Genomic DNA, 65,170 nt, shown 5'->3' with positions numbered 1-65,170 from the left:
GCCAGTGACACCTTGAAAAAAAAACCATCCCTGGATCTCAAACCAACAGAGCACCTTTGGGATATGGTGGAGCTGATATAAATGTAGCAACTGAATGATACTGTCATGTTAACATGGACCAGCATCTCTGAGCAAGGTTTCCAACATGTTGTTGAATCTGCGCCATGGAGAATTAAGGAAGTTCTGAGAGGAAAAAACAGATTCCAATGCAATACTATCAACGTGTACCTGATGAACTTGTCGGTGAGCGAATGTTTACACTGAGTGTGTCGGCATGGTAACATTAATGTTTACTGTAAATACTGGTTATCTGTTTGCAACACTTTATAACAATAATCATTAAAAACGTGATAGTTTATTAAACTTCAGCCAGTATTTTTGGACTTTTAACAAACAGTAAAATAATTAATAATGCAAAATAATAATGTTGAAAGTACTGCTTTTATTTTGTGAAATACAAACTATTCACTGTTTGTTTTTTGCGTTGTTGTTTTTTTAAATTTATGATATAGTAATAATGTATCATTTTCAAACTAAGGTAAGACAGCACTACTTTAAGTGCACAGACGTTTCCCTGCTTTCTACTATGCTTGTAAGATTTATCTTCTCCTTTTATCTTTTTCATCATGAACTGGGTCACAGGTACAACTTTTACTGTCCTTGCCTGTGTTTTGACATTTTTACAAAAACATCAAAATTTTTATCAGTTTTGCCCTTAATGTTGGCTGAAACCTCAGTGACAAAATGGTCTGACCTGAATCATTTGACAATGGTGGCCATCAGCTTGTATGTCACTAATAAAGCATCACTTTGAAAACCCCTGTATCTACCACTGTGGTCCAGACTGTCTTTTTTGGGTCAGGCGACTGAAAAAATAAACTCACCAACTTTCTTTTATCTAAATCTGTGTATGTGTTGGAATCTGTGTGTCTGTTATCTAATGCAATCTGCCAAACATTAAACGATGGCACGTGAAGATATGGAATTCTTATTTAAGATTGAGAAGTAAGCCGACAAGGAAATTAAAAAGCAATGTAACCGGTAGTATAAAATTATCAGCAGTGCAGTTGCACTTTATGTTAAAAAATGCAATGAGCGAACTCTCTCTCTACTTCAACCTGTGATTTTGTACAATTGCAGGCCTGGTTTTGTGCCACACAGTCATTACAGTGATAATGGCTCCAAATTAGCTTCATCCTGCAAGCTTGCCCCATCCGTCTTGGGCCTAGATAACAGAGGTTCATCTTTGGGAAGAGCAGATAAGTTACATTTATATCGGTTATATTACCATGCCAGAATAGTTGAAGTGAGACCAGATTTACTGGCTGCTCTACAGTATCCCATGGGGCAATCTTACGAGCACAGAAATGAAGCCATCTGGGAAATGCCAAAAACTGCAGTTCTTCAAGTGGCCACTTGAGATTGGATAATTTGCATGTTTGGAGCCTGGTACACAAGCAGGTTTTTGTTCTTTCTAGCTAAATCCCCCCTCCCGGCCTTAACCTAACTACAGGATGAGATACATGGATTCCAGTACAGGCAGCTGTAGCCGGCAGCTGTCTGGAAAGCTTCACCTCTGCACATCTGAGTCACCAAACTGGACCTTTTGTGCCTTTTGGAAAGGTTAATTGATTGATGTAGTGAATTGCACTAACAACATGTCCAAGAAGCCGGTGTTTAGTGAGTGATGTTCTGTTCTGCAGTTTTGTTTGTATAGTTATGTAGTACTATTTAGCAGGTATCTGTAACTAAGCAGTGCACCTATACAGTCTATGGAGCTGATAACATCGCACTCCATCATCACTTCCAAATTTGGTTACTTCTGGCTGCAATCCAAGATGGGGATGGCTACCAAGCTAAAATTCAGGTTTTAAAATAGGACTTCACAAACCATCTTTTAACATCTTCTATATGCAGTCTGTACAACATCCTCAAAGGCTCTAAGAGGATTTTGGCCTACAATGTTGAGGATATTGTGCATGCTCATGCATATCAGCTGCTCAGTAACGTCTGATTCTTTCTCATGGCTACACTGAGCGAGAAAGTAGCCTGTTTACCTTTATCAGAGCATCGAACATCTAATTTGCCATCGGTAAAGCACAGCTAGCTCTGCAAAAACAATATCAAGATGGCATTCTCACTCAAATTTACTGAATAAACAATGTAAGAAGCTCAAACAGCAAAAGCAGATGTGTTGTGACAACAGCACTTTTTTTTCTTGCATCATATTACTTGAATGCATACAACCTTTACCCGCATGGATTATTCTGACCACACACAGAAAACCGAAAAACCTTTCACCTAGAAACCTAGATTTTTTTGTATTTGATTGCCATGTAATTTTATGTTTTCAGTCACTAGTCTAAGGGATTCACCTGTGCTTTATTGACAAAGGACGGTTATGTAATTCAATATTTTGGTTAGGGCCGATGGTCAGAAAAAGGTTTTTTCCGTTTTTGTTTATGATAGTGTCAAAAACTTTTGCCGCTTTGTATTGTAAAGTGTGCAGTGACAGTGACATCTGCAGCATATTTAGTAGTCAGGAAATCCCCTTAAAGGCAGCAGGAAACAGTAAAACTGATCTTAATCTGTACCAGTGGAGTGAGCTTTAAATTTTTGAATTAAGAAAAAAAAAAAACCAAATCTAGTCCTGTTTTTTTCATTAATTTTATTTAATTGCCAGACAGGAGTGGAAACAGTCCCATATAGGCAAAACTTAGTGACAGTTGATCAATCAGACTCCCTCAGATGCCTTATAGTAATATTCTTCTTGCCGGAAATTAAGTTTTTCAATTAACATTAATGAAAATGTCTGCAATATCAAACAAGGAAAGAAAAGCACTGCAGTGAGCATGCTGCAGTGTCTTTGTGCAGACCCTGTGGGTACATCTGTTTATCAGTTTGTGCATGTGCGTGCGTTTCAGCTCTCAAGAGGAAGGTGTAGTTTTCCCATCAACAATGTAACATGTGTGCATGACGTCTCTGCATGTTTTCTATTATGTCTTCCTATGCAAAATATATTTCAACAGTGTCACCATCCAACAGTAAATACAAGGAAGTAAATACTTTCCCATCATGTGTCTAGCCTCTGTTACTATAGTCAAGCTCTAAACAAATTTTAATGAATAATTTTTCGGCCCATTTAGATTTGTGGAGACTAAACTAAGAGCACATGTCATAAAACAGCATAAATCCAATAAAGAAAGCAAAGCAGCAGAGACGAGACAATGCCGTGTAAAAGCCAAACTCATAACAAGATTGTTCTCCTTATTGGAATCATTGTTATTCTGACCCCCATAGTCATTTTTATTGACTGCTGTTGGCATGCTGTCTTTTGATATGCATATTTCAGCTTTCGGAGATTGGAACGTGAAGATTAAGTTATCTATGAACCAGAGGTGGGACCAAGTCATTGTTTTGCAAGTCTCAAGTAAGTCTCAAGTCTTTATCCTCAAGTCTCAAGTCAAGTCTCAAGTAATGTCAGGCAAGTCAGAGTCGAGTCTCAAGTCACTGGTGTAAAAGTCCGAGTCAAGTCACAAGTCTGAAACTTTGAATTTCAAGTCCTTTTGAGTCTTTAAAAAAAAAAAAATGAAAAAAGAATGTTGCAGTTATGCTAAATGTAAATATTAGACCATGTAATTTTAAAATCTGTGTTTTTCTCAACACATGACAAAATAGTGAACTTAGAAAATAGACACAAATTGTGAAATTGCACCTCTATAAAATGCAGCTCAATTAAACCTAGCTCCAAGAATAATTTTCACCGACAGTTCTGAGATAAGCTGCATGTTATTCTTGGATGCGGTTGTAGGACCGGTGTTGCACAACACCGGCTTTAAAATCGCATGACAAAAATATCATACACATTAAAAAAAAAACTGCATCACCAACGTAGCCTGGACAACATTTGCTAGTTAGATGAAGTCAGCTATCTCATCGTAGCATATTTATATGCATATTTATAATTATACGGTTCTTGGAGTGAGTGCACACACTCATGAAGTTTAGTAACTTCAGGTCACTGCAACAAGCCCAGGTACAGTTTACCGCCGGATGGGTACAGGACCTTGAAATGCACCGTGTAGAACGAAAGACCATCGTACGTATCATAAGTTGACTACCGTGACTACCGTAAATAGTCAACGGTGCAATAGACTCAATACTTGAAATGTGCAATTCACTTGTATTTTTATTTTTATTCCTATTTATTCTATTTATCCCCTTCGTATATTTTATTTATATTGTCTCTGTATTTATATATATGTGTGTGTGTATAACTCTGTAACTTCTGTCGGTGCTGTGCTTTTTTGGAAATCGAATTTCCCAGAGGAACCCACCCGAGGGATTAATAAAGTTCTATCTTATCTCTTATCTCTTAAGTTTACCAGTCTCACAAATTGTCGTCATAAATACACATTCCTTAACCGTTTATTAATAGGACCTTTGAGCTCAACGGTAATTAATTAGTAGTGGAAATAATTTCTGGTACGCGTTACAGAAATGTAGCAGTGACAATAATACTGTATGCTGTAATCGTACTGGGCAATTAGTGATACAAAAAACCTGTTTAATCCTGTGAATAAAAGTATATGTTTTTGTCAATGTACCATAATAACAGAAGCGAAACGCAATATTGTGTCAGGACAATTCACTATTTATGCACAATAAATAAAGGAGCATAGCGCGACAATTTCTGTTCAGCGCCAGACTTGCTTGTAACCTATATCACCAATTATGTTATGAAAATGACGTATTAACTACTAAAAAACACTGACCTTCGTGTAAATGCTTGGAGCAGACTAACCTGTGAGCTGGAGTGTTCTGGGACGTTATATTTGATCTTTGAATGGCTGCAATCCAGGCCATCCGTCGCGTCTTTGTTACTTCGGAAACATGGCTTGAACAATTTCTCTTCAACGACGTAATCCGATAACAACCGATCTCTTTACCCATCGGCTTCCCGTGGCTGTCATGCTATTGCAGTTAATAATACAACGGCTTCTTGACATTTTTGTGTTTCTTTTTATCGCTGTGTGACTGATTTCAATTGAAAGTCTGCGTGCGCTAGTACCTCTTGCCACGAGTTCCCAGAATCCTTTGCGGTTCTACCCCTGAATGACGTCACATTTTCAATCTCTATATAATATGCATGTTAAATTTTATATTTGGGGTGAAATATCAAGTCTTTTCAAGTAAACCGGTTCAAGTCCAATTCAAGTCCCAAGTCATTGGTGTAAAAGTCCAAGTCAAGTCACAAGTCTTAGAACATTTTTTCAAGTCAAGTCTAAAGTCATAAAATTAATGACTCGAGTATGACTCGAGTCCAAGTCATGTGACTCGAGTCCACACCTCTGCTATGAACTGTTTTAGTGCGACATCTTAAATCTGATTAGCAAATCGAATTTAGATTTGATGGATGTTCTTAAAATGAGCAGTTTCAGTACACATAGCACTGTGGCTAATCCACAACAGCTGTGTTTGCATGTCCAAATCTCCCACTACTGCAGCTGGCTTTATCTATTAACACAAGAAGGCTTCAGTCAGGCTGCTGGAGGAGTTTGTGTGGAGTCTGTACAGTATGTTCTCCAGTTTTTTCAAGGCACTGAGCATTCCTCCCAGTAGTGAAAAAAATGCAGGTTTAGGGTTAACTGGTTTGACCTGGAGGTGTGAATATGAGCTTGAGTGGTTGTCTCTGTGACGTGGGATGTGCTTCAGCACCTCATGGCAGAGATAAGAGGGTATGGATGGAATGATGTTGAACGGGTTAAACAGATGTTTGTTTTTTTCCTTAACAGACGAGATTTTATTACACCTTAAATACTCTTTCATTCTTCATATGAATAGTAATCTTTTATGGGCAATCTTTTCTTATCCTTTTCAGTGATTTCATTATTAGTAATGACAGACACGTTACACTAAAGATGTTTTAATTCTATTACAGAGTTTCCCATTCTATTAATGTCATGTTTGTTATGAATATCAGGCTTCTTTTCACACATTTGTCTTTGAATGAAATAAGTGAATTGCCTGGAGTGTGTGGCTATTGTGCAAAGTTATACAGGATATTGCTGTCAAGGCTGGCAGAGTAGGATGCAATGCAGGACTTGGAACAGGAGTAAACTAAAAAGCTGTTTTGTTAAACAAAAACTAATTAAAATAATAAAGCAGGTCAAAAAACAAATAGAAACCAAATCTGCATATAAACACGGATACTATGCTGCCAGGGAGGGAGGATTAACCCAGAGGGAGAATGCAATGAAAACCAGAGGGAAACTTAGGACTAAGAGAGAGAGGAAACAGTTGGGCAAAACAAGACACAGGTGAACAGAATCAAACTAACATGGCAAGGGGAGGGGAGGCAAAACTGAAGACAACACACAAGATGCTGGAATATCAAAATAAAACAGGAAGTTTTACCAGCACTAAGACATATGAACTTGACAGAATTAAAGGAGACAAGGGTTAATACTACAGGTGACACTGAGGAAAAGACGCAGAAACAAGAATAGGACATGAAAGGCAAATAACATAATCAAACAAAAAACAATACAAAATGGAAATACAAAACTTCATTGAAACTTCATTCTGAAAAAGAGCAGATTCCTTTTTTCATTTATCAAGTGTGACCCAGGCTCCATCTGGGCTGTAATTGATTCCAGAAAAGTAGAACACTGAAATAACTTACAGTAGCTTGCAAAAGTATTCGGCCCCCTTGAACTTTTCCACATTTTGTCACATTACAGCCACAAACATGAATCAATTTTATTGGAATTCCACGTGAAAGACCAACACAAAGTGGTGTACACGTGAGAAGTGGAACGAAAATCATACATGATTCCAAACATTTTTTTTTACAAATAAATAACTGAAAAGTGGGGTGTGGGTAATTATTCAGCCCCTTGAGTCAATACTTTGTAGAACCACCTTTTGCTGCAATTACAGCTGCCAGTCGTTTAGGGCAGCGGTCCCTAATCCCCAGGCCACGGACCGGTACATGAGTCATTTGGTACCGGGCCGCGAGAATTGAGGCTCAGGTGTGAAATGTATAGAGATTGAAAATGTGACGTCACTCAGGGGTAAAACCGCAAAGAATTCTGGGAACTTGTGGCAAGAGGTACTAGCGCACGCAGGCTTTCAATTGAAATCAGTTATACAGCGATAAAAAGAAACACAAAAAATGGCAAGAAGCTGTTGTTATTAACTGCAATAGCCGGTCGCATGACAGCCACGGGAAGCCGACGGGTAAAGAGATCGGTTGTTATCGGATTACGTCGTTGAAGAGAAATTGTTCGAGCCATGTTTCCAAAGTAACAAAGAGGCGACTGGATTGCAGCCATTCAAAGACAAAATATAACGTCCCAGAACACTCCAGCTCACAGGTTAGTCTGCTCCAAGCATTTCCACAAAGATCAGTCTGCTGTTGTAGTTAATGCGTCATTTTTCTTAACATAATTGGTGATATAGGTTACAAGCAAGTCTGGCGCTGAACAGAAATTGTCGCGCTATGCTCCTTTGTTTATTGTGCATAAATAGTAAATTGTCCTGACACAATATTGTGTTTCGCTTCTGTTATTACCATGGTACACTGACAAAAACATATACTTTTATTCACAGGATAAAACAGTTGTTTTGTATCACTAATTGCCCAGTACGATTACAGCATACAATATTATTGTCACTGCAACATTTCTGTGATGCGTACCAGAAATTATTTCCACTGCTAATTAATTACCGTTGAGCTCAAAGTTCCCATTAATAAACGGTTAACGAATGTGTATTTATGACGACGATTTGTGAGACTGGTAAACTTATGATACGTACGACGGTCTTTCGTTCTACACGGTGCATTTCAATGTCCTGCACCCATCCGTCGGTAAACTGTACCTGGGCTTGTTGCAGTGACCTGAAGTTACTAAACTTCACGAGTGTATGCACTCACTCCAAGAAGCGTATAATTATAAATATGAGCGTGGTGAAGTTGGGCAGCACGATGACGTATTATGTCCCTCTGTGTGCTCGTAAGGGTCTGACCCTTTCACTCCTTTGATTTTTTCCTCGTATCTTTTCTTTGACTTTTCATCATGTCTCTTTGTACGGACCGGCATTGTTCTACTTCGTTTTGTACATACCTTTTTGGGGGGCAAAGAAAAAGCAAGAATTTATTGGAACCGAAGAATGAACGTTTTGCGGTGCTCCAAATGCTTGCATTTGATGCAGTACTTGGATTGTTTTGCCACGAGTTACCGGCATGCAATGCGCGAAAGTCACGTGGTCTGTCAATCTCTATAGTTTTCAGGGTTTTTATCGGTTTTCAGCGTTATTTTGTTATCGTTTTTATTGTTTACTCTGTTTTGCTTGGCCTTTTCACGTGTGTTATGAACAGTGATGCCGGTAACGCGTTGCTTAGTAACGCGTTACTCCGAATATGACCACTTTTTCAGTAACGACTAATCTAACGCGTTACTATTTCCATAACAGTAGTCAGATTAAAGTTACTTGTCCAAACCACTGTGTGTTACTATTTTTTTAAGCAAAAAGATTTGGTTTCTTCTTTTCGTCTCAGCGGATGACAAACGCATACGTGTCGTGAAACGTCACATAAGCGACAGGTCACGTTTCCCGCTCACAAGCAGCCAGCGACGTAAAAAAGTGTAAACAACAATGGAGGGAGAGAGATGTTCGTTCTTTAGCTGGAAATATGGTCACTATTTTGAGTTTCTGTCAACTAAAGATTTAAATATTAAGGTTCGTTGTACACTCTGTGTTGGCGAAAAAGTGTTATCTACCTTCAAAAACACTACGTCAAACTTAAAGAAACATTTGGAGTCGCAGCACAGCACAGTCAAACTCACAGAGAGAGTCCCACCAAGTGGTCCGAAGCAGAGAGCCGTGACTTCCGCAGAAGGTCCTACACCCCCCAAACAACAAAAGTTGGACTTTGGTGCAAAACCAGTAAGTGATGAAGAATTGAAGAAGTTGGTCGCGCAGTATATTGTAGAAGAAATGCTACCTATAAACACTGTTGACTCGCCCTCGTTTCGTGCCATAATAAAAAAGATCCCTACTTCTGTTAATGCCGAGCTGCCTCACCGAACGACTTTTACTTCTTACTTGGAGAAGGAGTTTACAGAAATGGAGAGAAATTTGAAGGCCACACTGAATGAGATTGACTTTGTTTCAACTACCGCGGATATTTGGACCGCTAACAACAGAAGCTATATGGGAGTAACGCTCCACTGGATCAGTAGAACCACATTAGAGCGTCACAAGGTTGCATTAGCATGTAGGCGAATTCGTGGTAGACACACGTATGATGTCATTGGTACAGAAATCGAAAACATCCACTCCTCTTATGGATTACTCAACAAAGTAGTTGCAACAGTTACTGATAATGGATCCAACTTTGTTAAGGCGTTTCAAGTTTATCATCCTGTCACGGAGTCCGATGATGAGACGGAGGAGGAAGAGTCCAGTCCCAAAGACGATGATGTCACTTTTTCTGATCTGTCAGAAATCCTCTCGGCTGAGAATGAAAATGATGGTCAGCTGTCTCTTCCCCCGCACCGCAGGTGTGCTTCGCACACCATCAACATAATTTGCACACGTGATGTGGAGAAACATTTAACAACCAATGCAGAGAGCAGGGCTGTGTATAGGAGCAGCACAGCAAAATGCACAGCTCTTTGGACCAAATCGAGTAGATCTACACTTGCATCAGAAACAGTGGAAGAAATCAGCAAAAGAAAGCTCCTAATACCAACATCCACAAGGTGGAATTCCTTTTTTGATGCTGTAAAGAGAATTGCAGAAATCCCCATGGGTGAGCTGAATACTCTGTGCACAAAGCTAGGACTGAAGTGCTTCAAAGATCAAGAATACCAGTTCCTGCATGAGTACTGCATGGCCATGAAACCTCTGACTGCAGCACTGGACATTTTACAAGGCGACTGTCCATATGGAACTTTACTACCAACACTTGAAGTTCTAATGCGGAAGACCCAGGCTGTGAAAGATGACCTCTCCAGGATGACTGCAGGCCTTCCAGATGCCATTGTACAGGTACGCTCTATCTTGAAATTAGTCAGATTTTTTGCTTCATACAATTCACAAACATGGAACAGAATATTAATTATCATTGAAAAATAAGATTAAAACAATTAAAATGTTTACAAGTAACCTAAAACAAAATAAATCCATAATACTGATCTCATATTAGGCATGGTTTGCAAATAATTCAATAACATAATAAATTGTAGGCATAAAAATATCAATTATGTTTTTTAGGCTATTCAGACTCGTTTCGCCGGTGTGCTGGATGACAAAGATGCCCTTCTTGCAGCTGCCAGTTGTCCAAAATTCAAACTCCGATGGCTGAGAGATGCAGGAAGGAGGGAGCGAGTAAAACAGCTTCTGACAGCAGAGTGTTGCACCACTGCTCCTCTGGCAAAAAACCCTGCCAGTGTGCCCAGTGCTACTACATCTAGCAGCCAAGGTGAGATGGACTTTTTCACTTTTGAGGCAGAGCCAGAGGAGGAGACCTATTCTGCAGAAAAAGAAGTCATGGACTACCTGATGTCAGGCTACGACCTTCAGATTCTGCATAAATTTTCAAGCATAAAGACAATTTTTTTAAAGTATAACACTCCAACCCCATCAAGTGCTCCTGTGGAGCGACTTTTTAGTCTGGGAGGTTTGGTGCTCACGCCTAAAAGAAATCGACTTTCTGACAAAAGGTTTGAGAAGCTTCTGTTAATGAGGTACAACCACTGGTTTACTCGCTCCACTCTACTGTTTCCCCCATAACATGCGATGACAACATATACTGAAAAAACAGAGAATGGGGAATCCAATTTAAATAACTATTTACAAGTAATTGAATTAAGTTTATCAAAGTCACTTAATAAACTTATTAAAGTTTTCAAGTTGATTAACTTAAAACAATTACCTGCAAGGAAGTAAGGCAATTTAAGTTGGACCTGCAGTCTCTTTTTTTTTTTTTATAAGATTAGTCCAAAGTTACAAAAGCGGACAATAGTGCTTACATGTGGATGGTATAAAAAGTATCTTAAGGGAAGTCAAGAAAGACTCTTTGTTTGTTTGTTTGTTTTTTTATAAAAAGTATTTATGTTAAGTGAAGTAACAAGACTGTCTTTATTTTCATACAAACAAGTATTTCTGTCAGGAAAAAAGTTTTAAGTTCAACTTCAAATGTCAGGAGATATATTGTTGACATTACTGTTAAAATACACTTCCAATAAAGTGAGTATTGGCAAAATCGGTTGATGTTTTTATGTTGAGGCAGTGGGGAGTGTTATTGGCAGCTTCTGAAAGTAACTAATAAAGTAACTAGTAATCTAACTTAGTTACTTTAAAAATAAAGTAACTAAGTTACTTTTGGAAGGAGTAATCAGTAGTCCGTAATATATTACTTTTTCAAAGTAACTGTGGCAACACTGGTTATGAATAAATGTTCTTTTTTTCGGTACCGGTACTAGTTTTATTTTGTTGTATTTATCCGCGACACCTTAAAGGCCGGTCCATGAAAATATTGTCGGGCATAAACTGGTCCGTGGCGCAAAAAAGGTTGGGGACCGCTGGTTTAGGGTCTGTCCCTACCAGCTTTGCACATCTAGAGACTGAAATCTTTGCCCATTCTTCTTTGCAAAACAGCTCCAGCTCAGTCAGATTAGATGGACAGCGTTTGTGAACAGCAGTTTTCAGATCTTGCCACAGATTCTCGATTGGATTTAGATCTGGACTTTGACTGGGCCATTCTAACACATGAGTGATGTGCAGTGTTAGTTTTCCTCCACACATAGCGTTTTGCATTTTGGCCAAAAAGTTCCATTTTGGTCTCATCTGACCAGAGCACCTTCTTCCACATGTTTGCTGTGTCCCCCACATGGCTTGTGGCAAACTGCAAAGAGGACTTCTTATGGTTTTCTGTTAACAATGGCTTTCTTCTTGCCACTCTTCCATAAAGGCCAACTTTGTGCAGTGCACGACTAATAGTTGTCCTATGGACAGATTCCCCCACCTGAGCTGTAGATCTCTGCAGCTCGTCCACAGTCACCATGGGCCTCTTGGCTGCATTTCTGATCTCCTTGTTCGGCCTGTGAGTTTAGGTGGACGGCCTTGTCTTGGTAGGTTCACAGTTGTGCCATACTCCTTCCATTTCTGAATGATCGCTTGAACAGTGCTCCGTGGGATGTTCAAGGCTTGGGAAATCTTTCTGTAGCCTAAGCCTGCTTTAAATTTCTCAATAACTTTATCCCTGACCTGTCTGGAGTTTTCTTTGGACTTCATAAGATAAGATAAGATAACCTTTATTAGTCCCACACGTGGGAAATTTGTTCATGGTGTTGTTGCTCCCAATATTCTCTTAGACAACCTCTGAGGCCGTCACAGAGCAGCTGTATTTGTACTGACATTAGATTACTCACAGGTGCCCTCTATTTAGTCATTAGCACTCATCAGGCAATGTCTATCGGCAACTGACTGCACTCAGACCAAAGGGGGCTGAATAATTACGCACATTCCACTTTGCAGTTATTTATTTGTAAAAAATGTTTGGAATCATGTATGATTTTCATTCCACTTCTCACGTGTACACCACTTTGTATTGGTCTTTCACGTGGAATTCCAATAAAATTGATTCATGCTTGTGGCTGTAATGTGACAAAATGTGGGAAAGTTCAAGGGGGCCGAATACTTTTGCAAGCCACTGTAGTATATTGTGAATTCAAACATAGTGGCAAAACAAAGCACCATGAACTAAATGTTCCTTTCACAAACTGAGGCACGCAAGGCAGACTTCAGATAGGTTTTAGGTTAGTAGGTTTTAGTATCTTGGTGGCATTGTCCCACATGCAGCTTCAAGATTAACTCTGCATGGCTGATCCATAGCTGGACTGGCCATCGGGCATACCGGGCATTTGCCCGGTGGGCCGCTGGCGATTTTTTTGTTTTTATGGGCCGATGGATTTTTTTTTCTTTTTTAGGAAGGGTATATATAATGAAAGGTGTTGGATTGGCCAATTGGTCATGATCGACTCTGGGCTGGACCAATTACAGCCGAGGAGGCCGGATGCACCCTCCCCCTTGTTTAGCAATCACGTGATTTTCGCGCATTGCATGCCGGGAACTCGTGGCAAAACAATCCAAGTACCGTGTCACTACCCGATCCGTACCGGAAACCCGATCCGTACCCCGCATGCGCGAAAGGTTTCGACTTCCGGTCGTAGCATTTTACGATAGTTGCAGGTCAGAGTATCTGTTAAGATGTTAAGAATAACAAGTATATCTTAAAATGTTTGCAATAATGAAGCATTTCAGTACAATGTAGACAAAAACGAAAAATAAAAAGATAGTTACGGATCAGGACTCCCCGATCCTTACTGCGCATGTGTAAAGTCTGACCGTAGAAATCGGGTCTACCCAATCCGTACCGCGCATGTGCAGATGTTTTCTTCTTCTTCTGTTCGTTTAATGGCAGTGTACTCCCCAGTGTACGAGGATACCGCCACCTGCTGACCGAGCGAATAAACCCTATTATAAACTGAATTAGCGTCATTACAAACGTGTGTTAAATCTGATTTAGCGATAGTCGAGTGTGTTTATGCTTGTCTGTGAGGAGAGGATTGTTGGAATAGTGATGATGATGTGCGCTATCACTGTCAATTGTCAGTAAACACTTAATCTGGCTGATGAATCTACACATGAGATATCACAAAGTCTGCATTATTAACTCTGTAATTAGGCGCCATTCTCCTTATTTTACGGCGCTGTTGCTCAATCGGGGGACGCTCTCTGTTGAGGAGAAAAGCATGAATTTCTTTGTATACGGATTATCCATTGTTTAAATGTCGAAAAGGAGGCAGAGCTGTTGAGAAATGCTAGGAGCTAACCGGGCGCTAACCGTATCATTCAAATATATTGAATGTCGCAATGTTGGCAAAGAGAGGAAGTGACGTAAGATTTGCGCATGCGGGGTACCGATCGGGTTTCCGGTACGGATCGGGTAGTGACATACCGCATCAAATGCAAGCATTTGCAGCACCGCAAAATGTTCATTCTCCAGTTCCAATACCTTCTTGTTTTTTCTTTGACGCACAAAAAAGGAATGTACAAAACAAAAGGAGAACAATGCCGGTCCGTACAAAGACAGACTCGCCGAAAAGACAAAGAAAAGATACGAGGAAAAAATCAAAGGAGTGAAAGGGTCAGACCCTTACGAGCACACAGAGGGACAAAAGACGTTAGCGTGCTGCCCAACTTTCACCACGCTCATATTTATAATTATACGGTTCTTGGAGTGAGTGCATACACTCATGAAGTTTAGTAACTTCAGGTCACTGCAACAAGCCCAGGTACAGTTAACCGACGGATGGGTACAGGACCTTGAAACGCACCGTGTAGAACGAAAGACCATCATACGAACAAAGGTAAGTTTACCAGTCTCACAAATCGTCTTCATAAATACACACTCGTTAACCGTTTTTTAATATAACCTTTGAGCTCAACGGTAATCAATTAGTAGTGGCGTCACATTTCCAATCTTTATCCTGGTGGGCCGGTCTCTAGTCAAAATGCCCGGGCCGATTTTTTGTCCCAGTCCAGCCTTGGTGATCCTGATAGCGAGCCCTGGTGACACGCAGGCCTCAGATTCAGTATATCTTGCTGACAAAGAAGCAGCCCCCATCATTGTGACAAAGAGCTAACCTGATTTCTGCAGATCTCCTCTAGGCTCACAGAGGTTTTCATATTACCAGCCAAAAGCACAAATGCAGTCTAATGTTCCTACTGCATGACACAGAAAGACAGGCACACACGCAGACAGAAGTGGCATCAGAAGATGATGGCGGGTCATGTGCAGAGGTGTTATGAAATTGCTCGGCTTCAATTTAAATGTGGCTTTCTCAGTTGTCACTTTGCCTGGCATTGTTGTGGCCTGCTGGCATCCAGTTTTAATAATCCGAGGCTGTAAACAGTAGAGTGTCAGGGGGAGGGGCTGCTTGATGGTGGCATCTTAACTCATACCATACCTCATACACTACCAAAAATATCAATACAGGCCTTTGCATGTCTGTGTGTTTGTATGTGTGTGTGCCAGAGTCGGACAGATGGGTGGTACATTCTAACAGAGTGATAAATGAGTTATACATTATTGAGTTTGTGTTATGTGATTCCATTCAACAGTTTATCGTTTACAGACTGCAAAGGAATGGAAAGCCTTTCTGTTTATTAGTTTTTTCCCCAGGATATAAAGATAATATCACTGTTGGTATGCTTTGTCCCCATCCGTCTCTCCCTTAGTCTTTCTTAGTAGACACATCTTGTCAATATTCTCACAAATCGTGGCATACCAGGCTACAGCTATTTATATAAGTGGGAGATCTGCCAGATTTACAGTGAGAAACAAAACCAGAGGTATTTCAGTAGCCCACATCTCTTTCTCACTTGGTATGGAAAGAGTTAAAAGTTGACTGTTTTCTACAATTAATCACTGTGAGAGACGTTTGAAGGTGGTACAGAAAAGTTGCTTCCTTAAGTGGCAAAGAAAAAGAAATCTGCCTCCAGCCTGTTTATTCACACATTAATCATTGTGGACATTGGAAGAACAAAAGGACTGTGATTCCATGGGTCAGCCCTATTCCCACTAGTCTCAGTTAGCAAATTTGTACACTGTTGGAAATATAAAAGTTCTTAAATTAGTAAAGCAAATGAACACAAAGTGTTCTGAAACATTCCAAAAGGACAAGAAATGATTAGTCCATTATTTCATACAACAAGATATTAGAAGAGCAAAGAATACAGTGCACACAAGAAAAAATACATGAAAGAAAACAACAAGCTAGGGATTAAAAACTTAGGTGTGAATACTTGGGATTAAAAAAAATTCACACAGGTAGATAATATTGCAGTGGAACTGCATTTAGGAAAACTAGCAAATAGAGTAGAAAAACTCTGCAAAACAACACAAAACACAGCTGAAGTTTAACACGACACAATCAAAGTAGAAAAGAAATCTCAGAAAACACAACAGAAGTGTTTCTGGGGACACAGTAATGTGACGGAAATGCTGCAGAAGTGACAGAAACCAAAACATGCAGAGATTTTTCTGTTTGCAGGTTTTTTTCTTAAAGTGGAGTGCATTCGACCTCTCTGGGCCACCATAATAATAATGTTACTGGAAACCGCATGATTGGGCCTCAAATGCCTCCAAACCATATCTGTCAAAATAATTGGGAAAAAATGACACTGTTCAATTATTTATGTTTCTATTAGGTTTCATGACTCTATATATATATATATATAGCAGCTGGATAGCGTAGTGGTTAGACTACACGCCTTTGGAACCCAGGATCACAAGTTCGATTCCTGCCTGGGGCGTCTGTATCCAGTAAGGGTCCTAAGGCTAGACCCCCTATGCTAAGCGAGCCTACCGCAGACATGAGCGAGACAGATAAATATGAAGGCATGCCGGCTCGGACGTCGCCCGGATCAACAAGGTCCGCGTCAGGTGTTGAGGAACCAGGGCACCCTGACGAAAAGTGGGCTACTGGAACAAGAAGGCATCGGTGGGCAAGAGATGAAAACAGGGCGTTGTTGGAATGCTACTACGCAAGTAACCCCGGCGGAAGGGGCTACATGAATAGGATGACGGACCTATGGATTCTTCGATACCCAACATCCACAATGACGGCGAAACAACTAGTAGCTCAGTGTTCCAACATTCGAAAGAGCTTGAAACCTGGATCTCCCGTAGCCGGTTACCAAGATTACGTGAAGTACCCTCAGAAGGTCTGCTAGATGATGTTAATGCAGCATTACGGACAATACCTACAACCACTATTACCGACACTAACAGGCTGATCTACAATACGGCAGCAGTGATCAGTGAGATGCTTGGCTACAAGTTGAACAGCCACAAGGGGCAGTACCCTCCATGGAGAAGAAGGCTAGAGGGCAAGATCAAAGTAGCACGGAGGGAGGTTAGCCAACTAACAGAGTTGCAGAAAGGTGCGACAAAGAAGGTGCATAAGAAATACAGCAAGCTGTCCATACCTAAGGCCTTGGAAACTGCCAAGCAAAGACTCACAGCCTTGGCCAGCCGCTTGAGGAGGTACACCAGAGAGATAGAAGGCAGGAAAATAAACCAGCTGTTCTCCACAGAACCAGCAAAGGTGTACTCTCAGTGGCAAGGGAACAATAATAAGAGAACAGCACCACCAAGGCTGGAGACGGAGCAATACTGGAAGAGCATATGGGAGAAGGACGCAACCCATAACGGCAATGCTCAGTGGCTAGTGGATCTGAGGGCAGACCACAGCGACCTCCCTGAACAGGGTCCAGTAACCATCACAGTGGCAGATATCCAAGAAAGGGTCTCCAGTATGAAGAGTTGGACAGCACCAGGGCCCGACATGGTTCACGCCTACTGGCTAAAGAAGCTGACTGCACTCCACGAGCGTCTGGCAGCACAAATGAACCAGCTGCTAGTTAACGAGAGACACCCGGAATGGCTAACCGAAGGTCGGACGGTCCTGATCCCCAAGGACCCCAAGAAGGGACCGGTCCCCTCCAACTACCGACCAATAACCTGCCTCAGTACTACATGGAAGCTCCTGTCAGGCATCATATCGGCTAAGATGAACAGGCACATGGGTCAATACATGAGTGGGACACAGAAAGGAATTGGCAAGAATACCAGAGGTGCAAAACACCAGCTACTGGTAGACAGAACAGTCAGCCGAGACTGCAAGACCAGACTAACAGCAGGGTGCAAGATGCTAGCAGGCAAGGCATACATGGAACGCCATAACCAAGTGGCCGGCATAGTGTACAGGAACATCTGTGCCGAGTATAACCTGGAAGTCCCGAGGTCAAAGTGGGAGATGCCCCCAAGGGTGGTGGAGAATGACCGAGCTAAGATCCTGTGGGACTTCCAGATACAGACGGACAAAATGGTGGTGGCTAACCAACCGGACATAGTGGTGGTAGACAAACAGAAGAAGACGGCCGTAGTGATCGATGTAGCGGTTCCGAATGACAGCAATATCAGGAAGAAGGAACACGAGAAGCTGGAGAAATACCAAGGGCTCAGAGAAGAGCTCGAGAGGATGTGGAGGGTGAAGGTAATGGTGGTCCCCGTGGTAATCGGAGCACTAGGTGCGGTGACTCCCAAGCTAGGCGAGTGGCTCCAGCAGATCCCGGGAATAACATCGGAGATCCCTGTCCAGAAGAGCGCAGTCATGGGAACAGCTAAGATACTGCGCAGGACCCTCAAGCTCCCAGGCCTCTGGTAGAGGACCCGAGCTTGAAGGATAAACCGCCCGCAGGGGCGTGCTGGGTGTTTTTTTTTTATATATATATATATATATATATATACACACACACACACACACACACACATATATATGTATTAAACTAGCTGAAAACCGATTATCTTTATAAATAAATAAATATTGATTTAAAATATATATATATATATATATATTAATATTACGTATTTACTAGTTAAAGGTAGAATCACTTGTGCTTTCTAAGGAAAGGATTAAAGTTCCCAATCCTATTCTTCCCAAAGTTTTACGTAAAGGTAATAATTTGGCTTAACCTTAACTACCTAATTTATACTATTAATCCTATTGTAAGTCTTGCTGCAGACTGCCTTTTTTCTAACAGCATGTTTCAGTAAACCGATAGGTCACTAGGTCATCACAGTATTTATCCTTTAACCTCCTCAAACAAGAGTCTAATTCGCCCTTCTCTTTGTATGTTTGCAATCAATGAGGCAGAGAAAAAAGTGACTCCTGTGAGACTGGCAATTTCTCTGCCAGGTGAAGAAAGACTTCCCGTCTCTAGTTTACCTTACCCTTAGATATTAGTATTAGAATTCAAGTGGGACGCCGGAAAGTGTCAAATTGTGACGGTAAAATGCAGGTGCAGGTGAAACAAACTGAATTCTCACACATTTTGAGGGTTTTAAAATTCTGTACACACAGTAAAACGTGACACTATAACAGGTGTTGCATTGATTAGACCCACCAGAACATTTTGTCTTTTGTGCATGGTGAACTCCATCTATCTTTATTATACCAAAACTAAGTAAGCAATTATTAAACAATTGTGCACCAAGACTGTTTCTCTGAACCACATGCAAAACAGCTTGGTTGTTCTCCATTACCAAGAAGAACTGGCACTATATTTGCATGGTGGTGCACACTGCATGGAGGTTTAGGTCTTTGATGCTCATACACACATTTGTTGTTGGGTGGAACTCACCCGCGGATCCCTAGGGTCCTTTAGCAGAGAAACAATTAGTGTTCCATGCTTAAAATTAATCCCAAGTGGAAATTCTTTGTTTCAGTGATTAAGGATACGATTGACTGGCCAATGATTCCTTGACTGAGAGAAACATTGAATAGATTAGACACGACTGATGAGTGAAGGGTGTATTTACTCAAGTACAATACTAATTGTACTTGAGTAAATACAAATTTGGATGCCTTTACTTACTAGACGTGGGGTTTTTTGTAACACCCATTTTTTGTTACAGTGTGCTATTATTACTTACTAACACTGTAAAAACACATTATTTTCACATTTTCACTTCATTTTCAGTTAAAATAAATTAAAAGCAATTGTGGTCTGTTTAGTATTTAGTCTGTTTTAACGTTGCCATGTATAGAACGTATGATGTACAATGTATAATGAGAATATAGGTCCTCTCATTTCCTAGTTTTTTCCAGAAACCTTTCCCTAAATTAATTATAGCTCCATGTATGGTTGCGCCATCAGGTCAGGACCACAACTTCTATAAAGAGAAGTAAGAATTGTTGAGGAGATGGTAAAGAGATAAGACACTTTTAATGTGACAGTGTTTGACTAAATAGAGCAGTGCACAACATCTAAGTGCAGACAGGACCCAATATAGTTGAAGGGTTGTCCAAATGTGAACCGGTTTTGCCTGGGAGTGACAGGATACAGGAAAACAGATGTCACAGATGAGGAAACCAGTTGTGATTATTCCAACACTGGAACAAGCTTTCCAAAACAGAACACAGAACAGAAATTTCATTTACAATTAGTGTAGGTTATTGTACTGCATACTTAAACTAAATCAATGTGAAGTTCAATATGCACTGTGTTTCACTTAGTTGTCCACATAGGCCAAGAAACAATTACAAACAAGCTCAAGGTCTAAATCCAGCATTCACAGACAACGCTAAAGCTGATCATCCAATAAAAAGCTTTCTTGATATTATTTAAAAATCTGTTTTCTGCATGCATTAAAAGCAAAATAGAAAAACTCTTCAAAGTAATACATGTAGGAGAAAAAAGCATTTGATGTCTATGCTGTACATTATAACTTACAATCTAACTGTTGGAAGGTGCTGATAATATACTGACTTATCTTTGGAGGCTAAGCATGGTGAGTTTGTCATGCATGTTGTGCAAGAGATAAGATTATGGGGGTTACTAAAATCAAATAAGTAAAATGAGCTGGGGGGTTTCATGGCACTATTTTTACCTGCTGATGCAGTAGGAAAACCCAAGGAGTGGACTTTTGATTTCAGAGCAATGCATGTTTACATTTTTCCTCTTTTTGGGGCACATGTGGAAGTTTCATCCTCACAAGTAGTAAAGGGAAATAGATCAAAAGGTCATTAAAACATCTAAATGGATTTTGGGAATATGACTACTGGTTTTCATGGAAATCTGCCAAGTGAAGATGTCATATAAACAACATATGTAACAAGACACAAGGTCACCAAATCAATTTAAGTCTTCCTATGAGTGCCTATGGAACATTTTAGGGTCAGCTTTGTGGTCCTTAGGGACTGAGTAAAGCACTATACAAATGCAGGCCATTTACCATTTTAGGGTAATTCACCGGGTAGCTAGTTACTGACATTTTGCCTGGAACTGGAGCAACAAAGCTTCAAATTAGTTAGAAGGCACCATGGTTACAAGCAGTATGCAGCATGTCTCTGAACTGTTTTTGTTTAAAAAGTGGGACATAGAAAATCATATTTGTATAAATAAGTACTGAGATGTCTGTGTAAATGCTGAAAATTGGATTTGCGCATATGGATTGAGCGGTTGGATTTGCTCTTGCGTCATCAGTCATATAGGCATTTGTCAAAGCTCCCTTGGAAGTGCACAGAGGAAGTACAGTGCTTTTGGCGTCTGCATTCTTTGAAGATCAGAGCTCTGGAAACTATCATCACTTCCCTTTGTAAGCTTAGCGTGGACCTGTACACACTTGAAAGCACCCACAGAGAACTGAGACACACTTACCTCGACCTGGGATTTGAAATGTTGGACCAGTAGCTCAGAAATGACAAAAGCACAAGCTATCGCTCATTTCCACTGCTGTGATGCTGATAATGGAGCAGCCTAATTTTCATCAAAATGTACAGTCATCTGAGCCTGGCTAACAGTGTGTTCCACACATAACTCCATTCCACACTACTGTCACCAAAATCACTTCACTCATCACTGATCTCCCGGTGGTTAGACTTGAGAATGCCATTGGCAAAGCTCATATGTGATGTGGTATTTAAGCCGTTTTACCATCTCTACCATTACTACTTCCTCTCGGTCTCATGAGTACGAACGGGCTGTCAATTGTCACACTTCATTTACTCTAATGCTTTCTGTGTCGATCACCATCACCAGGATTCGCAGCATCAGCAAGCTGAAGCAGAAGCAGCAGAAGCCATTTGGAAAGCGCTCAGACTGGACGTTGACCAAATTCAGCCACTATCTAAAACATTAGTGCTATCACGTGCTATTGCAGTCTACACTCGAGTTTGCAATTTGTCACTATTGGTGAACTGATTCTCTTTGCTAGCTATTTTAATTATCTGCCACAAAATGTAAACAAGAAGTCCACTGTTGAGCCTGGGTCATTGCGTGGGGCTCTCAGAGAAGGTTCTTAAGCTGCACGTGTTCCTAAGCAGTTTTTGCAGTGTGGCGTGGATGCTGTCATGCTAGTGGTCACTGATTTTGACAAGTGGTGTTGTAATGTTGTCATGGACCCGGCTCAGGAGGTCTCGGGGGTCCGTGAGCAGTAGGGATTATTATTATTATTATGATTGTTGTTATTATTATTATTTGGGGATGTGTGTTTTTCTGCACTATGCTTCTGTGTTCCACTTGTATGTGTGGGCAGGGTGTGGGTGTGTACATGTGTGGCTGGAGGACAGCCACATGCAGGCCTGATGGGTGTGGCCCTGCAGGAGAACTGGCCACACCTGAAGTTCCTGCCACACACCTGTTGGTGATCAGGGTTCGTCGGGGGAGCTACTTAGGAGAGTGTTGGAGCTCCCACCGGCGTGGGATCATTAAGCTAAGACTCCAAGTCAGTGTGTAGTATTAGGAAGTGTGGATCGTGTGCGCACGCGGGTTCAGTGTTTAATGGCTGCTTCTGTTATTGTCCTGCAGGTGGAACGAGGGACCAGAAGGGCAGCACGCACAGGGTGTGCAGAAACACAACTGCCGGGAGCACGAGCGCGGACGTCGGAGGGGAACACACGCATGGGCGTTTAGGGAGCAAAGGGGATTTATTGTGCATCTGTTACCTTCACTGTAAATAAAGTGCACTGTTTGCATCGCAGAACAATGTGTTTTGGGTCCTCATTCTCCCATATCCCCACGGTCTGCCAGCCAGACCGTGACAAATGTAGTGGTAACCTTTGGTAACACGCGTCAAATTAACATAAATGCCAGGCCCTAGCACAATTGCATTTTAATGATGAGTGTCATTCACTTCGACTGTCAGCTGCCTCAGTGTGGAGACTAACCAGTGTAGGTTGAAGACAATTCCATTCGTATGGCTCAACCACTTGAAAACTGCCACTTTCTTTTTTGTTATGCTTTGTTTTTTTGTTCATTTTTACATCTGTTACACCTGCTAGCACACTCAGAGTCTTCCTATGTTAGCTGAAACAAGCAAGTGAAGTCTGTGTTTACAGTCTAATCCCTGTTATCGTGTTTGCTGCTTTCCCTGCCTCAGGCTTTCCATGTATATACATGAAAGGGCAGGAAGGTGTGTTTCCCTCTATGTTAGGCTTTTTCTACAAGTATGCATGTAGAACGAAGGGGACGTCCAACAAAAGAACCAAATGCAAATTGTTGTAGATGAAAAACAGACTAACCTATATTAGTATATTCGAGTGTCTTTTACATAGACACTGCTATCTAGCTCAGAAGATTACACTGTTTGCCTTTTAACTTGTGTAATATAATGTAAATGTACAAAAACATGCAAACAAATTCTTGTGGCCACTAATTAACTCAAATGTGTGATCAACTTGATCAGAACATGGGAATGTTTTTGAAATTATTAAAATAAGAAGTAAAGTTGCTGTTCATAGAAAACAAACACATAAACAAATATAAAACCAAACAAACCTGCCTGTTTTTTATGATTTGCACAGAGCTGCTCAGTATATAAATGCAAATTTGTCCTGAATCCTGAAAACATTTTTGTATCTTGATAAGACATAGCGTGCCAGCTTGTCCCTGTCAAACTGGCCACACTAGTGGTTCAGTCCTAGACTAAAATTATGAGGGACTCTTCCGTAGTTTGACTTTTAGACATCTGTACTTGTACCATTATGTAAATCGAAGTGTGTTTATTCTGTGGTTACGAAAGCTAAACGGGCTGTAATATACATTTAAGTATGCAGGCAGTATTTAAGTAAAATATGTCAGAAAAAAATATACAGTTTTAAAACATTATTTTGACATTAAAACAAAAAAAGGTAAAGCAGAAAGCTGAGCCTGTTTTCAATATGAAATATGAGCAATGAGTAAGATCTGTAAAGCAGCTATTACCTATTACCCCCTTCCCCCACTTCCAAATAGTTTTGCACTGCCTAACTTTAAGTAGAGTCTAATTTTAAACACAATGTAAACCTTCTAAAACTAATTATACACCATAAAAAAAAGATCAATCTTAGGAGTCCTTTACTTTGTTTTCAATTTTTGTCTCATGCAGCCCTGCAAACACCGCTGTAGGGACAGTGTGTTCAAACTCTTGAGAGCTCTCAGCACCCTCCACAGGCTGGCTGTCTGATTGGCTCAGCACTGACCATGATGTCATCACTGCATGCTATAAGGGCTCTGACAAATAGCCTGGGAGACACATTAGAAGAAACACTGCTCAGCTGAGGGACTGAGTGAGTGAGACACACGCAGATCAAGTAAAGCAGAAAGTAGCTGGGACATGTGATACTCGCTGCTTTGTGGGAACTATCTGAACAGTGACATTTTACTTTGTATGGGAGCCAGGAAACACGACTGCAACCTGTGGAGGTTTGTACTTCTGCTTTTGTCTGGCTTGTTTAGCATGTTTTAAAGCTTGCCTGAAGCCAACTTGATATACTGTTTATGTATGTGGTTTTTGCGCAGTAAGCTTTGGTCTCCTTTTTCTTTTTTGTTAGTGCTAGATTTATGTGCATGCATTTTTTTTTCATTTTCTTTTGTTGTAATTAGGCAGAATTAAAAAAACAAACTAACGGAATTTGTAAAATTCACTCCTTTTGTTTGTGTGTGTGTGTGTGTGTGTGTGTGTATGTGTTTTGTTCATGTGTGTTCTCTTCAGATGGGAAATACAACCACCTCAGAGTACACCAATATGACTGCGATGAACTCGTCATCAAATTCAACTGGGACTGATGAAGGTTTCAGTGCCCCTGTAATGATCCTGCTGGGCATGGTCATGTCCTTATTAGTTTTGATTATTGTCTTTGGCAACATCCTGGTCATAACGGCAATTGCCCGCTTTCAGCGTCTCCAGAATGTCACCAACTATTTCATCACATCGCTTGCCTGTGCCGACCTGGTCATGGGTCTGATTGTGATTCCTTTCGGTGCCTGTAAAATTATCTCCAGTACGTGGTACTTTGGTAATTTCTGGTGTGACTTCTGGACTGCCACTGATGTGCTCTGTGTGACTGCAAGCATTGAGACCCTGTGTGTCATCGCCATAGACCGTTATTTGGCCATTACTTCTCCCTTCCACTACCAGTCGATGTTGACCAAATGCAAAGCTCGCATTGTGGTGGTGCTGGTCTGGGTGATTGCTGCTCTGATATCTTACCTGCCCATCCACATGAAGTGGTGGACCGCTGATACTATTGAAGCTAGAAACTGTACGAACCAAACCAACTGCTGCGAATTCCACACCAACCAGGCTTATGCCATCACTTCCTCTATCATCTCCTTCTACATCCCTTTGGTCATCATGATTTTTGTCTACAGTCGAGTTTTCCAGGAGGCAAGGCGCCAACTGAAAAAGATAGACAAAAGCGTTGGACGTTTTCATAATAGCGACATCAGCAACAGTAATTCTCTGGAGGCCAATAATGGCCGTGGCCTTAAAAAGGCAAAGTTTTGCCTTCGGGAACACAAAGCTCTGAAGACTCTGGGCATCATCATGGGGACCTTTACTCTGTGCTGGCTGCCCTTCTTTGTGCTAAACGTGGTGGAGGCTATATGGGCTGTGAACAGCCCGATCACCTTTATGGTACTTAACTGGATAGGTTACGCAAACTCTGCCTTCAACCCACTTATTTACTGTCGGAGCCCTGAATTCTGGTATGCATTCAAGGAAATCCTGTGTATGAATAGGAACCGCCTCACCAACCCTGGACCTGTGAATGGATACATCTATAGCAGGCACAGCTGGCAGAGTGAGCAGCAGGGGAGGAGTAAAGGTAACTCAGAAGAGAGTGACCCCACTGAAGGGTTTCTGGGGAAAGGAGCAGGGACCCCAGTTGTGGACAGAGCAGTGGACCCCAACGGGAATTGCAGCAAAGACATAATGACTGTAACGAGTATAACAACTGTCCTTTAAACTTGAAGCACTGAGACTTCTGTCAACAAGGAAATCCAGATATGTTTATACTGCTATTGTAAACAGTTTTTTCAAATGACTGATGAAGGTAAGGCCAGTCAAAAATGACTGACAGTGTCTCTGGAGACTTTAAAGAAACAATAACTCAGCTGTTCAGCTGAGTAAAGTGTCACTTTTCCTCTTCAAACACAGTGACACAAAACTGTAGGTCTCCCACATTTCCCTTTTGTGTGCGTTCATTGCATTTTTTATTTTGTTTGAATTTTCACATCTACCTCATCATACCTTTTCAATATTTGCATCTTAGCTGACCATCTGTCACATTAAGTCACTGTCCGCAGGAGTTAAAGTAGGGCAGCATCTCAGCAGTTTATTTACTCTACTAAATGGCCTGTGGATTGTATAACTGCTAATTGTCTGGCTTCAACTGAATTTGTAGCCATGTTGTTTATCTTTGATCTGGAGAGAGATCCCACAGTTTTTATTAGCATAAAATGTTTCAGAGAAGCAATCGGAGGTTGTAAATTTCATCCGAACATGCCAATTTGGCACAAAGAGCAAAGTAATCAGAAAACGATTGAGGGTGAAGGGTTAAACGTAATACCTCTTCGATGCTTTGCTTTAAGAAACACATTCCAAATTGACCGAGATTATAATCTGGCATGCTTTACTTTGCTCTTTTTTTCCCTTTAACGATTGGAAAATCGGAAAAATGATCAAAAGCAGGTGTGGCGAAACCTGTCTCAGTCATTCTGTCTCACTCCTCAGCAATGTTACGAGGTCCTGTTCCCTCCTATAGTGTTTTACAGTCTCTTGCATTTGAGTTTCCATTGCAGGGAGATAGCACTAGAGATATGATGGTTAATCTACAGTAATCTACGAGTTACTGATGAAACCTAGGTCAAAGTGAGGCTGGTCAAAACTTGCATGCCTGTATATGTTGTCTAAGCCAGATTCCGCTGTCAGGTCGAAGATATATGTACGTAATCTTTCAGTGCAAAGTGGATGCCATTACAGATAATGCGGTTAATCCTGAGTGTTGACCTTTGAAGCTTGCAGCTGTTATTAACATAAATTCAAAAGTGCACGTTTTAAAGTTTGCTATTGCACAGTCAGAACCCATCACTTCTTGCATTCTGTTAAGTGGTCGACTTATGTGCTACATGTCACTCGGTGCAATATGGCCATTATGTAAGTGTAAGAAAAACTATTCATCTTTCCTTTTCCTTCTATGCAACAGTTACAGTAGCCCCCTTTGTTGCACAAGCCCTATTTATTTATTAAAATCTGTGGTTGCTCTGTTTCAGCATGTACACTGTTTACTGAAACCAGAGAAGCCATTTCCTTAGTCATGGCACAAGGGTACAAACCACACGTAATAATAAACACTTTGTCAAAATAGCCAAGCGATAACAAAGTTCCACACCCAAGATGTGGCGGTGGTGAATATTCAGGCTAATAAAGATAGATGAGAGGAAGAAAAAGAACACAGCCCTTAGTAGTGCACTGTTGTCACAGCTCTCTCACAGGTGCCTCCGTTGTAAAATCAGTTGAAAATCAGAAAACCTTTGGAGAAGACACTCAGGAGTCCATAGAACAGTGCCTTAGCTGTTCCAGTTTCCGACATTAATTCTCTAATAAACAATGCAGGTTAGAATAAAATCCGAAGGGGCAATTTAACATGAGATCAGATAGTCATGGGAGCAAATTTGTTTTTTGCGACTTACAGTAAACGGTGTGCAAGATCATTAGTTTTAAGAGAAGTAATGAAGGTGCACCTACAGACAGAACCCCTTTCCCCAGTCAGTTTGGCAGTCTCTAGTATGTCTTGATCAGCATGCTAAATGTGGCAGAAGGGGGACCAGAGATTCTCTGCAAATCTAAATCGGTGTTAGTGACCTGTGTTAAAGTGCATGTAGCATTGCCGGTGCAGGTCTGCTGATGCCGTAAAAACTGTGAACTTTGTTCTCTCAGAGGAATCTCCATGTACTGTATTGCTATGTCCGATCAGCACTGCTGCTGCTGCAGACCTTAGGAATAGACGTAAATATGGTATCCTCATACGTCACTGTTTGCCATGTGAAAAAACAAGCTTTCCAGGATGTCGAGCTCATTATCTGTTTTTCTTTTTAACAGATTTACAGCAAAGTAAATGCAGGGGTTGGGTGTCATAAGACATGTTGGTCTGCATTTTCCCAACATTTTCACTGTACAGTCTACGCGAAGCACAAAACGGTCAAAGACTCTAGACCATTTTCTGTGTTGCTTTTATTAAGATGCAAATAGCTGAGTTTAAAAGGTCTGCAGCTTAAATAAGTGTAATTTTAGGAGTAATGCACAAATGATCTCTTGCATGCCAGCTTCACATTTGTAGTGAGGTGTTTGTGGACTTCTGTGCCATTTCCTTTAAAAGTGATCAGTTTGAGCCCAAGTGCTGTAGATTGTGAACTATATATCCACACTGCTCTCTCCTGGCAGTGGCCTCTCCTTGCACCTCAGCTGTCTCAGAGTTACTCATGGTTACTGTTTCATCAATAAGGCTGTATAATAAGGGATGCATGACTTCACCTCCCGTTGTTGCTGGAGGACGCCACACTGTTATGTGCAATGAGTCCTGAATGAATAGCTGACAGTATAACATTCCAAGCAAAGCACAGCTGATGGTTTCTAACCACATACCTTGCCTACGGATGCTTGCAGTCCACATTTAGTTCTCCCACCACGGTCTTGCAGCAGATAAGCGAATTTAGTGTGGGTACACACAGAAAAATTTTTTTTTTTTAAAAACAGATTCAGGGTTACAGAGAAGTCTTAGAGGTTATGTTACAAAGTGACATGCACATTTCACACATATTTTTTTGTACGGCAATCAATATCTTGGAGTTAAATATGATACAAGTCTTGGTGGGGTAAAACCAGTGCTTTTCTAACAGAACCACAGTTGTTCAGATTGAATAAAAGTTTGCTCATGAGAACAACTTAGTCATGATTTTAATTAAACTATTCACCATCCTAAAAGCAGCACTGTATAGGACTTTCATTTACTTTCAAGAAGAATTTTTAGAGATTTCGAATAACCAAATAGACATTGGAGTTCATGAACTTTAAACAGTTTTGCCTATTCAATTGTACCATAATATTTTCATGGAAGTTCTTCTTCCTGTTCGCAGCTCAAAATAAAGACTGTAGCATCTCAGCACAGATGCTGTTCAGTGTGAAGCATTCAGAGAAACTGACATGTGTAAATGTGAATTTTTACAAATGTTAAATATTGCTTAAGCCGTCATATAAAAAAAAAGTATGTGAAATACTTCCTCTCGTGGCCGGGGTGAATAAGCTGTCACTCAGCTAACTAAATGTTTACTAAATGTTTGCAAGCTAACTTCGCACAAGTTCTTGTCACTGTTTGTTAAGGTATCGGAGGCTGTTACAATATGTGGTGTCTTGTGATATTTATTACAAAAAAAATGTCTATATGTGATGTAACATTTGTATGGAAATAAATGATTTACATGTTGCACGTAATGTCCTCATGTGCATTTCCTTTATACACATTAAAGTGCACACGTAAAGGATACGTCAGGCTCGAAGGCTTAACTGCAGTTAAAACTATCAAAACGTGATCTGGAATGATGGACAGGACGGACATCGGGATACAATTAAAATCTTTCCACTTTCCTTTTTAAACAGTGTGTCTGCCTAGTGCTCCAAGTAATCATACATTATACAGACCACCTAATTCTATTCCAGAAATCTGTTACGGGAGTGATGAGTAAGAGAACCCAGACGCGGATCGCTCGTTAAGATTGAACAGTGTCTTTATTTACAGTGAAGCAAATCCAAAGTAATCCATAGTGCTAAGTCCCTTCCGTGCTCCCCTCGTGTGTCCATACGACTTTCGTAAACAGTGACGTCTCTCCGTCTCACTCGTAGCCTGGAAAAAAGGCAAACAGATGCGGTTAGCCTCCCTCCGCTATCAAACGTTTGTCTAACACTCGCTGAATTCGAGTCACTACCCGGCTTGGTGGAATACTCCAGCGCTGTCTGTCACTCAGCCACACCATTAAATAGTTCTGTCACAATGGTGGATGATTGGCAGCAGCTGGAGAGAAATCAGTTGCAGGTGGGACCACTCAGAGTGGCGGAACTTCCGGGTCGGACATCTCCCGTTGCTACGCAACCGCGTAACAACTACAACGGAGACAAAAACAGAGCGGGAGAACACACACACACACACACACACACAAACACACACGTCGCCGGTCGGGGCACCGTCGAACCTGACAGTACCCCCCCTCTAATGGGAGCCTCCCGGCGACCCAGCAAACTTATCAGGGTGCCTGCGGCGGAAGTCTCTCACCATGGCAGCATCGAGAACCGTGGACCGCGGCACCCAAGAACGCTCTTCCGGACCGTACCCCTCCCAGTCCACCAAAAACTGAAAGCCCCTACCGCGGCGCCGGGCATCCAATATCCGCGATACGGAATACGCCGGCAAGCCGTTGATAATCCGGGCGGGTGGCGGGGGCCCGGAGGGCGGGCACAAAGGGCTGGTCTGGACAGGCCTCACCTGGGACACATGAAAGACATTGTGAATTCTCATGGAACGGGGAAGAGACAAACGTACAGTCACAGGATTCAACACGGCCAGGATGGGGAAGGGCCCGATAAAGCGTGGAGCCAGTTTCCTAGACTCGACCCTCAGAGGAACATATTTCGCAGACAGCCATACCTGTTGCCCGACCTGGTATGCAGGGGCCGGAGCACGGCGGCGATCCGCAAGTCTCTTGTTCTGCTCAGCGGTCCTCAAGAGGGCGGTCCGGGTGGCGCGCCATGCCCGCCGGCGGTGCTGGACTGAAGGAACCGACAATTCCCCCTCCGACACAGAGAGAAGCGGGGGCTGATACCCCAGGGAGGCCTCAAACGGGGAAACCCCAGTAGCCGCCGACGTGCTAGCATTATGGGCATATTCGACCCACGCCAGTTGATCGCTCCATGATGACTGGTTCGAAGAGACCACACAACGCAGCATCGCTTCGAGCTCTTGATTAGCCCGTTCCGCTTGCCCGTTGGTTTGAGGGTGGAAGCCGGACGACAAGCTGGCCTGGGCCCCCAGTTCCTTACAAAACTCCTTCCACACTCGCGACGTGAATTGGGGACCCCGATCGGACACGATATCTTGGGGAACCCCATGGAGACGGAACACCTGCTGCGTGAGAATCTTGGCAGTATCCAGGGCCGAAGGGAGTTTCGGCAGAGCAACGAAATGAACAGCCTTTGAGAAGCGATCGATCACGGTCAAGATGACTGTGTGACCCGAGGAGGGGGGAAGACCGGTAACAAAGTCCAGTGCAATATGAGACCACGGGCGGCTGGGCACAGGCAATGGACGAAGGAGGCCAGCAGGGGGTGAACAGGAGACCTTGTTTCGGGCACAAACGGGGCAAGCGGCCACATACTCCCGAGCGTCCTTCCCTAGAGTCGGCCACCAAAACAAACGTTGCAGAAAGGCGATAGTGCGGTTTTTACCCGGGTGGCAGGCAAACTTGGCCGTATGGACCCAGTGAAGGACCTTACTTCGGACCGCCGCGGGAACAAACATCCTCCCATCGGGCCCAGTGCCCGGATCAGGTTCCGACCGCTGGGCAGCCTTAATAACCCGCTCTATGTCCCAGGTCAGAGCCCCCACGAAGCACGAGGATGGCAGAATGGGTCTCTCCTTCTCGTCTGGGTCGAGATCCGGGAAAAATTGGCGCGATAAAGCATCTGCTTTAAGATTGCGGGAGCCAGGTCTGTAAGAGATGGTCAAGTTAAACCGAGTGAAAAACAGAGCCCACCTGGCCTGCCGGGCATTCAGTCTTTTGGCCGCTTGGAGGTAGGTCAAGTTCTTGTGGTCTGTCCAGATAACCACCGGATGCTCGCTGCCTTCGAGCCAATGTCGCCACTCTTCAAGCGCCAACTTAATGGCGAGGAGCTCCCGGTCTCCAACGTCGTAATTGCACTCTGCAGGAGATAAGCGACGTGAGAAAAAGGCACATGGGTGTAATTTTGCATTCACTCGTTGGGATAGTATTGCCCCCACACCTGCGTCTGAAGCATCCACCTCCACAAAAAAAGGTTGACTGATGTCTGCCTGTACCAACACCGGAGCTGAGGAAAAGAGGTGCTTGAGTCTCACAAAAGCCCGTTCAGCGCCGGGAGACCACTGGAATGGCTGCTTAGGAGAGGTTAGGTTGGTGAGAGGCAGGGCGACCTGACTGAAATTGCGGATAAACCGTCGATAGAAGTTGGCAAATCCCAGAAACTTCTGCAGCTGCTTACGGTTCTTGGGTTCAGGCCATTCCACCACTGCCCTCACTTTGGCCGGATCTGCCCGCAGCCGTCCCTCCTCGATGATGAACCCCAAAAAGGAGACTGTCTGCACGTGAAACTCACACTTCTCTGCCTTTACAAACAGCCGGTTCTCCAACAGGCGCTGCAACACCATTCTCACGTGCTTGACATGGTCAGCCGGGTTCCGAGAAAACACAAGGATGTCGTCTAGATAAACGAAAACACAATGATTAATGAAGTCCCGTAAAACATCATTTATCATGGCTTGGAAGACCGCCGGCGCATTCGTGAGCCCGAAAGGCATCACCAAATATTCAAAGTGCCCACGATGCGTGTTGAACGCCGTCTTCCACTCATCCCCCTGGCGGATTCTCACCAGATGATAAGCACTGCGGAGGTCCAGTTTAGAAAAGATGGCAGCCCCCTGAAGGAGTTCAAAAGCAGAGGTGAGTAAAGGAAGCGGGTATTTGTTCTTAATGGTTATCTTGTTAAGACCTCGAAAGTCAATGCAGGGGCGGAGCGTTTTGTCTTTCTTCTCAACGAAGAAGAAACCTGCCGCGAGAGGAGAGGTGGACTGCCGGATTATCCCGGCCGCCAGCGAGTCGGTGATGTAGCCCTCCATTACCTCTCGCTCTGATTTCGAAATACTGTATAGACGGCTTGTGGGCAAGGGAGCGCCGGGTAGCAAGTCTATCCCACAATCGTACGGACGATGGGGGGGGGGGGGAAGAGACTGGGCCTTTTCTTTACTGAACACCTGGGCTAGGTCGTGATATTCAGCTGGAACTGCAGTCAAATCGGGAGGAGCGTCAGGTGAAGATGGGCTAGTGGACGTCTGGCTAACTGTAGCAGAACGTAAACACTGTTCATGACACTTAGGACTCCACCCAGTTATCCTGCTGTTCTCCCAATCGATCTGCGGGTTATGGCGTTCGAGCCAGGGGTAGCCCAAAACTAGCGGAGTGTGAGGAGCCTTGAACAGAAACAGGCTGATTTGTTCAACATGGTTTCCGGAAAGAGAAAGAGTCAAATCAGTAGTGCGATGTGTTATACTGGCCAAGGGGGCACCATTCAGCGCCGCCACCTGGAGGACCTCAGGTAAGGGTTCAACAGGTATGCCCAACGTCTGGGCCAGGGCTTCGTCAATAAAACTTTGTTCGGCCCCCGAATCGATTAAAGCACTACATGGGTGAATACAGGACTGGAAAATCAATTTGGCAGGACAGCTGAGGTGGGGCAAGATGTTTGCGGTAACGCCCGTCAGTATGCCCACGGCTACTGACGAGCAGCGTCTTGTCCCGACTCTGGGCATTTATCAGAAAAGTGTCCTCCCTTTCCGCAAGTGAAACACTCACCCCCCTGAGGTCTTCTCCGTCGGGCCACAGACCTAAAGCTGGCTCGACCGATCTGCATGGGCTGCTCCTCCTCCAACGGCTGTTCCTCCCACTCCCGTCTCCACTCGAGAGAGGGCCCTGCCGAGGTTTTGCTGCCGCCCGCTGGTCGCCGTCCAAACTCACGCCTATGCTCATCCAACTGAATGCACACATTCACCAAAGCACTGAGCGACTTAGGCAGTTCTCTTGAGGCCAACTCACGTTTTAGATTTTCGTTCAGGCCGTTTATGAAAGCCCCTCGTAGTGCATTTTCTTGCCAGCCGGTCTCCTCGGCCAAAATCCAGAAGTCAATCGAGAAGTCCGCTACACTCCTCCATCCTTGTTTCAGGGAAAACATGCGATGTGCTGCGCTGTCGGCGCTGGAGCCTTTGTCAAAAACACAACGAAATTTGCACAAAAAATCTTCATAAGAGATAGCAGGTTGCATGCTTACCACGGCCTGGGCCCATTGTAAAGCGCGTCCAGTCATTGATTCCACCATTAACCCCACCTTGGCTCCATCTGAGAAATAAGACCGAGGCTGTTCTCTAAAAATGAACGAACATTGTGTTAAGAACCCGCGGCTCTTATCCAGATCCCCACTAAACTTCTCAGGGGCCGGCAGCGGGTGCTCGCGCTGCAGTGTGGGAGGGGAAGGAGGCAGAGGAGAAGCCGCGGCTGTGCTGAGAGACGGCCCGGGCGATGGAGCATCAGCTGCAGCCCCAGGGGGAGTTAGCAAAATCCCTTTTAATTCAGCAACCAGCTGCCGTAACACAGTTTGTTCTTCAACAACATGTTTCATCATTTTTTCATGGCGTTCCAACATCTCACCTTGAATCGAGAGTTCTCGCAGAACCGGAGCGGCGTCCGCTGGGTCCATGTAAGTGGCTGGAGTATTCTGTTACGGGAGTGATGAGTAAGAGAACCCAGACGCGGATCGCTCGTTAAGATTGAACAGTGTCTTTATTTACAGTGAAGCAAATCCAAAGTAATCCATAGTGCTAAGTCCCTTCCGTGCTCCCCTCGTGTGTCCATACGACTTTCGTAAACAGTGACGTCTCTCCTCTCGTATCTCCGTCTCACTCGTAGCCTGGAAAAAAGGCAAACAGATGCGGTTAGCCTCCCTCCGCTATCAAACGTTTGTCTAACACTCGCTGAATTCGAGTCACTACCCGGCTTGGTGGAATACTCCAGCGCTGTCTGTCACTCAGCCACACCATTAAATAGTTCTGTCACAATGGTGGATGATTGGCAGCAGCTGGAGAGAAATCAGTTGCAGGTGGGACCACTCAGAGTGGCGGAACTTCCGGGTCGGACATCTCCCGTTGCTACGCAACCGCGTAACAACTACAACGGAGACAAAAACAGAGCGGGAGAACACACACACACACACACACACACACAAACACACACACACACACACACACACACACACACACAGGTCGCCGGTCGGGGCACCGTCGAACCTGACAAAATCCAAGGGAGAAGGATAGAAGAAATATATAGAGCCATAAAAACGTCTCGATATTTGGCACTAAGCTGGAGTGGAGAGCATTTTTCATGTTTCTTTCAAGAATAAAATATGTTCGTTTGCAGAATGAAGATTGAAAACCTTAAGAGTAGTCATCATAGTTAGGAATGCAGTTTCATAGAAAAGGATTTTGCACTGGAGATATGATTACGCCTTTCATGCTGAGTAGAGAACACTGGGCACTGATTTACTATTTTAAGTATTTACTATTTTATGAACAGTTTTTTACATCATGCAAAACAGTAAAATGAGCCACTTTCAATAATGTCACATACTACAGTTTCTATAGGTATACTAAGAACGATAAAAAAAAAATGGTGACTAGCTTTGAAGCTTGATAAAATTTCTCCACACCCTAAGGAATATTCATTTTCAGGGTTAGAGGTTAAACTCCCCACGCAGACAGAACATCTACACTGTGGCCTTTTCTGCTCTGTAGAGGGTCCTGGACGAATGCCATATCAGAATCCGGGCTAACCCGGCAGATGCGTCTTATTTCAGGGTTTTAGACATCTACTGAAATTGAGGCACTGGGATGCACGCATACACGGGTCTGCAAGATTAATATTGTGCCAACTTATGTGCCAAGCCACTCAAATAAGTCCTTCCATGGTAATATCCACAATCAAGCTTTACAGACTTTGATCCTTAAGAGCTAGATAAGAACGCCATTTTCCCATAGAGACCCACCATGTTGAGTCAGAGGGAAAAGAAAGTAGCATGGAGGGAAAACTCTGGAAAGAAAGAGTCTGTTTTGGGACAGGAAGAATATTTTCTCAGATATGTTAATCGTGTCAGGGATATACTGCATACAGGGTGTGACTATGTGAAAACATTGTCTTTGATAGATCGATATGTCCCCTGGCACCCTGGTGACTACAGTGACCGAGGCACCGCTATGTCTGCAGTTCCCCTTCTCCCAAGAGACCTGCTACCATGTGTGTCTGTGTGAGTGCGTTCGTCTGTGTGTATTTGAGAACGTGTGGATGTTTGTGGACTCATAGGAACATCGCAAATTAAAGTTTGTCCCCCTCTGAAAAACTAGATCCACCTGACCTAAGGTTAAAAAAGCAAACGTGACCTTGAAAGATGTGTTTCACTCTGTTTAAAGGCCAAAGTAAATATAATAAAACACATCTTTTCAAAAATATTTTCTGTTTGGTAATTCTGTCATAACCAAAAATGATCTATGTTTATCCCATAAATGTTTTTAGTCATAACTGTGTCAAATTATTTATTTATTTATTTATTTTTTATCTCCAGTGAGCAACAAAAAGATCAGTGTATCATTTCTCTTCTCTAAAAAGGATTTACATCTCTACATTACAAGATATAAATACCTCAGTTCTTGTGAAATTAACATAGCACCAGCAATGGACATATCATTTTTACAGCTTGTGGCTGCGCTCATGAGTTCAGACCAATCACTGCAAACCAAACTACTGAGCAATAAGATCACAGCTGATTGCATGCTTTAGGTGTGACAATTTAAAGAAAGAAAGGAGAACAAGGCCGGTCCAAGAAAAAGTTGGCAGTTCGTGAGAGCTCAGTGAAATGTTATCCCTCTGGATTTTTATCAGCGGGGTTGCTAACCGTCGACCTTCTGGTGTGTGACATGCACGTTAACCTTTATTCTCACGTTCTCACTATGTCCAGAGAAGTCTCACAACAAATAGAGAGAAGGATCACAAGCAGAAAAAAAATCAAAACTGTTTTCTTTTCTTTTTTTCTTTTTTTAAACATTGGGCCTTTTACCTCTTTCAGCACCAACACTTTGTCATAACCAGTGGAGAATGTAAAAAATACAGCTTATGGATTGTTTTGCTGGATGGACACAAATCTGCCTGTAAGAGGTTATTAGTTAGACTCACAAGTGTATATAACCTAACCCTAGTTTGACAAAATGTAAACAGGAGATCAAACTGTGTGAAACATAGAGTTTCACACATTTAAGCACAGTAGCAGTGACATCACCAATTATTCACTTATTACTACTTATTATTTGTAACTATTAATATCACATAGTTGTCCAACATGGTAATTCTTGTGCTTTGAAAAAAGTGAAATGTGGTGTCTTGTTAAGTTTATTGCATTAAGTGTGTAACTGTGTTTATTTTAGACCTTCTAGTCCAGCTCAATATTTTAAAAAGAAATACAATTTAAAAAAAAAACACATGAGAACACTCAAATGCAGTAATCATTGAACAGAACACTAACGTGCAATTGATTCAAACTTTTTAGAAGCAGGAGGATTTTTTTGTCACTTAAAGTTGGTACAGTTAAGGCCACTATGGCCACAGAATCAATTAATTGATACATACATTTATACATAAATTTCTTCAGGTCAGTGTGGAAGCCAGGAATTTTATTGGTTACAGAGTTTTGGCTTGTATTTGTCGATCTTGGAAGCGAGATCCCGAATGTATCATTACAGGCTGCCTGAAGCATTTTCATGTTTGTTTTACTGTAAGCAAATTTGTAGTGGAGTACCATCGGCTCTAAAAATGGCTATTTCAATATAATCTGCATGCAAACAGAATTTCCAGTCTAGCATATTTACTTTACTGCACATCATGAACATCATTCCTGTTGATTGCACATTTGCATAGTTTGATCAAACCCCAAGCAGCTGCTGCAAGTATAAGGAGAGGAAACGGCATTGTCGGCATACATCCAGTATTGTGCTTCTAGTTTTCCACCTATCGTGAGATCCATCATCAATGGTTTTTAAATTCATCTATCTTTATGGGCATACAATTTTTAATTGAAATAAAATGCCAGAAATTATTCATACAAATGGAAGCTTTCCATATTAAGTATACACAATATTTGCAATACCTTGTATTTGTGTTTATTTAGTTACATACAAAAAGAAGTTTCAGCATTCAGAAATTAATAATTAAGCTAATGAAATGATGTTTTCAGCAGCACGGTGGCACGGTGGTTAGGGTTAGCACTCTTGCCGCACAGCAAGAAGGTCCTGAGTTCAATTCCACCATCTTTCTGTGTGGAGTTTGAATGTTCTCCCCGTGTTTGCGTGGGTTCTCTCCGGGTACTCCGGCTTCCTCCCACCATCCAAAGACATGCAGCTTGTGGGGATAGGTTAATTGGATAATTCTAATTGCCACTAGGTGTGAATGTGCGAGTGAATGTGAGTGTGAATGGTTGTCTGTCCCCATGTGTTAGCCCTGCGACAGACTGGTGTCCTGTCCAGGTTGTACCCCGCCTTTCGCCCTATGACAGCTGGGATAGGCTCCAGCGCCCCCCGTGACCCTGAAAAGGATAAGCGGAAGCGAATGGATGGATGGAAGAAAGCTAAATTTGGGCTAATACATAGTAATGAATTATTTAGAATATCATAGTGCTGACGGGACTTTAAGTTTCATTCATACAAATTTTACTGTGAGTAATTTTTAAGATATTATTAGGACAGAGCTGATATCATTGATGCAAAGATTAGTCTGATATCATTTATGGTTTATGAGCACTCCGAAACACATAAAGCATAGAAGTACAACCCGTAGGTTGGGATAAACAATGCAAATTAATATGTGCTAATACACTCCCTCAGCGCATGCTATAAGCTTTCAGAGAGCTTGGTGCTCTTCTGTGAGTAGATATTAAACTATCCCTCCTTCTGCCCCACTCCCCATCTTTTTTTTCCTACTTCACGTACCTTAAATGATCATTTAAGATTTGTCTTTGACTGCGTTCAATCAATAAGCAACCACTTTTTTGTGCTGACTGCTTTATTTCTGTTTTCTTATTTACTTTTTTTCATGTAAACTGCAAATGACAATAAGTAAGCTCCCGATATCATGTGTCTTACAGTCCAACAGAGGACTAAATCAACACTGCACTCGTGAATAATGTGCACGAGCAGCTCTTTTGAACAGACTTGGCTACAAACTGCGTACATCTGCTTGTGGTTTTCGTTGATGAAAAATACATTCTGTCTATGGTTTACAGAGGGTCAGGATTGTTTTTTTAACTGAGGGAATGGGTGGCCACATATAAAATATGTTAACTGCTTAAAGCAAGCAGGGAGTGTTGTGCTACTTAATTTCAAGTATCAGGCTCTTGTTTCAAGTTTGATTAATGTTTTTCCTGTTGCTGATAGTAGCTGGCCAAAAGGGATGCGGTAAAAGATTACCTTTTAAAATGTGCCTGACTTCCTGTCTTTTTCTTTCTCTGTTTCTTTCTTGCTTCCCTAATGGCTCAATTATCTGTTACTTGTTTCCAAGCAATCAATTTGACTGTGCTGTATTCTGTAAGCAACTGCCTCTTTGTTGCTAACTTTAAAGTGTCTCTTTTACTGGCTATGCTGCAGTTCTTAAGGTAAGTGGCAGAGTGGTTGTGGTGTACGCTGAACTGACAGTCGTCAGCAACGTGAAAGCTTACATTTACCATGCATTTACCTTTGTGACTCTGTTGTACGACTGGCAGGCTGAACAACCTGTTTGAAAGCATGTCTGGAGAATTCACAGCTTTTAAATGGTACAAAAGAAACGAAAACAAAGACAGGAAAGCAAATGTTGTACTACGTAGTGTTCTAAAGTGTAAAGTCACAGTCAGTCTTGCCAGGCTCGTCACAACTAGACTGTATGATTGTCCCTCTGACACAACAGTATTCCCATAAGCATTCCCCAACTCATGAAACAAAGATGCTTGTCAGTTTGAACCCTAATATGGTGCTGCAGCCATGGATATAGTGTGATGCTGGTGAGCAGCTCTGGCTAACAAATGTTTCTAATGTCTGTGTGTTTACATGTTTGGCCCTATGGGCTCATGGTTAGTGTCCAGTGGTGAAGAAGTATGCAGTAGTACGCCATAACTGAGGGAGCACAGGATGTGAAATGGAAGCTATGAATTGTATTTAAAACACTTCTTGGGTCAGTAGTAAATAGTACGACATAGGCAGTACATTCCGTCAGGCACGTGTCAGCAGCTGTTACTTTATCAAGTAAATGGACACACACCATGTTCTGTGCTGCGTACATTTCCCTGAAGTTCGTCACAGTGTAATGATATATCATTCAAGAAATATTCTACGAATGCTAAAAAGCCCTTTTTTTCCAGTGTTTTTTTAATCAAAGCAAACACAAATTAAGATTGAATGTGGATAAAATGGAAAATACAATAATTACCCTATTAATGTATTAGAGAAAGTGGACTAAAAATGGGTGGAAGAACTTCATTATATATGTACTTTATAACACCAGTTCAAATGCAATGATCTTGAAAAACCTGCTTACCCAGGCATTTTCCACTTCATATCTGGATCACGTCCAATAAGGAGAGACAGTTCCTGTCAACATGAACCTCTCCTAATAAAAATCTGTAGGGGCAGGGAGTGAAACCAGAGTAAATCCTGCCGGCCAAACTTTCATCACAAGCCTCTATAGTTATTCACCTCGACCTTATTGAGGGCACTGATAGCAGGGGAAATTCATCCTGCTCCAAACTCGTCTAAGGATGAGCAGTCAACCTTAGACAGTAACTTTGCTTAATATTATAGAGAGCACACGCTGTATATAATGGGACAAACTGAAAAATGATAGCCTTGTGTGTGCGTGTGTGTGTGTGTGTGTGTGTAGGTGTGTGTGTGTGTGTGTGTGCGTGCACGCGCGCATGACGTTAGAGGTGGGTGAAACAAACTCACTCATCTGTTACAACAGCGAAGGAGAAGGTAGCCAGACAAGAAGAGTTATCATCCTAAAGCAGAGGTGAGAGGTGGTCCAGAGAATGACATGGCGTGGTAGAAAAGTTTGCAAGAGCGTGTGGATGTCCTAAACTGTACAGCAAAGTCACCTGCTTCAGATGTTACCAACTGTAGTCATTTTTCTCTCTTCTCTTTCCTGTCACCACCCAGCTGCTGCAGTTGGGGGGTGACAATCGCTGAGCCTGGATCTGTGGTCTTTTCCTCTTAAAAGGGAGTTTTCCTCCGCACTATTACCAAGTGATTACCTATACCAGTCCCATCCCACTAATACTGCAGGATTTTTTTACCTTAAAATGGCAAACATTATTGGATAATATTATCTGATAGTATTTGAAAGAAAATGATAATTTTCCATACTGGTCAGGCTGTAATGTAAAGTCCTTTCAGGCAGCTATTGTGAATTGGTGCTATTTAAAACCTAAATGAGATTACTAGTAGGTTCAGAAGGCAATTATCACGTGATTTAATGATACGTGAATTCTTTATCACGTGACATATAACAAGAACAAAGTGAATTAAAGATATGGGTAAACAACATACAATCAATGATTTAAAAAAAATATGAGCAGGCTTTGGAGAAAACTAGACAGCTTATTTTTCAGGCAGACCCTCCCTTCTTTTCACCAGGACAACAACAAACCACATTCTGTACATGTTCCAACAGCATGTCTATGCAGTCAAAGAGTCTGGGTCCTAAACTGGCCTACTTTCAGTCCCATCTGTCATTCACCTAAAATATTTGTGCATTATTCAAAATACAACAAATATATGTAAAGCACTACATGGGAGAAATATTTTCTTTATTTGACATGTTGTCTTATCAGTTATGTGTGTTGCATATTTAATACAGCGTTTAAAATATTTGCAAATTTTTAAATTTTTTACATGCTGTATTTATTTACAAAGCATCTCAGTGTTTTTGGGAACAGGTTGTACTTCTTTATTATAAAAACTACTCGGATAAGTTTAGAGGGAGATAATGTGCTGCATCAAAGTTCTTACAGGACCTGAACAGGACAATGAGCCTATTATCTGTAGTGGGGCAGTAACTATATTACAAGGCTACAACAACAGGTCTGTAAAATCAAATGGTAGCTTATTTGAATATGCTTTGAAGGTCATTTTCATTTTCAGGAAAAGGAGTTGTTGGGAGCCAAGATTGGTCAGTGGTCTAGGATGCTTAGGTGTGTGTGTGTGTGTGTGTGTGTGTGTGTGTGTGTGTGTGTGTGTGTGTGTGTGTGTGTGTGTGTGTGTGTGTTCTTCCTGAGAATCCTCAGGGCTGTACAGTAAAACGCTTCATTTCTGTAGCGCGCTGCTGAGGTTTAGAAAATTGACGCGCATTCTCTTTGCTGTTGCTCCTCACCTTTAGCGCTGCCTCGGGGCTTGGAATGTGTTGAAAACTGAGGCTTTCAGAAAGCAACTGAAAAGAAAAAAAAAGGGGGGGGGGGGGGGGGGGAGCAGCTGTGTGGGAACCTGTCTGAATACTGTGAAAAATACCTAAACATGAGCTGGATAAATTCAAAACATAAGGTTTCTGATTTTTATAGACCTGTTCTCCAAGTGTTTTGATCACACCTCATTTGTGCTTTGCTAGACTCACAAAGTGAATGACGCTGGCTAGCTTTTGTTTGTTTTCGTAGTAGTTTATTGAACAAGAATCACGGCATCAAGCCATGTTCATTATATTTGTATTTATTATAGTATGTTTTGTACACAGGACTTCTAGACACTGCTCATTTGTCTGCAGTTGGGTTTTTAATGATATTACAATATATAAGAATAATGACAAAAATAATGGCTAAAACTAATTATACATACTTAAACAATTATCACATGACAACGATCTTTATGGAGTGTGATGAGAGGACATATTGCAGGGCACACGGCACACAAAGGGAACAAATAGTAGCCTTTAATATGGCAAAAACTTTTTAAAAAGAGCAGTACCAAGTAATAGGAAGAGCTTGAGATTGATGTGTAGACACCAAGGACTATACACAGGGACTGATTGGGGATAGGAAGCATGAGGGAAATGAGACACAAAGTAAAAACTGAAACAAGGTGCGAGAAAGGGGAACAACCAAAAACACACATATTGACTCCAGTCTCATGACCACTAAAACTAATATGATGTGTGTGTGTGTGTGTGTGTGTGTGTGTGTGTGTGTGTGTGTGTGTGTGTGTGTGTGTGTGTGTGTGTGTGTGTGTGTGTGTGAGTCGTAGAGAGTTGTGTGTCACAGGTGAGCAACATAAATATGCTGCGTAGCTGAAATAACTGTTGATTTCCTTGTTTATGCTATTGTGAGCGGTTACAGGGCACTGACAGCGGACAGCAACATGGATTTCAACATTTTTATTTTAACTGTTATTTCTCAATCTGGGAATGTTATCTAGGGGCAGAAGGCTAGTGGGAATCACTTTAAGCAGGAGGCCGTAAGTAATTCATTAAATCTGATTTATGAAAGAGGCTATTCATGAAGTCACTTGTCATTATAAGCTGGTTAACATTAATTATCTGTTGCTAAAAGAAAATGCTTATAAGCCTTACATATATTGTGATATATAGAGAGATCATTTTTGCATACTGCTTTTATTTACAAATCATCTCAGCGTTTTTGGGAACAGGGTTGTACTTCTTTACTATAAAAACGACTCGGTTTAGAGGGAACATGCGCTGCATCAAAGTTCTTAGATAAAGACTCTTGTGGTTTTCTTTTTTTTGATCCTAATGAGCTCTTATAATTTCACATGAGTATTAGGTGGAGCGTAGAGTGTAAACTTGTTAATTATAAGTCCCTAAAGATTGCTTCAATGTAACCCTGGGAATACTTAAAAAGGAAGAACAATTCAGTGCTTGTTTTGGCACAGCTGTTCTTGTTTTGAACTTGTGCTAAACTCATGCTTGTGGGGGGAAGGAAACCTTGCAATATTATTTACCATGCAGATTATGTATGCAAACATTTCTTCCTTTTCCTCGTTGTCCTGCAACAATCCAGTCGTTAGCCGTTTCTTTGTTTGCCCTTGTTTGAACTCTCTGATATTTGCCAGTGAAATGCAGGGTAGTTAATATGTTAGTGATCTAATCAGAGAAATCCAGAGCACAAAAGTCTCCACAAAAGTATGGCTACAGTCAAGCAGCACTATATGTACCTATAAAAAAAATCACCCATTATTATTGTCTGTGTTAGTTCAAATCTTCCTTCTCACTGTTCATTTCAGGGCTCTGGGACATAAAGGTCATTACAGGACATTCACTGTATGTGAACTGAAGCCATAAATGTGACATAGAGGACACTTTACATTATGCTCCCCGTGGTTTGCTGTCATTACCAAGCAGATTGATGGAGATATTCTTTCTCCTCTTCTCTCCTATTCTACCTGTTGTAAGGCTGCTGATGAAAAAAAAAAAACTATCATGAAGCTAAGCGTTGTCTTTCACTGCCCACCTCTGGCTGAAGATGGGAACACCATGCTGATGGTTTTTACTGTACAGCCAAATAGTAAATCAGTAAGAGAGTGCCCTCTTGTGGAGCTGTTTAAGAAGTGCCAAATTTACAAAAACCCTCCATCATTAAAAAAAAAAAAAGCTTTTATAAGTTATGATGTATATTTAAAAAAGAACTTTTGAAAGCAGAAATAGAAAAACAGAGATATCTGCTTGCTTAGACTCCCGCCTTTTTATAGTTCTCCAAATAATGCATTTTAGCCCAGAGAGCACTGTGGTCAGTGGAGAGGAGGTCAACCATGTCACACTGCAAACTGAAGTCTACCTGGTCCCCTAATAATACTGTATAATTACAGCATGATTTTTTTGCTTCCCTCTAAATGAGCTTAAGGTACAACAGAACTCTGTTACATAAAATATTAGTGCTTAGTTTTTGCTCAGTACTCATTGTCATATGATAAATATTTAGAGAGAGGAAAAAATGACACCAAAATCTGAAAATGATCAATCTGATTTGTCTTTGAAAATACGACCACACTTTCTTTTCATTTTTTTTCACATTTGGAATGAAAAGTTGTCAAATATTAAAAATAAACAAATAGTGGAAACACTTCTTCTCACATCTCATGGCTAATGTGATAACTTAGTAAAGTCTTAGCAGTCTCAAGTCAGCTAACGGTTCAGGCTTGTGTGAAAGATTGGCAGTGAAACATTAAACAAATGAAGAATATTGTTCAAAACTGCTACAGATTTCTGGATTTCATCATCTCAGGAGCACAATGTGATTAAAGGATTCAGAGAATATCAAAAAATCTTTGTATACTACCAGTAATCACGGCTAACCAATTGTGAATGGCTGAAATAGTGTCTTAGAACTCTAGAGCTTGGAGGAGGAAAACTCTTGTGACCTTATTATTGGATCACACTGTGGACCAGCACCATCCAGCCGGTCATCAGCTCATTTGAAGGAAGATTTACTGAAATACAGATACAGATCTGGTAAGTAGACTCCAGTGAAGCTCCATATCAGAGTGGAGAGAAACAATGTTAGGAAGTAGGAAGGTTCTCCTTGAGTCTAGATGCTGGTGGTGGTCAGGAGGAGATGGATTGGACAAATGAGAGTGTAGCAGGCAGAATGACAGAAAAGCAGTGAGATTTAAAGGATGTGCAACAGAGGTGGGCAAGAAAATGAATATGATAACAACAGAACTGAGTTGTGCAGTAGTAGCTCAAACACAGATGGCAGATGAATGAACACAACTCGTCCTTATTGATCTTAGGCATGAGTTTCATGAGTGAAAGTGCGTTCGTGCACATAGCATGGGTGACTTGCACATCTCTCAAAGTCTTTATATTGCTGAAGGGCATATTCAGGTTTCTGAACAACATAGCATGCTGCCATTGACGGCCTCTTTTTAAGAGCACGCTTTCCTTATATCAGAAAGTCAATGCCAAACCACAAAAACAGTTGATGTACTAAAGTGGCCTGTCATCCACTAAAAAGACAAAATGGAAAACACTTGGCTTTCAAAACTGAACAAGTGGTGATGCAAGTGGGAAACATGCCTCTGCCTCTTTCTTGCTGCCATCAAATTAAGAATAAGCATATTAAAAATAATCAAATGAAATAAGATCAAATGTTCTCTGTTTTGACATTTGGTGATAAATGCAGTATTTAGAAATGCACATGGTTTGAATTGACTTAATATGACAGATTTACGGTAATGACATCACAGTTGCACAATAAGCGCCATGTGCTCCTAACATTAGAGTCAATTTTCTTGCAAAGACACACTTGGGGAAATGAAAGAAATATGAGTGCCGCTAAGAGACTGTGTGTAGTGTGCATGTTCACTCTGTGTGGCACCAACATTGTTCACTTAGATCTTCATCACCGTTTATATTAACACACTCTGGGAAGTACCAAACTACTTGAAATGAAGTCTCTTTTGTGGGTGTATTTTAGACTTCTGTTTCCTGTGATGTCCCTTGTGAAACATTTATTTGACTAGGCTTGATGTAATTAGTAAACATAGTATTTCCCAATCAGTGGATTCCAATAAGCTTGTAAAAGGACTGAAAAGACACTTTTCATTATGCTCACCCTGGAGTTGTGGTTTCCAGGCATTTGGTGGAAAGTTTATTTCTATTGTGCTCTTTTCTGCCTTCCCTGTATTTGTAATTCAGCTGGTACAGAACAGGTCACTTCCCAGCATTGGCAAAAATAAGCAATAATAAAAAAAAATATCAGTATCAGGAAGGCTTTCACTGTAAATCGGATAGCTCAGGATTGATGTAAAGACAACTTTATTAGTGACTTTTAATATTTACTTTGAATTATTTTTTTTTTTATTTGTACTTCACCAAATGGAAACTTGTGCATTATATAAATAAATACTTGATTATGATCAGGTGCTTTATTTTTTAATTTGCTGACTAAAGTTTCAGCTGATTAATACAAAACCTATTCTTATATCATTTATATTATAACAAATATATGGACCTTTACAATTTAATGCACTCTGTTTTCTGGTCTTACTGACCATTCAGAGCACTTTGATTACAAATCACATTTAAGGGAAATTATACTGTACACAGCCTTCATTCACACCACATTCATTCTAATTCAGAATGATAATCACTGGTTAGCCTAACATCCATGTCTCTGGACTAAGAATGTCAATGAAATATGGATGGGTTTTATGCATCCATTCCTTTTATCCATCCAGAAAGACACACAGGCACAGGGAGAACATACAAACCACGCAGAAAGGCAAAATAGGAGCTTTCTTGTGAGGTGACAAGGCACTGTTGACGAGTATCAATGGCTTTTGCACAGCTGAACTCTCAAATGTGCATTCATCTTTGTTATGATGGCTTTATGCAGCCCAACCAGATGACGTTATCCATCTGCTTCTTCTGCTTATGGATGTTCTTGCTTACAGTCTGAATCCATTCTTCACCTTCTTAGTCACCCGAGGAAGATATTCTCTTTTCCTTTTATGTCGCATTAATGCGATATACAGTTCGTGCCTCCGGCTCAGGAGGCAGAGCAGCTCACCCGCTAATTGGAAGGTTGGTGGTTCGATCCCTGGCTGCTCCAGTCTACATGCCAAAGTATCATTGGCAAGATACTGAACCTCAAGTTGCTCTAGATGCGTTCATAGGAATGTCATTGTTAGATAGACATGTTGCATAAAGTGCTTTGAGTGCTCCAGCAGAAAACCGCTATATTAAAACCAGTTCTTTAACCATCTACTACTCCTACAGGTTTAAATTAAAACGTTTTTTAAGACCACAGTTTTCAAAGACACACTACTCTGTCGAAAAGCATTTGTGGCCAAGATCCCTCCTGAAACGCTGAGGTCACTTGGATCCATTCCTCCTGCCATTGCTAAATCTCAATCAAACTGGCCTGCTCGAGACTTAACTGATCAAGTGAGCTGCTGTGAGCATGCTCTTTGCCATCTAAGAGCACTTCACGGTTGTCAAAAAACAGAAACTTACTTGAGCACTGTGACATAAACCCAATGAAGACAACATTATGGTAAACAAATGCACCATTTTCTCTTTCATTCCTTCTTTTGCATTTCCATTATAACAATAAACACAACAGGAATAAGGTCAATTTCAACACAGGGAGCATCAGAACCTTCATATTTTCACAATTTCCTCACCAAATTGTGCCTAGTCTGCATCAGTTTATGGTGGTCTTTCTATCAACCAAAACACAAATAAGAAACAAAGCCACAGGGACAAAATATACTGGAATACACTGCAGGGAAGCTGCAGAGCATTCGGGATCACTTTCTCACACCATTTACTCTTCTGTCCTCTTTTTGCCTGGTTTCAGGCATAAAATCTCACCTGGAACATTGTGATTTCTTTCTGACATCAGGTTGGTTTTGTACCTTCCATTAAGGAAAGTAAGCTGCTGAATAACGCACGTGTCACCTGTATGCAAATGATTTTTATCTAACCTTGTATTTAAATAACTCAGACATACTTCTGCTTATGTTTAAAACTTCCTCTACATTTACAGCATATCACACTTAACTTTGTTTTGAAATGGTTTCTAGGAAACCTAACTATATATATGTATGCATATACTGGAATGTGTGGCACTGCCCATGAAATGCTACCACAAAGAATCATTAATACTACCAACCATTATAGCAGTAACGGCTGGTAGTATAAATGAGCAGTAATTATTATTCATGTTTTATATCTGTTCTTCCTTATGGAAACATGCACATACTCTGCATATTCCTCTCTTATTTGATTGGGCAACCACATAAAAATCAACACTCAGCAAAGAAAATAACACTTTTTTTTATGTTTGTGTCATATCTTCCAGAGATACAAAAATGTACAAAACATATATTGCAAGCACAGTGCCCTGTGATTGCATAAGACAGAACGAACATGCTCTAAATCAGCGAATTGTCTCATAGATTTACAGTATTGGGTTTGTGCCCTGTGGCTTTTTCCCTGCCAAGACACATGTGACCTGATGAAGCAAAAGCCGGCAAGATCCGTAAAGGGAGAAAGACTATGTGCCTCCGTCAGCGTGTTAACCGTGAGCGCCACCAGTCTCACAACCATTTCTCTCTTTGCCCTCTCTTAGAGCTTCATCATTGTTTATAACAACACGCTGGTCAGTACCAGGCTCTGTTTGAGCTGGAGTCTCATTAGTGAGGGTGTTTTCGTCATCCTGAGTATCAGAATCAGCGTCTTTGGACTGTGCGTCTCCTGTGACATCACTTGTGCGATTAACAGGTATTTGAGTGGGAATGTTATGTTCAGGTGGCTTCAGGTGAGTTTGTAGAGTGTCAGTAGAGCTGCTGGAGTCTGACATGTCCTCCTTGGCTGTATCGAAGGACTCCGTGAAAATGCTCTCAGTGTACGACTGACTGGCGATGGTATCTGTCTCAGAGCCAGACACATCCACTGAGTCAGGAAGATAGTTATGGTAGGTTTTCCCATTAGCACCTAATCTAAGATTAGCGTCTGTGCATCTGTTGTCTGATTTCACGTGCATCCTACGAGTTCTTGGAGCCAAGTCATCTTCACTCGTCACACTTTCAGGTATAGAATAAAAAGAGGAGCTCGACTTAACCAAATTTTCTGTATATCCCACGTCAGCATCCAAGTTCCTTTCCATATTTTGGACGGCCTCTCTATCTGCATCATCTTTGTTTTCCTGTCCAACAGCAGTGCCTTCCAATCCAGCCAAAACTCTCTTCAGACTCTGGGCTCTGTCTCTGTAAACTTGGCACAGCTCAGCATCGGGCATGTGGTTGCCATGGATCTCGGCCAGCTTCATGTACACCACATACAGAGCCTCAGGGTTAGCTTGGTCCTCAAGTGCTGCTGCCAGAGCCAGCTGGAAGTAGCCCACTGCATCAAAAGCATCCTGTAGAGCGAGCACGCAGAACAGAGGTCAGAGCTGGTCTTGTCAAAATCAAACACATAATTTCCACATTTGAAGGTTACATCGCCACGAGATGAACCTGAAAGCGATACTGTTTCTCAGCCAATGATTAAAACATGAGCAGGTCATTTTGACATATAGAAAGATAAAGCTTACATTTGCCATCAGCTTTGGACAGTGAAATCGATCATCGCCAACAGAAGAAGTAATTTCTCGAAAGTTCATTTTAATACAGAAAAACAAGAAGATTTTTAATACTGCCACTAAATCATTGGTTAAAGTGTAAAACAAATTACAGTGTGAGCGTGTGTGTTTCTCTTAACAGAGTAATATTAAATATGCCTGAGTCAGAACACACTCTTATTATATTTTCCTTTCTGGGATGATTTTTTCCATTTCTTTCTGAGAACGCTGACTTCAGCGAGATGAGGGAGAAAATAAGGGGCGGTGCGGTCGCTTCCCCACACAGGATCATTTTAGGAATGTGCTCTCTCTATCTTTCCCAATGCAACACTGTAACTGTGTCCCTTGTACCTTGAGTTTGTGTAGAGTGAAGTTTCCCAGCCTGCAGTAGACCTTGGTGTAGTAGCGAGCCTCCATGGGGTGCTGTAGGACAGGCGGACTCAGTGACAGCGACTTCAGGTAGTAGTTTTCTGCCATCTCATACTGCTCCAGACTGTAGTAAATTGTAGCTAATCGATGGTAAGCACTCCTCTCATTCACACTCACTCCTAAAGCAAAAAAAAGTCAATGTTTTTTTATAAAGTATCTTGCCAAGTACAAATACCACACTGTACCTGGATTGAGAGGATTATTACAGACATGAGGCTCAGGCACGGCTCAACTTTGTACCTGTTTTGCTGGCGACCTGGACAGCCAGTGTTGCGTACTGCAGAGCCTCCTCGTGCTCCTTTTCATTCATCAGCAGGTCTGTGAGTTTACTTAACAATCGAAACTCTGAGTGGATGTCATCGATGCTCCTCGCAAACGGCAGACTCCCATCCTGAAAGCAAATATAAGTAATTTTACTGAGAATCCAAACTTTCTACAGTTTGTTATTGAAAAAAAAAAAAAAACCAAAAAAAAAAACCAAAACAGTACACTTGAAGTATCCTTTTACCCTGTAGAACGGCAGAGAAGCCATCCGGTTCCTGTGACCTTTAAAGTAAACATCTCCTGCCTCCTCATAGATGCTCATGGCAAAGTGAGGGTCATTCATCCTTAAGGCTGTCTTTACTGCTGCCTGAAAAACAAACAAGCAAACAAAACAAATACGACAAGACACAAGTAATCAAATGTTATCATTGGATCTTATTTTATACTTCATAAGTAAAAACATTAACTGTTTAGTAAGGGAACTGTTTGCTGCTCAGGAATGTGGAATATCGACATTCAAGGAATACCAGATTTATGAAACAACAAAAGGCACTGAAAGGAAAAAGTTCCCTCTACTACTGTACACACACCAATACTCCTCACCTGTAAATACATGTCAGCCAACTCATCCTCATAAACGAGATAATAAATGCGTCCGACCTGTAGCCAGGTCTCAGACTCTTCCTCCTTCTTTCCCAGATCGATAGAAATTCTCAAGCTTTGTTTGGTGTAGTCGAGAGATTTACGAGATGACCTGCACAGAATGCACGATTAAAAACCATAAAATCTAAGACACAAATGTTAGGTTACAGATAGAGACAGAATCATAGAAATGAGACGCAAATCTTCACCTCTCATCGTTGAGTGTGAGGTAGAGGCTACTGAGCTTTTCCAGATACTCCCCCTCCAGTCTCTTATCCTTCAGTTCTCTGGACACTGACACACAGTGCTCATAGTAGACAATGCTCTGACCATAAAGCAGCATGTCAGCATACAGTCGGCTCAGCACCTTGGCCACCACCATCTGACCTATGAAAAATTCAGATCAACATAACCAGCTAATCATACTGGTCATACCTGCTTGAATTTTAATACAAAGTCCTCTGTTTACATGCAGTTAGTAGTTAGTGTGCACGAATACATGAACCTAAATGCATGCTTGAAGGTGCCATTTTCAGTGGAGGTACATTACAGCAAGTTTCATGGATGAACTTGTACTTACTGTGCAGGTTTTTGGCATGTAGTGCAATTAGTAACCCAATTTCATAGCATGCCCTGATGTCCTGACTCCGCCCCCTGTCTTTGTAGCTACGCCCCAGCCACAGGTAGGTTTGAACGTGCTCCTCATCTGTCGGGCTTTCCCAGAGATCCCAAAAAAGGCACATGGATCTAAAATAAAGAGAAAATAAGATTATATCAAAACTAAATAATCCTATAGACGCTAGATTTGTTTGATCTGTCAAAACTTAACTGTGGCAGATTTTTCAAAAAATGTCAAAGATCTGACCTGACCAGGAAGCGTTCTGCAATCAAAGACGCCCCCGCGTCCAGTGCCAGACACCCCAGGTTGGCAAGTGCCAGGGCCTGATTCCTTTGGTTTCCATTTTCTCTGGAGATTACCAAGGCAGAGTGGAGGTGCCATCCTGCCTCTGGGATGCGACCCTGACGCCTCAGACACAAAGCCAGCAGGTTATGGATCACACCTCGCTGAGTGGGACTGTCTGTTCCCTGCAGAAAGATGCGAAGGCACGTATTACCCATGACATTCATGTTTGTTTAGACATTATTCACTGCGAGTGTGTCATTCTTCACCAGTTCATCACTGGTCGCTGTACCTGTAGTGATGTGAGCAGTGGTTGTAGAACACTCTGGGCCTTCTCAGCCTGGCCTGTCAACACCAGCAACCACCCAAGCAACACAGATGCCTCAAATCCCTCCTCCTCATTGATGTGGCCTCCTTTCTCCACAGCTCGTTGAGCACAGTGCAGTGCTTTATCAAGAGCGCCGTACTGCTGGTAAACTGAGGCCAAGCCCAAACACAGGTCCCTTTGGATCTTCATGTCATCCCCGCGCTCGGCTATTGCCAGAGTCTGCTGCAGGTAAACTACGATCTGAGCAGGGAGCAGTGAGGTTCCTTCCTTCCAGCAGGGGTTCAAACGAACAGAGTTCCTGATAAATAATTCAATCCTCTGAAAGACATTGTAGAGAGTGTGGTCCTGTCTCGAATCCAGGCTCAGCGAGGCAAGTGCTAAGTAAGGCATGTATTTGCAGTGATAGAGCCAGCTGAGGAGCCAGTTGAGATCCAAAGGAGCTATCGGTTGCCCGTCGGCGGCAGACAGAGTCAGCGAAAGAAACTGGAGCCGCTCGACAAAAGGAAGAGCGTCATCGCTCTTCTTGAGTAGCAGGAAGAGGGTGGACATGAGGTAGCAGATACGAGCCTCCAGGTGCTTGTCCACCATCACCACCGATCTCCTCAGGAGCACCTTGAGCAGTTCGACTTCATCGGTCGATGTGAAGGAACGACAGGGGAGGCATAGGAGCAGGGCGCTGGCCTTCTCCAGAGTCTGGGGCAGCTTGTCAGTCATGCGTTGCTTCAGGTAAATAGCAGTGAGGTTTGTGAAGAGGGCAACCAGGAGCTGAACATCAGAGAAGCTGTCGACACTGACGCTCAGAGCTTCCTCGTAGTATACACGTGCCTGGGGAGAAAAGATTGTACACTGGTGTAGATCGAAAACAAATATGTTCCACCAAGTAAAACTGCAGCAAAATTCGGTGTTTCAAACCTATTTTCATTTAAAAGGTGCGACAAATAATTTGTGCACTTCATTTTATCTCTCTCCACACTGCAAAAAGCATCATTATTATTATTACAATATTATGTAAATGGTCATGTGTGGTGTCTTGTTACAGGCTAACTTGCCTTGAAATCTCTGTTTAGAAAACACTAAAGTATGTAATCATACAGCCTACAAAGCACACTTATGGTAAATGCAAATGAAAAAAAAAACAAAAAAAAAACAAAAACATGCCTGTGAGAACTTTAGCTTCCTGGCACATAGTCTCCCCAGGAGAAAGCATGCCCGCCGATGCGCCCAGTGCATTCCCATTCTCTTGGCACACTCTCTGACACTCTCAAGGTGACCTGACAGCTCGTCCTCAGTCTTGCCGCTGAAAGTCACCCACAGGAAGGAATACTGCAGGTCATACAGGGGCAAGAAAGCATCCTGGGGGTAAAAAACAACAAACAAAGGGTTTTAGAGTTATTTTAGGCATTAACCGAGTTAACAGGAGGGCAAATGTCCTAATGAAAGTCAGACACAGGAAGCTCAACATGGCTAAGAAAGAAAGACTTGAGTAATGTAATAAATGAGGCAGACCTGGAAGTGTTCCTGGTTGAGTAGAGTCAGTGTAGGGTCACTGCTCTCTGACTCCTCCCCATCCCAGCTGTTCTCTTCCAAGAAAAGAGGAGGATCTTCCTGGAACTCGTCCAGTTCTCTGAATGTGTCATCCAGGGTGAAGGATAGGCGCTCTCCCTCTCGTGGCAGAGGGTTGAGAGAGTGACAGAGGGACAGATGAGGAGAGGAGCGAGAGAGCGATTGGCGAGGGGACGACTGGTGGGTGGGTGTGACTCCACTTCTCTCTGACATGATGCTTTGACGAGCGCTCGTAAGGCCTTTAAGATCTGTAAAGACGACAGGTATAATCATAAATCCTTTCTCAAGCTGCTCAAAGGCATCAGCATCGTAAACGTCAGGTTTCTTCTTAAAAAGTCATTACCATGTTTTGGCCGACTCCTAATGTACATGAAGTCGGTTTCATCCAGCCTATCTGGAAACACACAAGGTAAATCAATTCAGCATTGATTTTCCAGCTGGAAGCACAGATGGAAACTATCTTTCCCAGAATAAATTACAAATACCGCCGCTATTTAGGAAACAAACATGACTTGTATTTCAGTTATGCCTCGATGACACGATCCCTCCCTTTTCCCCTAGCTAATTAAAAGTGCAACATTTCTCAGCGAGCCCAGTCATTCCTTTACCTAGCCTGTAAACGGAGCTGATGTCAGTCGAGAAAAGCCTTTCCAGCAGGCCGCTGTCGCTCAGCTCAGAACTGCAAGGGTTAACCTGAGCAAGGCTGGCTTTCTCCTCCTCGGTTAGAAAGACCAATTGTCCATCTCTGTGTAACGGAAACAAAGGCAGCATTATGATTATCCAGGCCTCATCACCTGATCCGCCCTGTCCAGACTGTGAATCCTCGAAATAGGATTTCATAAAAGATTAGCAGAAGACTGTAAACAAGACATAAGGAATGTAGATGGTATTGCGATAAAGTGATTTTCAGGTGAAGCGTGAAACATGTTACAATGAGACCAGCTAGTTTAAGCCACTGCCTGGATTTACAAAAAAAAAAAAAAGACTTTCTTACAAGGGTGCAGTATTGAGAGGCTTGACGTGAGCTATTTGAACAAAGCCGCGGCATCCAGTTGAAGTGTGTCGTCCTATGAAAACACCCAGGCTTCGGAGCAACAGACCCTGGATCTCCACAACGTCACCTTGGCTGAGCGGGAGCTCATCTGGTCCCACTGGGCTGTAGTCAGCTACTGCCACACAGGAGCCAGTCACTGAGGCATTTAATGAGGTGAAGGGCAAAAGAAACAACACTTTTAAGCACACTGATTAGGAATTTGAGGGTATATCAGTTAGTTACGCAGTTACATTTCAACAGGCACTGTGGTTACAGTATGCTGTATGTGATAGCAAAGCTTTACCGATAGGATGCTCAAATGGTTCCCTTTCTGTTTGTGAGCATCCAGCATAGACTGGGTACTTCTTCAGGAACCACCTGACCAAACAGGAAGTATAATTTAACAAATACTGTACTCCACATAGGTGAAGTGGTCAATTTGAGGAACAGATAGCAACTTACTGATAGAACGGGTAGGGCAGGGGCTGCATGGCAGTGACGGGCACCATGCCATGGTTTCCTGTGGTGAGCAAGGTGCCCTCCCACATGTCGTCCTGCCCCGTGTCCCTCACCACCAAGAGGTCATTCTTTTGGAACGACAGCTGCTCCTCATCCTCGTCATTGTCGGCTCTGGTGAACAGCGCCTTAGCAAAGCAGGATCCTGGAAGGAGACTGATTTTTAGTAGAGAGAATCAGCTTCGCTATTCCCCCGCCCGAAACACAAAGAAACACAAAACCCGTCTTTAGTCATTGCTTATGATGCTGGTAAACGTTACTGCACTTAAGTTCAAAATCAGCAAAATTGCCAGAGTTGCCGCGCCCTCATTCAGTCACTGGGAAAAGATGGATGTTTTATAACCTGGCCCATTAAGTTAATGTAATTTTCACCACTATTTGCCAGCATTGCAGTCCTATTATGCATTCCCATGATGCATTTTGCCTGAAGGATATGTTCAAGAGAAAGAAGGGATGTCTGTGCCGCCCCGGCAGGAGGGAATCGATACACATTCATGGAGGAGAACAGCACAGTAAGTTGTACTTCATGTCGTTGTCTAATGCATTCAAACAGCAGATCAAATTTGGGATTTTGGTTTAACAGTAACTCTATAAACCTGATATGAATAAAAGTGTGATTATAATGTTGACTTGATTAAAAGTGTATCGTAGTTTCTAAATTAGTTTCCGCACAGCACAAAAGTGCTTCCACTACATATGAGGTGGGTCTGTTCTACAATTTTACTTAAGCTATGTGAGGCAACCTGTTCATTCAAGTCTTAATTGGGGTCACAAAGAAATGGATTAAAAATAATGGGATCAAATCACAGTGAACTCAGTTAACATCCTATAATTAACTACTTAAGTTCAAGCTTACTCTGACAATGACTCATTTGACTTTATCTTTCTTTTTTAAATCTCATTATGAATCAATAGATTAACATTTTGAAATACAGGCAGCAGCTTTAGAGTCTAAAGTATAGACTTCGGATCACTGATTTACTGACAGGATCTCATTTCTATTTACAGATGCTTAACCTTTTCCCTCCACATGTTATCCCTGTGCAATGCCAGGCCTGATAAAACAAACCCTTACATTTCAGTGACATGAATTACTGCGCTTACAACACTACTGACCTTCCTGGAGTAAAAGTCCAAGGTACAGTGTGGCCAGATGTTCCTCATCCACCGTCACACTGATCTGCAAGTCACTGAGCAGCTCTGGGTCCAACCAGAATGACGGATCGCAGAGGAAGTTTTCCAAGCAACGAGCCACATAGCCTGGGCAAGAGCACATGCAACACCAGATGAAATACTACTGCTTATACTCATGCCAACCAGTACTATTACTGTGATGATGGCACAACAAAGACGAAAAAGAGAGAATACAGACATTGAAATGTCATCCAGAAGGTTGCTTATTAGTCCTACCTAGTGCAAGGTATGTTGAAAACTTCCAGATTTCCTCTACAGTTTTGAATGTGAGTACAAAGCTATCCTTCTCAGCGTGGACAGAGACCAGACGTGCAGACAAGTCCTGCAGAAACAAAGTCTCACGTTACAGTAAAAAGTCATTAAGCCATCTCTATAAAGTGCACATTACATGTACAGTATATAATACTGCGTAATATGAAATCATTATATGGTAAAAACATACTACTTTTTCATTATTATATCAGACAGTTTAGAAGTGTAGGGAAGCTTGTGTGTCGTCTTCATCATAGGGACTCACTTTGAAGAGCTGTATGACGTCCTGGCTGTTGCTCTCCACCACTCGGAGTCGTGTGCGTAGCGCCTCCTGGAGGGTCCGGTCAGAATCTGCACTGGAACGCCGTCGTCCGGTGAACAGTAGCACGATTTCTAGCAAGAGGACAAAATGCGCTCTGGGGTTATCAACACTGAGTTCAAATTGGTTATAGCAGTGAAATATGAGGAATATAAAGAATTAGCCTTTTCTACTTCACTTATATTGTACTCAAAGTGCTTTATATAACATGTTTCCTTCACCCATTCACGCACATTCGCATTGTGATGAATGCACTGGAACACTTAAGGTTCAGTATCTTGCCCCAAAATACTTTACAGCACAGATTGGAGCAGCCAGGAATCAAACCACCAACCTTCCAGTTAGTACATCACCCACTCTAACTGAGCTACAGCTAACCAGGAATAAATATGGAGGGCATTTTAAATCCTTTTGTTCCACTATTCAGAGTATCTCCAAAAAAGTAAAACATAAAACCGAAACCGGAATAAAAACACATCATTTTCATCAAAAAAAAAAAAAAAAAAAAAAAAAGCAAGATTTTGTCAAATATTTTCTCTGAGAGCTTATATTTCAGGAAGATGCTTTGTGAGCACAATGTGATTCCTCAGAGGAATAACAAAGCTATTAGGCCTTTTACTGGACACTCAGTGTGGCCATTTAAATCCATTTGAGAGGAAGAACCTGAGGGAAAATGATGGATGAAGTTAAAATGCTGAGTGAGTAAAACATTAGCAGACGGGGAATGTTGTTCATCAGTATGCATAAATATAATATGCATGGGAAACGATCCTGTGTATGAAATTAGTTTAGCAAAGCTTATACGAAAGCAGGTTTTCCAGTAATAAGGCAAAACAATCCAGGCAAATAATTCGAGTAAAAGCGCCACAAAGTGTACCTGAAGAGAATTTGTCTCCCAGTGACACGGTACTTCCTCTAAGGAAGGCCTCCTTCCTCTTCTTCCAGTAACTGTCAGGCTCCACCGTACCTTCACCTGATATTACTATTGCAACATCCTCCTCTTCACCAGCACCTGAAAGAGGAAATAAAGTCATGAAACAGTTCCTGAATATAGTTTAGATCTTAAAATTTAAACAAGAAGAAAATGAGGAGAGGAAACTCAGCGTACTTTTGGTTAAGGCCGTGTTTCCTAAACAGCATTTTCACATTTGAGGTGTAATCGAGACGTGGATGTTGTATGTGGAAACTATTTTATCAAAACAGACAACACAAGGGCTTTAAGAGTAGATTGCTACTGCAATGCATGTTCCAGACTGGCATGGAGATTAAACTGGGAATGTTACCAGATGACACAAGATAGCAATCGCTCTTTGCTATTTACAAAAACAACACGCTGCAGTCTGTATTTGAACAGGATGAACTCATGAATTTAAAAGTAGTTTCTAGACTTTCTTTCTAATATATCCACAAAAATCCACAGTAGTCCGTCAACTGACACCACCCATCCTATCTTCCAGAGCCGGATGTTGTGAGAAATGTTTGTTTGTCAAGTTTTTCATTTTATGCTCAGTTTAAACTCATTTGCTACATACTTTAGTAGATTACAGCTTTAGACATATCACCAATTACTCTAGCACTTTTTCTGTGCCAGCCATTTAAGTAAACAGGATCTTAATCATTTCTAAACCTGCAGCAAGCTGAATGCACACGCTTTTTTTTTTTTTTTTCAGGAAAGTTGATACGGGCTGTCCCTGGTTTGTTCCATTGTGCAGGGAGGATATCCCAAACACTTCCTCTGCTTGAACACGGCGCAAGCAGCACCGCTCCTTCTCACATGAATGCTGATGACTTATTTGTACTCTAAACTAATCGGGCACTTAATAATGTTATGATTTCAAACTGATTCCAAACATCCGGCTGTTTGGTGCAACATAGCTAACACACCTTGAGTCATGATGTCATTTCCTGGGAAGTGTTCATTAGCTCCACCGAGAGTATATGGCGGTTCCCTCCATAGAGCATCCAGTTCGGCAGGAGAGATGTCTGGAAAAAGAAAAGCAATGACAATACTGAAAAAATTGAATTGTTTCTATGATCCTAAGCAATACAGCGTTAAATATCACAACAGTAATAGTCTAAAAATTTGGGGATACATGCATAATGTATTTTCTTTGATCCACCACTCCTGCATCTACTGGTTAATACAAAGCTACAGCCAGCAGTCACTTAGCAATTAGCTAACCTATCTTTAAAAAAAAATAAATAAATCAAACAAATGTTGCTTATCAGTACCCCAAATCTCATTACGATCCTCATTAATCACCTTTTTGAATACTTATAAGGTAGACCATTTCCTGGCAGGAAGTGTTAAAAAGTAACCAGCAAAGAATCCAGGAAGTTATTTTATTCATATCAAGGTTCATTAAGGAGGGTTTGCAAACTCAACAAAACAAAAATATATGAGTTGAGTTTAATATTTGCTTTTAGTCCTTTAATATATTTTTAGTCTTTAAGTCAAGATCCTCCTGGGTGTAGCTTTACCTTACAGATGGAAGAGAAGAATCTTCTGGTTTTTTTAAACAAATATGTTTCTGGGTGGGGAGAGTGCTGACATCACTTAGGGAGACGGAGGCATACTTGAGCTTTTTCGTTAGTTTGAGGAGTTGTTAAGGGTATACACGGACGTTAAACACACACAGGCCGAGCACGGACACACAACTGCACTGACATCATTAAGACCTCCAGGCTTACTCATACACACACACTCAGCTGCTCTGCCCCTGACTCCTCAGAGCACACATTTATGTCACCGTGGTCACAACATCAGACGCGATTTAAATTTTAAAAAGGAAAAAAAAACTGTAATAATTCAGATTAGAATTCCACTTTTTACATGTGTTGTCAGTGCAGAACCACAAAAGAACATCATTATCTTGATGCAAAGCATTCACAAAACAATGGGAGCACACAATTTAGTAACACAGTATGCAACATGACATTATGCCTAAGAGGACAAAAGCCTATTCTTTCCATTCTACAACACGGAGGACAGTTAGCACCACTGGGACTGCTTGAGTCAACACAAGCAAAGTCATGCAGTCACAGTGCAGAAACACACCATGCCTCCCCCCTTTTTATTTGTTTTTGTTTTTTTTTACCTTCTTGGCTAAGTGTATTACCCATGTTGTATACTGATTACTGCTCCTGCCTATATGACTGTAGCAGTTGCTCATGGCAGCAGAGCACAGAGAACGGAGTGGGACCGACCTGTGAATGAGGAGAGGCACAGTTTGATGAGCGGTCCGCAACAGGAGGAGCTGAGGAGAGGTCTGCAGCAACAAGACGCCATCTGGCCCAGGAGTCGGCAGCTCCCAGAGATCAATGCCATCCCATCAGTTCCTCTCAGTCTCTTTAACAACAACAACAACTCCCTCTCTTCCTCTCTACTGGACAATTCCCGGCTCCCTTCCTATTTCTGTACTCTCCTTCCTGCCCTGCTCAGTCTGTCTTCCCACCAGTTAGGATCTGTCTCTAATGTCCCCCCCCCCAGTATTAATTTCTCCTTCTTCTCTATCTGTCTGCTTCTCTTTCTAATATTTCTGTGTCTTGCTGTCTCCATCTTCCCCCTCCCACCAGTCTTGCTCTCTCTCTCCAGTAACTGCCCAGCCAGTCAGTGAATGCACAAAGCACTCTCTGCGATTGGTATGAGTGTGTAGGGGTTGGGGGGGCAGGCCTCAGTGATAGCGTTTTTATGTGTTGTGTGTGTCAGTGAAAATATGCACAGAATGTGTGTCACATAGACAATGTGTGTGTGTGTGTGTGTGTGTGTGCGCGTTTGTTGCTGGGATAACGTATTGCTGATACACAGTAAGGTGATTCCATAGAGGGACAGGCTGCAAGGTCAGTGCTAAGTGGGGGTAAGAGTTTCCTGGTGACACAGGTTGAGGATCAGTTCATCTCCAACACAGAGTTTAACCCAACTCAGCTTTCTACCATCAGATGGCAAAGTGATATGACAAGAGCACCACAGAAAAGCCTCTTTCTACAGTGTGAGGTCACTGAGAAAAAAAAAGGCTGAATGCTGAAAATAGAGATGGCGTGGTGAGAAGATCGTGATAGACGCCATTGTTCTCACTTATGAGACACCCCTGATAATTAAGCGCATCAAAGGGAGGGGAAAATTAGAATAATTGACCTTAGGCGACCCATTACCATCAGAGAGGGACACGGTAAATAATACAACAATGGCTCCATTGAGAATGTGAAATTCTCTCCATTCTTAAAACATATATAAAAAACACAGTTACCCATACTATGATTTTCTCTTCAACATGCAGAGTATAGACAGAAGTAGTTATAATTGACAGTGTTTATGTCAATTATAACTGCTAAACATAAAAGCTTAATGGTAACTAATCACTTTCCTATTTTTAATCTCTCTCATCCATTTTCTTAACCACTTATCCAATTCAGGGGCAGACACGGCTGGGGCCTATGTTGGCAGTCCATCACAGGGCTAATACAAAGAAACAGACAACTATTGACAGTCCCATTCACAACCAATTTAGAATCACCAGATCACCTAAATATGCACGTCTCTGGACTGTGGTATGAGGCCAGTGTGCTCAGAGTCAAGCCCGACTGATATAATATGTTTAAGATCAATAATGATAAGATTGAATCCTGATATATCAGGGTTTGTTTGTTTTTTTGCTCGTTCAGACACTGAAGCATACATTTCCCTAACATTTGTTACCTGTAGTTACCCACTAACGTTCTGCACGACTCTACTCAGATCAGCTGTTATTGGTTTTTTGTGGCGTTCCAAATGTGTGTTCCCAAAAGGAAACTTGCAGAGTGCCTTCTGGTGGAAAAACTATGCAACGTGAACACTCTTAAAATTGTTGATTATTATAAAATATTATTTATAAGCTGTTATAAATGCCGGTATTATTAGAAAGCCAATACCAGCTGATAATATTTACCCGTCAATAAATGGGTCAGGCTCTACCAGAACAAATCACACAGGGACATGGAGAAGATGCAGATTCCACACAGATCAACCACAGCTGACCAGTCGATCTGGTCAGCTGTGGTTGATCACTGTGTATTATCAGATAGGAGGTAGAGAAGTCTTTACAGGGAGTTTACATTAATTTAAAAATTACTGAAACTGAAATACTACAGTAGGTTTTACAGCAAAGGGTGTTTCCCACAAAATCAATGTGCACATATCTATACTTATCTATTCCAACACTTTAAATGGAAAGTGAATAAAACTACCAAAAAGTGTTGAATTGATGACACAAACATCACATGCCGTAAAAATAAGCTTATATGGAGAGTAAACCTGAGTAGAATTATGCATTTTGTTTTTGTACCCGAACAGTATCCAAGTTAAACTTTGAAAACGTATCTGATGACTGCCGGCAGACACAGCAAATTGCAGATTACGCCGTTAACCGAGATGGAGGGGCCAATTGATGTAATGAGGTGATAGAAACAGCTGATGCCTTACACGCCTCGTGTCAGCTACCATCAGATGCAATCACTGATGTTGGAAAACAAGTGCTTCCGCAAAATTAGGCGATGCAGAGGCCTGATATTCTTGTCTGTAACTGGTCTCCTCTTCTTCATGACTGAATCTGCGTGCCTGGTGAGACAGAAAGCTGTAAACAAGCAGGAGCCATAGCAGGGAATATCCTGACGCTCTCTGTACAGCCCTGCTTGTTTGCCATTGTTCAACAAATATCCAATCTAATAAACGCAGACTGGTCTCCAAGCTCATATGTGCAGTCACATGCACAGGCCGTTGTTAGCATCAAAAGCTAACAGCAGCTGTCTCCATAAAACCATAGATACTATCAATAAAAAAGGTAATTTGATTATACAAGTCACGTAAATCCTCTTTACCAAACACCTTTAGATAAAACTATTGTTTCCTCTAAGCGGCAGTGTTCCAAACCCTTCTTCTGAGTGAGGCTGTCACAACACTTCACTAAAGTCTCTTATAAACAATGCTTGATTGCTGACTTGTTAAGCCTCAGACACATCATGCATTGCTTGTAATAACAGGGGCTGTTGTAACTAATGACCACATACCTTAAACAACCTCCCAGTCTCCACACAGTCTGAAGCCACAGCCACAGCCTGGTACACTATTGTGACACTCTGTGGGCCATGACAATAACATCTAGCATAATGAGAGACATATGGTGTGATCAGCTGTGTGTGTGGCTGCGTCCAACTGCATGACTATGCAGGAGATGTTTGAGGTGAGGTGTCTCTGGGTGTACAACGTAGGCTGGTAGACGGCAAACATGTGGGAGAGGAGTTAGCAGAGAGAAATGTGAGACAGGGGTTATGAGCTCTAAGTTTAGACTATAACCCCCTGTTAACTCACTCACATGTCTGTGTGTCTGGGACGGAGAGAGCTCCCTGCAGGGAGATTCCCACAGTTACACAGAGACATTTGGATCCCTTAAACACACACTGTGGTGGATCACTGCAAAATGTGGTGGATAATTTCCACAGTTCATTACAGTCTGATTCTAAGAAGCCTTTGGATTGCCGCTTAATTGAGTTTTCTGACCTTTTGGAAGAATCTGTAACTATTTACTGTCAAACGATTAGTGAAACCGAGGAACTGAAATCACTACTTGGCAGCCACTGCTCATTCAAACGTTCAGAAAACTGTTTACCGTTTTCACTAGAGACTGACAACAGCCTCATGGTACAAAGTACAGCAGCGACTGCCCAACGGAATAAAGTTTATAACACCACGAAACTTAAAGATCAGCTAAAAGCACATTCTTACCTCTCTGTTGGTGCCAGCTCTGTCTTTTCAGTTCATTCCTGGTGTGCGTGGCAGAACATATCTAATGAATGTACCGTGAGCGGTAACCGGTGAGCTGCGCGTCATGACAGCGGCTCAGTGTGCTGTCAATCTCCGCGGGTGAAAGCAAAGGAAACAGCGAAAAAGTGTGGAAGTGAGTGAGAATGTGGGTGTATGCGTGGGTTTGTGTGCGTGCCTGTCGCTTCAAAGGCGATCCGAAACAGCGTGCCACTGACCGAGGAAGTTTTTTCCCCTGTAACTCCTCCTACATTTACTTTGGGGCAGTCGTAGGGCCTCCTTTTCTCTCTCTCTCTCTCTGTTTCTTCCCCTCTCTCACCCTCATGCATAAAAAAACTTCCTCTTTCTGTCAGAATCTGGAAACAGGATCCCACAGAGGACTAAACCGAAAAGAGGTCAGGTTATAAATATATCCTCAATCTATCTTCTCAAAACTATTCAAACCTGTTGCACGATTACAACATTCTTCGTAGTTAGAGTACCAGATGCACAATAATAAATACTTTCTCTCTTCCCATTCTACAACACCAGTCTCACCAGCTTGTCTTGCTGCACCACTAATGATGTCAGACGTTTAGATGACTGAGTAATCACCTGCTTTGTTTTGGGGTTTTTTTTTTTCTCTCTCTTTGTATTGTTCAGCACATACCTGACAAATCACTCATCTTCATTACAAAGCTCCTGTTTTTTTCACAGGCCTGCTCAACAAGTCCACTGAATGTGGGAAATGTCCAGAGTGATGCCTGGAAGTGTGAAATATTTATCCTGGCGTGCTGCATGACACTACAAAAACAAAACAAAACAAAACAAAACAAAAAGGCACAGCAGTGACCTCTTGTCATTCTCTTTCTGGGCTATGTATCTCTGTTATGCATATCTGTGTGTGCAGTGATAATAAACGCCAAGCCGGCAGTGCTTTGGTCTGCCATTTTTTTTTCCTGTTTCTTTTGCGTGCTTAGTTAAATATAAACTCTGGAACTGATTGTGTAGCCCCAAGTACACCACCACTAAGTCACCCTGAACACACAACATCGTCCCTGTGGTG

At 41.9% G+C, this 65,170-nt stretch overlaps 3 protein-coding genes and 1 long non-coding RNA gene across 6 annotated transcripts; 2 read left to right on the top strand and 2 right to left on the bottom strand.

Moving 5' to 3' along the window:
* Positions 1 to 8,556: 8,556 nt before the first annotated feature.
* Positions 8,557 to 10,975, top strand: LOC146677361 (uncharacterized). The gene is made up of 2 exons (XM_085381751.1): positions 8,557 to 10,059; positions 10,285 to 10,975. The coding sequence occupies exons 1-2, from the start codon at positions 8,662 to 8,664 to the stop codon at positions 10,801 to 10,803; spliced, it is 1,917 nt and encodes a 638-aa protein (XP_085237877.1). The 5' UTR covers positions 8,557 to 8,661; the 3' UTR covers positions 10,804 to 10,975.
* Positions 10,976 to 24,173: 13,198 nt separating this feature from the next.
* adrb2a (adrenoceptor beta 2, surface a) lies at positions 24,174 to 29,363 on the top strand. Its single transcript, XM_085421211.1, has 2 exons — positions 24,174 to 24,327; positions 24,617 to 29,363. Exon 2 carries the CDS (start codon positions 24,617 to 24,619, stop codon positions 25,868 to 25,870), a length of 1,254 nt encoding a protein of 417 aa, XP_085277337.1. The 5' UTR covers positions 24,174 to 24,327; the 3' UTR covers positions 25,871 to 29,363.
* A 2,927-nt stretch (positions 29,364 to 32,290) lies between these two features.
* Positions 32,291 to 34,986, bottom strand: LOC146677359 (uncharacterized). The gene is made up of 3 exons (XR_014913572.1): positions 34,408 to 34,986; positions 34,031 to 34,124; positions 32,291 to 32,410 (listed from the first exon to the last, which is right to left on the bottom strand). It is a non-coding gene; the product is annotated as an uncharacterized LOC146677359 (long non-coding RNA).
* Positions 34,987 to 46,205: 11,219 nt separating this feature from the next.
* Positions 46,206 to 64,429, bottom strand: sh3tc2 (SH3 domain and tetratricopeptide repeats 2). 3 transcript variants are annotated; one of them, XM_085421174.1, is made up of 23 exons: positions 64,090 to 64,429; positions 60,540 to 62,925; positions 59,217 to 59,315; positions 58,210 to 58,344; positions 57,279 to 57,406; positions 56,978 to 57,083; positions 56,684 to 56,827; positions 55,514 to 55,712; positions 55,356 to 55,429; positions 55,013 to 55,208; positions 54,627 to 54,763; positions 54,362 to 54,412; positions 53,962 to 54,266; positions 53,614 to 53,808; positions 52,420 to 53,280; positions 52,092 to 52,312; positions 51,807 to 51,973; positions 51,436 to 51,613; positions 51,188 to 51,338; positions 50,829 to 50,951; positions 50,561 to 50,711; positions 50,243 to 50,439; positions 46,206 to 49,690 (listed from the first exon to the last, which is right to left on the bottom strand). In XM_085421174.1, the coding sequence occupies exons 2-23, from the start codon at positions 60,658 to 60,660 to the stop codon at positions 48,848 to 48,850; spliced, it is 4,782 nt and encodes a 1,593-aa protein (XP_085277300.1). In that variant the 5' UTR covers positions 60,661 to 62,925; positions 64,090 to 64,429; the 3' UTR covers positions 46,206 to 48,847. The 3 variants fall into 3 exon arrangements, with proteins under 3 accessions (XP_085277300.1, XP_085277309.1, XP_085277317.1); XM_085421183.1 differs by lacking the exon at positions 60,540 to 62,925 and adding an exon at positions 60,431 to 60,539 and having other exon boundaries at positions 64,090 to 64,428; XM_085421191.1 differs by lacking the exon at positions 60,540 to 62,925 and having other exon boundaries at positions 46,207 to 49,690; positions 64,090 to 64,427.
* Positions 64,430 to 65,170: the final 741 nt, after the last annotated feature.

Source organism: Rhamphochromis longiceps, linkage group LG2 (genome assembly GCF_057381845.1).
Source record: "Rhamphochromis longiceps isolate RC_006_pf linkage group LG2, R_longiceps_female_GT1.1, whole genome shotgun sequence".
Lineage (NCBI taxonomy): Eukaryota > Metazoa > Chordata > Actinopteri > Cichliformes > Cichlidae > Rhamphochromis > Rhamphochromis longiceps.
The sequence above is the reverse complement of the archived record's forward strand: the minus strand, read 5'-3'. Positions and strand labels throughout refer to the sequence as shown.

Bases quoted from the DNA above. Each gene is read 5' to 3' on its own strand.
- LOC146677361 (XM_085381751.1), top strand. From the start codon at position 8,662: ATGGAGGGAGAGAGATGTTCGTTCTTTAGCTGGAAATATGGTCACTAT. The intron at 10,060-10,284 runs GTACGCTCTATC...TATGTTTTTTAG, and splicing joins TTCCAGATGCCATTGTACAG to GCTATTCAGACTCGTTTCGC.
- adrb2a (XM_085421211.1), top strand. From the start codon at position 24,617: ATGGGAAATACAACCACCTCAGAGTACACCAATATGACTGCGATGAAC.
- sh3tc2 (XM_085421174.1), bottom strand. From the start codon at position 60,660: ATGGCATTGATCTCTGGGAGCTGCCGACTCCTGGGCCAGATGGCGTCT. The intron at 59,316-60,539 runs GTCGGTCCCACT...TTCTTTTTCCAG, and splicing joins GTGCCTCTCCTCATTCACAG to ACATCTCTCCTGCCGAACTG. The intron at 52,313-52,419 runs GTACAGCGACCA...ATCTTTCTGCAG, and splicing joins CACTGCTCACATCACTACAG to GGAACAGACAGTCCCACTCA.